The following is a 72,089-nucleotide window of genomic DNA, read 5'->3' as shown; positions in this document are numbered from 1 at the left end:
AGGATTTTGTTTAAGAGATTCAAATATTCAGTTACTGAGTGATGATATGTTCATGGTTCACCGTTAAAGACGTCAGAACGACGGATATATGTGAAGAATCGTTTGATGCACGAAAATATCTTCAAATTCTGGTACGTAAAGTTCTTACAACAGCTAAAGATGACTTCTGAAAAAAATATAGATTACTTCCTTTCCCAGGACGATAATGCTTCATGTCACCGAGCCAAAATTGTTAATACGTGGTTCAAGAATATGACTATTTAGAGACTCGTGTGGCCTACAAACTCACCCGACATGAATCCAGTTGAAAATTTGTGGATCAATATGAGTAGAAATTTCAATAGACAACTATCTCAAATAGAATGGAATTCAAGGAACAGATAATCCGGGTGTTATTCCGTGATATCGAGGTTGCATTTTGCAATAGCTTTGTTACCAATGCGGGAAGCCCATGGTGCACATACAAAATACTAGTTTGGTGTATCGTACTTCTCGATGTTTGCACACAATATGTCTTACCCTAAAGAAATTCCATTTCTTGTTTTCTGCTATTGTTGTTGATCTTTTTCAGTTTTATGAATTACTCTTCCTACAAACGATTTTGCTCAAAACACACATAGCTACTTATATATGCATATAAATTCACAAAATTCATGTCAAAAGCCTGAAACTCTGGTGCAAGTATTAAGAATGAACTGCTCATTAGGAATATGCCTTGTAATATTATCAGGAATTCATGTAAAAGTTCATATTGATTAAAGTATGTTGAGAAAACCATATTAGAGCAAGTGTCGCTATTTTTTTTTACAGAGTGTATATATATATATATATATATTTCTGATGGCCCTTTTTATACTAATTTGAGGTCGCGGAACCCAATGGAACCGCCCATGAAAATAATGACCTCAAATTTGGTGTGCAAGTAAATAGTTTTGAGTTGCTTTATCTTGTGATCTCACGGACTGAGATGTTTTAAAATAGTTTCAATGGATTTCGCGTCCTCAAATTTACATTTTCAATCCTTAATCTGAGTAGAGCTCATACACTGAAAAAAAGTATGTATTGTACTTAAAAACGTAAGTTACATGCGTAAATCATGTAGTTTTTGGACTTATCATACAACCCTATACAATATCCTGCAGAAAACGTGTAGCTGAATATGTATGTTTTATAATACTTTCCGTATAAGTGTTCTATGTGTCTATAAGTGTTTCCGTATGGAAGAAAGAACAGTATATATATATGTAATATACGGAAGACTGTTAGATATCAGACATCCTGCAGCAGCATAATGTAACATCTAAGCTGGAAAAAGGGCAGTACTTGTGTAACATATGGGTAATGTATGCTCCGTAGTGGTTTCCTTAGTAAACACATGGATTTCGTACTATATACCGCTGTCCGGATAACAGATTTTTCTCAGAGTAATACTTTATTAACTCAACAGTACGAAGCCTGAGTTAAGGTTGGGTATTACATATAAATATCCTAATTACTTACTGGAAATGACGGCAGTTGTTGGTTCTGTGGAAAATATGTTCTGATTCCCTCCTATTACATATCTTTTAGGCTGGAATTTGTTGTCAATCTTCTTCTTTTGGGGATTTCGATAAATGATTTCTTCTAAAATATATGAGGAAACCATAATTATATCTAAAGGAAGAGCCATTTATGTTATGCAACTTTGTCCAAATAATAATGTATTCATCTTCAAATCGAATATTTTAAGATTTGTCATGAATTCTATATGTCGAACTGTTTTCTACTGTCTGAAACGAATATGTTCTTTTAAAAATCACTGATCTTCCACGAAGCTAACATTTACATAGGTACACTTATGTCCAAAATGATTGTCGTGTATCTATAACTGTCTTCTTGTAAGAATAAAATTTGATAATGATTTTGCAGGGTACCTTTAATACTGATACTATGTGTATAATCGGGAAATGTATATTAGTGGTAAATTTCATAAGAAAAGAATTATAAATACGAAAATTAGAATGAGTAAAACAAAATGTTTCTAAATAGAGAAGAAAATTTTATTTTCGTTTTATTATTCTTATTTACTGCTCATTTGACACGAAATTTACCACATAGGCCTACATGGCTTTGTCGATTATACACATACTAACATTATAAGAAATACCGAGTGAATTCGTTATCAAATTATATTCCTAAAACAACATATTTATAGACATGTGACAATAATTTTGGACACGAGTGTACATAAGATCCAAAACAAAATTGTTAACATAAACACCATAATTAAAAATGGCATTTATTCCGAAGTTGGGCGTCCGGTTTCGCCACGTCTTTTCGCTGTTATCTCCTTTCCACATTTTCTGCAATTTGTTATTAGGCTCATTAATCCGTAGTCTTCACAAACTTTTTAAAAGATTTTGCTCGTTATCAACGTATTGCTTCACAAATGTTAAAACTGTTACTTCATTGCCCTTGTACATTCGCCATGTTGATAACATAATGCTCGTTACTTTCCCACAATGTAACTGTTCGGTTACCTTGCGCCAAGTAGTTCCCTCCGCTCGCCGTATAGTCCCATGTTTATAACCGCTTATATATAACAAATAAACAGATTTTTCGAGACCCTTATATATTATCAAGCACACAAATGATCAAATTATCCATATCTTTCCTGTACATTTTAAAAATTTTGCTGGAAACGGACGCCCAACTTTGGAACTTTAACCCTTAAAAATTTATCCAAGCGTGGGCACTTTTACTACTGTTCTCCATTGACAAGACTTATTTTTAACATTTACCTCTTTTTGGTGTTATTTCGATGGTTGTTAACAATTAGGTATATCAAGAAAAAACACGCAAATCGAACACCTAGAAAAAGTATGAAAGTGCCTATCTTTAGGTAACATATTTAGAATAGTCTAATGTGATTAAGGCTAATTCGATTGATATACACAAGTTACTTGAGATTATGACGAACACAATGTATTGTCTATCATTTTGTACCATCTTCATCTTCTTTACTGTTTAGTCATTATTCATGTGTATTAATCATCAGTGTTCAATGTAGATCAGAAAAGTTAAGATCAACCTTAGAATGGTAATTATTAAAACCCAAAGTTAAGTATACACACAATATTCACTTAAATTCTTCCGTGAACTTACTCTGTACTCTTTCTGTACTGTAGTCTTTTAGTACTCTGTACTCTATACAATATTTATTCACAAGTATATTAATCCTTTCGTATTTCCTCAAACAATACCTTAAATCAATCTATATCTTCATAATCTCGTCTTAATCTTGCCATAATCTATATCTTGTTTATTTTCACATGCTATAAGCTATCTCAGCAGTATGTGTAACATTTAAAAGCACTTTGTGCCATTCCCAATATCCAACAGTAATAATTTTGACTTCTTCGAAGAAACGTCATGGAGTTTTATATGCTATGTATATATATAATAGAATTAAAAAAGAGTCGACGGATGCATTTTCCCACGATTCTCTTTCACTTCGATTATTCCAGGACATAAAAATTTATCATAAACCAATAATTTCATTTTCAACAGAGTTAAAATTATATTTGTAATGTTACTTTATAAAATGAAGAACTAAGTTTCATTGTAGATTGACACTAAATTTGCATACTGTAGCATTGGTATCCGAGGTGATAGATCCATTCCTTTCAGTTTCATTAAGCGAATACGGGCTGAGATACCATATGCTCTTGGGACATTGAATAAAATTTTTTTAAAAATCTCACCGTTCTTTTCTCTTTAGGGGTTAGGTGGTAATTCTCTATCACCTCCGTTCTCAATATAGACAAGGTGGTGATGGAACGTATTATTGGAACTCTCAGCCCGTTAAAATCTGTTTCTGGAGATCCAATATTAAAACTAGAATTGGTAAACCTTTGTCACCTTCGGTTTTAATAGAAAGAGGTCAGAGATGGTACCTATTCTCGGAAACTTAAATCCATTTTTAAAAATCTTACTATTTTTCACCGTTTCTTCCTTTTGGAATAGAATATTGAAACTGGACCGTTAAATCTGGCACCTCCATTTTCAAGAGATAAAATTAGGCGAAATTGGAACATATTCCTAGAACGCTCAATACAAAGAAATATTTTCCTATTTTTCACAATTCTTTTGTGAGCAATGTTTCTTCCAGATATGTTTTTGGGGGGCACTGCATCCCCCCGGAGGAGACCAAAAGAGTACGTCTATAATATAATACTAAATAGAATAATACCAACAGTGCCCTGCGGAATATTTTTTCTAAAAGAACGAGAGTTTGTGAGGGGACCCAACAATTAAACTGGAATTGGTATATCTTTGTGATCACTTTTTTCGATAAAGGGATAGAGGGCAGATATTTAATCTATTCTTCGAACACTGAATCCATTTTTTGTTTACATTTTACTGTCTTTCACCTTATTTTTTATTATATGATAAGTCAATATTAAAACTGGAATTAGTAAATCTGTGCCATCTCCGTTTTCAATAGAGAAAGAGGTCAGAGATGGAATCCATTTTTAAAAATCTTGCTGACTTCCACCATTTATGTGGCATATGGAAATCGATAAATCCCTATCACCTCTGTTATTAATAGAGAAAATAGGGCAGAAATAGAGCGTATTCTTAGAACGCACAATCGAAAGAAATATCTTTCTATTTTTATCTTTTTTCTGTGAGGAGGGACCCCATATTAAAACTGGAATTGCTAAATCTCCGTTTTCAATAGAGACAGAGAGTGAGGGGGGGGGGCAAAGATGAAATGTATTCTTCGAACGTTGAATCCATTATTGAAAATCCTGTTATCTTTCTTTTTAATTCTATGATAATCAATATTGAAACTGGAATTATTAAATATCTGCCACCTCCGTTTCAAATAGAGAGTGAGTGAGAGGGCGGAGATGGAATCTATTCAACGCTGAGTCCATGTTTGAAAATCCTACTGTCTTTCATTTTTTGTTCTATGATAATACAATATTGAAACTGGAATTAGTAAATCTCTGCCACTTCCGTTTTCAATAGCGAGAGAGGGGGAAGAGATGGAATCTATTCTTGGAACGCTGAATTCATTTTTTAAAATCTTGCTATCTATCACCTTTTTCTTACTCTATGATAATCCAATATTGAAACTGGAATTAGTAAATTTCTGCCACCTCCGTTTTAATTGAGAGGGAGGGCAGAGATGGAATTTATTCTTGAAATGCTTAATCCACTTTAAAAATCTTGCTATCTTTAACTTTCTTTACTCTGTGATAATCCAATATTGAATTAGAATTAGTAAATCTTTGTCCTACCCCACTGCTCGTAATGCCGGTAACGCAAGCGCTGGCTCCGATGTCCAGGTCTGCAGCCCTGAAACATCCTTACCGTTGACAGACGTGTGACATCAGACTGGAGGTGGCAGTTGTTGCGCAACGGTGATTTTCTGTTCGACGCTCTTTGTCCGCAATTGTTGAAACTAGGAACATCAAACACGGCCCATAGATCGCCACCGGACTGTTCTCCGGAAAGAAGTTTATCTTGAGTCCGTCGGATGGTGAACGACCGAGATATGAGCTTTAGTAGTCATGTACGACTCATCGGAATTGAAATACAGCTTATCAAATGAACAAAATTTTACACAAAAGTTTTATCAGAGACATGTATTAACGAATTAGGAATATTCATAATATCACAATATGAATTTTGTGAGGTTACTTTATCGAAATTCCGTTGTCGATGTAATAATTACACCACAATACATAAGTAACATATATTACGAAATTATTGCTGAAGTAAAACGTATTAGCACACATCACACGAAATCAAATTTGACACATATATTATATAGAATACTTTGACACATAAATACAAGACATGCCATCGAAATAGATTATATCAGAAAGTACAAGATAAATATATATATATATATATATATATATATATATATATATATATATATATATATATATATATATATATGGTGTAATTACAGGTAAAAATACTGATACAGTCGCATACAAGCAAGTTTAGGTAGTAATGTATTAGGTAGAGGTTTAATAGTTAGTGGAACTAAAGTTATCTTAACCAAAGACACTGTCATAACTTATAATATGGACATCGTCTCATCATTTTATTTAATCACTATTTATTTACTAAATGCGTAGCTACCTTTTATTTACCGTCAAATGGGGTGAATAGAAACATGGGGGTGAATAGAAACAAAACTCCCAGATTAGTTTTGGATTTATCTGGACGATAAATTAATCAAGAAAACTGAAATTTCTTAACATAGTCTTATACGGCTAAATTGTTCAGGGCAGAGACAAAATGTTTTCCTGAGTTGGAAACACTGAGATAGAAGACAGTAGCATTAATGTGTTACTGAAATCTTACACGGTATTTTAGCGCTCCTCAAACTTTCTTGGTAAGTATGGCATTTTCATGTTTGTTGTATTTGAACATATGCCTATTTTGTAGTTTGTTGTTTAATTTACTGACGTTCATAGTTAAAGTTTTCCTTTTGTAAATTATTTTTAATCAAAATTTAACTTTACTGGGTTATTGTTATGATTTTTAATTAGTGGGGTGAATAGAAACACTTCTTGAGGAGTGGAAAATTCTTGAGGAGCGGAAAAAGAGACCTGGTAGAAATGAATCAACCACCCGTAAGGACAAATTTCCAAGTCTTCTTAAAAACAAGAAATGTGTGACAAACTGAAGGAGGAAAATATCAGGGCTGGATTTGAAAAGTGTGGAGCTTTTCCCCTTTGTCGAGGCCAAATGCTGAGGATGCTGCCAAAAAGAGACAATGAACGAGAAGAAACAGAACAGGAAAAGACATCTCAGACTGTAAACCGTTCCCTTATGTTTTTTCAAGAGCATGAGAGAAGATGAAAAAATTAAACAAGAGAACAAGAGAGTACGAATAGATGTTTCTGGTAAGAGTTTTGGTTTGTTTTCTGAAAATGATGCATTTTCATCAAATCACAAGGAAACTCAACCTACCCTTGTATTGTCGGAAGAGGAGAAAGACAGCATTCCAGACGATCACGAACTAGATGATGGTTTTCTAAAGCTGGTGATTTTGCTGTGGTAAAGGTTTATGAGAAGCTAAAACTCGATGAGACTATTCACTACCCAAGTGCGAAAATGTGAACATGATGGATATGTGGGAGTGTTTTAGAAGCGAGCACATAAACAATGAAATTTTCAGAAACTTCTGAAGAATCGTTCTTACTACATGAGGATATTGATACGAAACTGTTCGGTTTTATTAGGAGTTCGTCACCACACTTTAAGTATATGATAAGTTTCGGGCTCCTTCGTGTCTAAGCGGTTATCGTACGCGCCTTTGGCGTGGGAGACCCAGTTTCGATTCCCGGCGGGGGCTCATGTGGTTCTGATTCCACGTTAATCAGTAGGTCCACGTCTCATATAGCCTCGCTGCTGAACGGGACGGTAACCTCAAAATCAACTCATGATAAGTTTCCCTGGTGATTTCAGTGGTTTAAATCTTATTCAAATATCATCAAAACTGTATGGTCGTTTGTACCTATATTGTGCATTGTATTGGTTTATAAGTTTGTAACTTAGGTATATACTGGTCTTATTGAACTTGTATCTTGCAGATATCAAATAAATAGTTCGTTTCAACAAATACGCTGTTTCTTTTTACCTTTCCAATAGTATAAAAGAAACAACAATGAAAATAAAGTCATTGTTTCTATTCACCCCTACCCATGGAGTAAATAGAAACATTAAGAAAAATCAAGGTGAAGAAAAGTGGAGTTGATAAATTAATATGACGTTTACTGAAGTTCATTAGCATATTAAGACCTTTTTTTGGAATAATCTGATACGCGAAATCTTTAACATCACCAGACTTATATACTCATATAGCCAAAAATGTGTTTCTATTTACCCCATTTGACGGTATTTATTTATTTATTTATTTATTTATACATTTTATATATTTTTCCTTGATATACTTCTTCCATAATTACTTATAATTATATATAATCCATTTTCCTTAGCATTCCATAACAACTCATCAATATCTTGTTGCTTTATTTATTATTCATTTCGTAGTATTTTTATTCTATTTTTTAGATAGTAATTACTTATGCATGTTATAGATGATGAGACTCCATGTGGTTATTTACAGTGGTTTCTCTTAATTTAAAATACGTCAATTATTTAGTTCCATAGCATTGTAAATACAGTAAAATATATCATATTAATAATGAATTATTTATATCTATCTAAATTGCTGTATCATCCTGGGATACTGAATATGATATTGAATGAAAACATGTTTTGTCGAAAGAACTGTTGATTTAGTTGTTAGGCCTAAAGCTGAGGATTCTTCATTCCATTAAATTAAGTGCAGATTCATTTTGGGGAAAGATTACGTATTCAGGAGGCTTCACCTCCTGGACAAGATTAAACTGCGTGCGTAGTCCTGGCCCCCCTGGCAATTCTTCGAAAACAATTTCAATCGTTTGTACTTCATTTGCTCCAATTTTCTCCGCAGTAGCTCCGTTTGCTTCCTTACCGTTCCCGAGAAAATGAAACCTTAAAGTGTGTGTGTGTGGGGGGAAGGGGCAGAACAACGTCATCCCAGCCCCCCACCCAACTAAAGATAATCGCTGAGGGGAACGGATGGTGACATTCGATTGTACTTCGTTTGCTACCATTTGCTCCGCAGTTTCTACGTTTGCTCCCCTACCGATCCCGAGAAAACAGAAATTTAAAGTGGGGGGCCAGAACAACGTCGTCCCAGCCCCCCACCCAAGCAAAAATAATCGCTGAGGATAACGGATGGTAACATTCGATTGTACTTCGTTTGCTCCCATTTGCTCCGCAGTAGCTCCGTTTGCTCCCCTACCGTTCCCGAGAAAATAGAAATTTAAAGTGGGGGGCCAGGACAACATGGTCCCAGCCCCCCAATCAATAGCAGATAGGAACGGATTGTGGCATTCGCTTGTACTTCATTTGCTCCCGTTTGCTCCGCAGTTCCTAAGTTTGAATCTTTGCCGTTGCCAAGAAAATGGAACTTTAAACTGTGAGTGGCCACAAAAAAGAAGCCCAGGAACTTCGAGGGGCCAGAAAAAAGTGATCACAGCCCCTCGAATTAAAAAAAATCACGGAGAGGAACAGATGGTCGCAATCGTTTGTACTTTTTTTGCTCTCATTTGCTCCGCAATTTGTCCGGTTGCTCCCCTGGCGTTCGCGAGAAAATAGAATTTTAGACTGGGAGAGTCAGAACAACATGGTTCTAGCCGCCCACGCAATGGTAGAGAGGAATGGATGGTGGCATTCGCTTCTACTTCATTTGCTTCAATTTTCTCCGCAGTTTCTCAATTTGCTCCCCTGCCGTTCCCGAGTAAATGGAACATTAAACCGGTGGTCCAGGAAAGCGTAGTTAAAGCACCTCGAGTTGAAAATAATTTCAATGAGGAAAGGATGGCGGCATTCGTTTGTTCTTGGTTTGCTTCGCGGTAGCTACGTTTACTCACTTACCATTCCCGAGGAAATGGAACTTTAAAGTGGAGACTAGAACAAAATTGTCCCAGCATCCCACTCAAATAAACATAATAACATAGGGGAGCGGATCGTGGCATTATTTTGTACTTCTTTAGCTTCGGTTTGCTTCACAGTTGCTTGGGTCGTTTCCCTAGCGTTCTCGAGTAAACAGAACTTAAACACGTGATCTCAGCCACCGTCCCGACTTATATAATCGCAGAGGTTAGTGGATGTTGGCTATATCTCGTTTATTCATATTTGCTCCACAATTGCTCTGAGTACTCGTCTACTCCGATTGTTGTTAAGAAAGAGGAATTTTGAAGCGGTTGGTGTGGGAATGTGATCCCAGTCCTCAACCTCCTAAAAATTTAGTAAAAAATATTTTTTTGCGTGATTTGCATCGAATTGCTCTAGAAATTGTTTCACTTCCTTCCCTACTGTTCCCCGATTTTTAGGTGGTTGAGGACTGGGATCACATTTCCACACCAACCGCTTCAAAATTCCTCTTTCTTAACATCAATTGGAGTAGACGAGTACTCTGAGCACTTGTGAAGCAAATATGAACAAACGATATATAGCCAACATCCACTCCCATCTGCGATTATATAAGTTGGGAGAGTGGCTGAAATCACGTGTTTAAGTTCTGTTTACTCGAGAACGCTAGGAGAGCAACCCAAGAAACTGCGAAGGAAATCAAAGTTAACGAAGTACAAAATATTCCACCATCCGCTCCCCTATGTTATTATGTTTATTTGAGTGGGATGCTGAGACAATTTTGTTCTACTTTCCACTTTAAGTTCCATTTCCTTGGGAATGGTAAGCGCGTAAACGTAGCTACTGTGAAGCAAACCAAGCACAAACGAATGCCGCCATCCGTTCCTCATTGAAAGTATTTTCAATTCGAGGTGCTGGGACGTTTTCCTGGACCACTAGTTTAATGTTCCATTTTCTCGGGAACGGCAGGGGAGCAAATTGAGAAACTGTGGAGAGAATGGGAACAAATGAAGTAGAACCAAATGACATCATCCATTCCTCTCTACCATTGAGTGGGGGGCAAAAACCTTGTTGTTCTGGAACCCCCAGTTTAAAATTCTACTTTCTCACGAACGCGAGGGGAGCAAACGGACAAACTGCGGAGCAAATGAAAGCAAAGGAAATACAAACGAATGCGACCATTTGTTCCTCTCTGTGATTTTTTTTAACTCGAGGGGCTGTGATCACCTTTTTCTGGCCCCTCAGTTTAAATTTCTATTTTCTCAGGAACGGTAAGAGAGCAAACGGAGCTACTGCGGAGCAAATGGGACCAAACGAAGTACAAACGAATGCGACCATCTGTTCCTCTCTGTGACTGATTTTAATTCGAGGATCTGGTACCACATTTTTCTGGCCCCTCAGATATTTTTCTATTTTCTCGGAAACGGTAGGGGAACAAATGTAGAAACTGCGGAGAAAATGGGAGCAAACGAAGTACAAGCGAATGCGACCATCTGTTCCTCTTTGTGACTGTTTATAATTCCAGGGTCTAGGACCACCTTTTTCTGGCCCCACAGTTTAAATTTCTATTTCCTCGGGAACGGTAAGGGAGCAAACGGAGCTACTGCGGAGCAGATGGGAGCAAACGAAGTACAAACGAATGCCACCATCCGTTCCCCTCAGCGATTATTTTTAGTTGGGTGGGGACGACGTTGTTCTGGCCCCCCAACTTTAAGGTTCCATTTTCTCGGGATCGGTAAGGGAGCAAACGGAGCTACTGCGGAGCAAATTAGAGCAAAAGAAATACAAAAGAATGCGACCATTTGTTCCTCTGTGTGATTTTTTTTTTATTTCGAAGGGCTGTGATCACCATTTTCTGGCCCCTCAGTTTAAATTTCTATTTTTTCGGGAATGGTAAGGGAGCAAACGGAGCTACTGCGGAGCAAATGGGAGTAAACGAAGTACAAACGAATGCGACCATCTGTTCCTCTCCGTGACTGTTTTTAATACGAGGATATGGTACCACATTTTTCTGGCCCCTCAGATATTTTTCTATTTTCTCGGGAACGGTAGGGGAGCAAATGTAGAAACTGCGGAGAAAATGGGAGCAAACGAAGTACAAGCGAATGCGACCATCTGTTCCTCTCTGTGACTGTTTATAATTCCAGGGTTTGGGACCACCTTTTTCCAGCCCCTCAGTTTAAATTTCTATTTTCTCGGGAATGGTAAGGGAGCAAACGGAGCTAGTGCGGAGCAGATGGGAGCAAACGAAGTACAAACTAATGCCACCATCTGTTCCCCTTAGCGATTATTTTTAGTTGGGTGGAGGTGCTGGGACTACGTTTTCCTGGACCACTAGTTTAATGTTCCATTTTCTCGGGAACGGCAGGGGAGCAAATTGAGAAACTGTGGAGAGAATGGGAACAAATGAAGTAGAACCAAATGACACAATCCATTCCTCTCTACCATTGAGTGGGGGGCATAAACCTTGTTGTTCTGGAACCCCCAGTTTAAAATTCTACTTTCTCGCGAACGGGAGGAGAGCAAACGGACAAACTGCGCAGAAAATGGGAGCAAACGAAGTACAAGCGAATGCGACCATCTGTTCCTCTCTGTGACTGTTTATAATTCCAGGGTCTGGGACCACCTTTTTCTGGCCCCTCAGTTTAAATTTCTATTTTCTCGGGAACGGTAAGGGAGAAAACGGAGCTACTGCGGAGAAAATGGGAGTAAACGAAGTACAAACGAATGCCACCATCTGTTCCTCTCTGTGACTGTTTTTAATTCGAGGGTCTGGGACCACATTTGTCTGGCCCCTCAGTTTAAATTTCTATTTTCTCGGGAACGGTAAGGGAGCAAACGGAGCTACTGCGGAGCAGATGGGAGCAAACGAAGTACAAACTAATGCCACCATCTGTTCCCCTTAGCGATTATTTTTAGTTGGGTGGAGGGGCTGGGACGACGTTGTTATGGCCCCCCACTTTAAGGTTCCATTTTCTCGGGAACGGTAACGGAGCAATCGGAGCTACTGCGGAGCAAATGGGAGCAAACGAACTACAAACGAATGTCACCATCCGTTCCTCTCTGCTATTAGGTGGGGGGGGGGTTGTTACCATGTTGTTCTGGCCCCCCAATTTAAATTTCTATTTTTTCGGGAACGGTAAAGGAGCAAACGGAGCTTCTTCGGAGCAAGTGGGAGCAAACGAAGTACAAACGAATGCCACCACCCGTTCCACTCAGCGATTATTTTTAGTTGGGTGGGGGGCAGGGACGAGTTTGTTCTGGCCCCCTCACATTAAGTTTCTATTTTCTCGGGAACGGTAAGGGAGCAAACGAACCTACTGCGGAGCAAATGAGAACAAACGAAGTACTAACGAATGCGACCATGTGTTCCTCTCTGTGACTGTTTTTTTCGAGGGTGTGGGGCCATTTTTTCTGCCCCCTCAGTTTAAATTTCTATTTCCTCCGGAACGGTAAGGGAGCAAACGGAGCTACTGCGGAGCAAATGGGAGCAAACGAAGTACAAATGATTGAAATTGTTTTCGAAGAATTGCGTGATGGTTGGAGGGGGGGGGCAGGACTACGCACGCGATTAAACTGCTTAGCTAGACATCATTTTGTAATGTTCCCTTTCAAATAGCTTTAAATATAATATGAAAAAATACAAATTATCCCTGGTATTGCTCCGTAACTATAATTCCAATTTTGATACAAATTCCATCAAATTTCCCGCTCCCTCCAATAATAAAAAGGCAGAATGTACGATGTATCTTCAAAATTGTCGTTTAACTAGGAAGACTCAACTTTATACATTTTTAAAACCAATTTTTGTGTATATGTTATTGAATTTTAACTTGCATTTTCTTTTTCATATTCAGGTGTAGCATTTATACACATTTTACCTAATGCTTGAATACACCATAATAACTAGAAATCAAATTACAAGTTCATTTCTATAAACTGGATTAATACTGAAACAAAACATGAAACAATTAAAACATGAAACTAAATAAATAAAATAAACTTAAATATCGACATAAATGGTACTGACATAACAACGGTGGAGGTTTATAATGGTGATGACAACTGTACAGGTTCACTTTAGGGGAGCAGTACATCTTTGCCAACTCCGTTTTAATTGAGAGAGAAGGCAGAGATTGAATCTATTCTTAAAACGTTAAATCCATTTTTTTAAAATCTTGCTATAGTTTACTTCTTTTTACCCTCTGATAATCCAATAATGAAACTGAAAAGAGTAAATCTCTGCAACCTTCATTTTAATTGAGAGTTCAGATATGGAAACTATTTTTGAAACGCGGAATCCATTTTCAAAATCCTTGCTATCTTTAATCTTTTTTTAACATTATGATAATCCAGTGTTGAAAATTGAACTAATAAATCTCTGCCCCTTCCGTTTTCAATAGAGTTAGGGACGGCAGAGATGAAATCTATTCTTAAAACGCAGAATCAACTCTTAAAAATATTTTTCTTTTACATTTTTTGTTTTACTTCATAAGAACTCAATATTGAAACTGAATTAGTAAATTTCAACCAACTTCGTTTCCAAAAGAGAAGATAGGAGACGGAACGCTGAATCCATTAGAAAAATGTTACATTTCTTCCCTTTTTTTGCAATATGATCTAATATTTAAAACAGAAATAGATTTCGACTACAATTGAGCTATAAGACGATGAATCCATATCAAAAATTTGTTTGTTCCTAACTTAACGAGAAAAAAACATGTTGTTATGTAATTTGTTAAAATCATTTAATATGAACACATTTGGAATGAAAGCTATCACGCATTTATAAACTTTAAAAGTATTACCGAAAAACAAATGTCAACCACAAATGCCAAAAGAATACCGACATTTGACACCACACACACACACACACACACACACACACACACATATATATATATATATATATATATATATATATATATATATATATATATATATATATATATATATATATATATATAAAATTTGCATTTATGAACGTTTTGCTCATTTTATTTTAATTTGGTATCGTGTCCATTTCCATATACAACCACAAAACCACAAAATGCATAACATTGGCTTCATTTGCAAAGGAATATTTTCTAAATAGCAACAAATTCAAGCACAAAAAGAATAAACAGGAAATATGCTTTAATATGGTTTCGTGAAAAAACTATTGGAATAAATGTTGATTGTACGCAATGTTTATTTGACAAGAGAAAGAGCAAAGTTTCTACAACACAAATTAAACAGGTTGAAAATGGAACGTATTTTAAACAAAAATAAAACACTTATTTTTGAACTCCCTAGTGAGACAAAAGAACGAATACACTCATGATTTACACTTTTCATGCCCATGTTATCTCGGGATAATGATAACTCTATATATAAAAGTAGTTACATTAGTTTATATTGTATGTAAGACTGATAACTTGGCACGATGCCTGTTGTTCTGTATGGTTGCGAAACATGGTCGTTATTCTGTGGGAAGAACATAGACTGAAAGTATTTGAGAACAAGATCCTGAGACGAAGAAAGAACCCAAGAGGAACGGGAATGGCGGAAATTTCATAAACAGGAACTACGTAATTTATACGGTTTACTAAACATTGTTAGGATAGTCAAATGTAGGAGGCTCAGGTGTTCAGGTCATGTAGCCAGAATGGAAGAAAGTAGGAACGCTTCCAGTCTTAACTGGAAGACCAATCGGAAAACTTCCATTAGGAAGACCTAGGTGCAGATGGGAGCACAATATTAAGATGGATCTTGCAGAAATAGGAACACAAAGGAGAAACTGGATCCAGTTGGCTAAGGATAGAAGACAGTGGGGAGCTTTTATGAACGCGGTATTAAACCTTCGGGTTCCATAGGCCATAGAGTGAGTTAGTTAGATTTACTTAGTTATACTGTATGTAAAGCATACTAGAGACATGTGAAACTTGGAGCTTTTAACTTATGTTTCTGCGTCCCTCTGTTCACCCGCAGAAAATAACAAGAAAATATATTTTAAACATATGAAAGGAAACGATATATTACTGTAATGATCAGGTTAAAAAAATATTCAAAGTCTTGATACACTTTCCAGCTTGTGCTGAGTGCCAAACAAGTTCAAGGGAGTTTATTTTCAACGAAACGTCTGTTGAGAAGCTTTAGCGTTTGAAGAAAAGTCCGCAATATCGGATCTATCAAAAATGAGCTCTTTCTGTTTTCTGACTCTTTATCCACCGAGGTTTAGAAAGTGCCAGTTCATATAAACATGAAATTAATAGAAACTCACAAGGAACGGACATGAACGTGTCATCCGAACATAAGAATCAAATTTAGTCCATTCGATAAACATAACAAAGATACGATCATGTACAAAAAATTAGGTACCATGGACAATGGAGCAAGTCCCTGGGGCCCATTAATCCTGTTAGTATAAAGAAAATTGTTGACTCGTAGTGAAATAGCTATTGCATGAACACTATTCATTGAAAAGTCATTGTTTATAGTTTATTCTCTTCAGCCTGAAACAAGCTTTCCAGAGGTGCTATGTATTGGGGCCCATAACGTACTTGAACAGGGAAAATTGGGAGAATGTCGGGAAAATTCCCTCCAGAAATCCCTTCCGTCAAGTTTGGACTCCTCTGGAGTGGCCCCGGGTAAAAACACACAATCCAAATATATCTCGGACAATACTATAGGAAATGAAAAATGCGTGTACCAAGTGTTGTATTGAGAGACAGAATAGGTACGAGGGGAAAACGTGTATTGATATACAACTTTTTCCCTCATATCTATTTCGTTTCAATCTAATTTTATTTCTTGTAATTTAATAGCAAAAAAATATGATTATTATGTTTTTGTCGGAAATTTCGAACTTGAAAGTCCCACAATCGAATGAAGGAAACTTAAATGGAAAGACAAATTTTTCATGGACTTTTCAAAAATCAGTATCCTGACATTTGTACAAATTTCACCCCACCTGTTAGCAGCCCTACTTGGAAGCCAGGCAAACCAAAAAGAAGTTGATAAATAAAATTACAACTACGGAAATTTAAGAACGATTTATTATTACTCAAATGTTAAAATAAAAATGTTTGATGCACAATACAAGAACAAGCATTGGTTTAATGAGATCTATGAGGAGTGTATTTTTTTCCTTTAAAATCGTTCGAAAGTCCACTTCCATTTCTAATATTGCAATCCTAAGGATATGGCACAACATGAATCAAACATTTTTATTTGGGAGCCAGATAAAAAATACTCGCGGGTTGCCATTTGCCCATCACTTACCTAGAACAGTTAAACCATAGCATTTATACGAATCAAGACAAAAAAAGCAAAAAGAAACTGAATGAATATGATGATTAGAAACATAAGTGACAAAAATGATCATCTTATGATAACTTTAACTGCAATTTACTGATTTGATCATTTCCTGTTAAATGAACGACTACAATAGATTATAAATTATAAAAGAACCCGTACGTACTCTTTTCACATTTGTCACAGCGACGACAAATAAATCTGAATGTATTACTAAGTATAATAGAGACAAGTTACGGTGATACTTTCGGTGAATCAGAAAAGAAAATGCTCTGAGGCATCAGATCCCAGTTAAGGGGTCGAATTACTCTTAAAGCCAGGTTCTCCTTCATGTCCTTGCGTGTTGTATGTCTATTTTTGTTTTCTAATTTAAATTTAAAGTCTCTCGACTATTTTGTCATGACGGAAATCAGTGTGTTTCGTCCTTACCGTAATGGTGTGCAATTTGCTGCATAGACGAAAGTTTTTTTACTCTTACTTAGCAGAGTAGTCTTAGCGTAGTGGTGTGAGCAATCTTTTGTAATTCGGGGTCCCGGGATCGATTCCCAAGGCGGTAAGTTATTTTTATCAAACTACAATATTCATACCTCTAATGTGTAATAAAATGAAAAATACTCAATTTCTTTCGGTCTTACAAGTTAGAGTGGAAACGACTTTCTCCGCAAAGGAAATATTGTACTAGCAATATGACATCACATGTCTGTCTACAACCTTGATTCGTTGTGTAGTAGAATGTAACGTGGTTAGCAAACAATTTATGAATACATAAGGATCATGCTTAGGGCCTAGTATGGGTCATAAATGTGTCTGATACGATATTGTTTCCTAGCAATTATTCCGAACGTCTTCCACTATTACTCCTACTGCTAGAAATAATAATATTTTCGTTCGCCATTTCCAACAGGTTCCATATATCCATTCAACCAAAACTTATAAATAGGAACTATTCTTTTTTATATTCGTATGTATATTTTGTTAAAATATCAATATAACGCATACATAATCCAAAGTCTATTATCCAATGAAAGCGTCTTACTATGTATTTGTATTAACATTTTTAAAGTTGCCCTAAAATTAGACAAAACTTACAGATAAGTCGGGATTTCGGGAATTTTTCCGGATCTCGGGACACACCTTTGCAACTACGAAAATTTTGATCGAAAGCGTTCCACTATAGTTTCATGTAGAAGGTATTCTACTGTACGTTTTAAGGAAAATAACACCAATAAAAATAACTGAATATCACTGAACAGTATGGCATATAATAACCTAACTTTTAGTATATGCAGAAGTAATTATAATAGCTTCGCTACAAAAATACCTACACAGAACATAATAAATTCTATGAGCTCGGAAATACAAAGCAACAAAATAGCGTATAAGATTCAGTCTAAAAAGCAATTGTTACTTAAAGAATGGACATACACTATTTCGAGAATCGAGATAAAACGAGAAATATTTACGATGCTTTTCGTTTCGTCTCAATTCTCATCTCCAAAGCGAGACGATAATTTGAGTTAACCTTGTCCCGTCTTGAATGTAAAATGTTAATTTTCGTCTCAATTTTGTGTGTTTTGTTTTAGAAACGAGATTAGAAATTTCTCTTCTCGTGAGCAACACTAAACAAAACCGAAATATTCTTGCCAAATATCACGTTTCTGGTTGTAATGTTATGCCCTGAGCGATAATAAGCTCCTAACTTTTAAATTTCTATGTGATTTTAATTATTATTAATAATTTTGTTATTCTCAAAGATTTCATAGTTCAAGTATTGAAACATCCGAGTATTCAAATATCTGAAGATAATAGAACATGTGTCATCGCTGATCAATCGCCACCGAAAATTCTAAAGTAAAAAAATGTACTGGTGGTGCGTGTTGATTACCTTCGGATTATTGGTGAAGCGCCTTGACCACTGAACCACGATTACTACGCAGTAATTGATTCGTCTTTAGTTTGTTTATGAGTATAATATACGCGCCGTATTTCATTCAAAATAAAGGAGTTTTGTATTTTTTAAAAATCTGAAATCTTAATAATTTATTGAGTACAGCGATATAATACCCTTCGAGTTCTCAATTACATATTCCTGTGTTTTGAATTTGACTATTAACAAGCTACTGTTTTGAGCGAACAGAAAGGGCTCTTTATTTAATCATGCCCAAATAAGTAACGCTTATGCGAGTGGTTAGCATTGTGGTTTTCTAAACCAGTGATCCGAGTTCGAGTTTCCCCCTGGCATTTACAACTTTTTAAAATGTTTCATTTACAAGGCTGAGCTCCAGTTCGATGCTGCTAAATGAAAGATAATCTCCAATGAAGAAATTCCGTGATGATGTAATCTTGAAAATAAAGGAAGGAAAATGAATGGAGAAAACGAGTTACAGAATTAATTCGGTTAATGGTTCTATATTTGATATTAATCGTTAATTTCGAGCATTTTTAAATTGTTTTTTATTGACACTATATTCTCCTCTTTTCTCCTTGTGTCTCAATGTGTAAATTTTCACAAATATTATTCAAATCAAGAACCTTCAATTATATTTACAACCTAAGGGGAAATACGCTTAGTACGGATAGGTTTTCCAACCCGTTTGAGTGTTATCGAATTTTGCATTTTTAATACTTACAAATAAATTACTGCATACCAATATTTAGCAATTTTAAAAGTCAAACGAATAATGAAATCGGATAAGTTCTTCTTTCGAAGTAATATTACGTATCAATCAGTGGCGCCGGAACCTAGGAGCTCAGGCACTGTTAGACACCGAAAATTTTCATTGGAGGCTGGGTTTTTCCCGTGAATGATCCATTCATACTTTAATTGATTTGCAGGTAGGACTACTGTCAATAGTTTCAAAACTCAGCGCAATGCTTTGTGTTTACTTAAAAGAATAAGCTACTACATATACCGCGTAATCTATCCGTATATTATTACTTATATATGTATAGTCATTTGAAGTAAGTTAACTTGTTTATATAATCCCACACTTGAGTTAATTGTAAGATTATTTAAGTCCCCTGACTGTTATCTTCTCATCGGCTCCTCTGGTGTCCGTGTATATTTTTCTTGTATTGTACTGTTTACTGTGAGTACAAACATCCAAAAAGTCCTTTTTGTCACTTCGTCGCCCAGCGTTTTGCTCCATACTTCGGCACTAAAATACTCTTTACGATTTGTGCTTTTAACAGGTGGGGCAACTTCACACTGTTGTGCTAGCTACCAGGCGTAATTAAACTTGGAAGAGGCGTTAGTTGGGTTGCCTATCTCGCGGAATTTGTATATCAAGAATTTATGTATCCCACTGTACACATAATAATGCATTAATTACAACCTAGAGTACTGGATCATACTTTGACGAAAGCTTTAGACGTATTACAGCTGAAAAGCAAGTCTTGCGTAGGAACATGTTTACGGTGTTTGATACAGAAGTAACTTACCTACGGCAGAAAATGGCACAAAGTTTAGTTTGAATAGTCCTTATGCAGCTGAAAAATAAATGTATGCTCTTGATGTTTGAAGGATAATTTCGGAAATAAATACTAAAGACTGGAAAATATATGGTAAAAGGGGGGATTTGGGAGGTACGTTTTTGTCAAATTTTTCTTCTCTCAAGCTATAGGAGTTTTTTTTTTTTTTTTTTTTTTAAGAACTGATTTTATGTCGCAGGTTCTTCTGCACTACTGTGGTATTGGTAAGCTTTCTGCATCTTTACTTTCCATGCTGCAACATTTTTATTTAGAACAAGACTTTGGTTCTTGTCTTAGAATATTACTATTATTAGTTGAGTCGGTGTGGTAGTAGTGATAGAGTGGTAGTACAGTGATAGAATCCCCATGGTTCGATTCCCCTGTAAAGTATGATATCTGCAATGCAATAAAGCTTCAGCAATGCAATGCAAGTTCATCATAAATAAGAACGTAATCATTTTATAAACTACTTGGTACGCGTTCGCTAATATAACGCCACTTGTTCTTACAACCTTTCGTTAACCTTATTTAAGAATTGCACAGTGGAATAAGAGAGAAAACATATAATAACGATGACTATTTACACAAGCTATACATGCAACAAAAGGGAATCAGTTGGTCATTACTGCTTATCTTCAATATTCAGGAAGCATGCTAAACCAAGGTCAGACTCTTAATGTTGAATGTAAATCAAGACCAGACTCTATGTGTCATAAAAGTTAGTTCAACAGAGTTTAATTAAATAATATAGATTTTGTCTGACATACAAAGATTTTCATATTAGCAAAGTGATTTGAAGTAATACGCCAGGCATATGATAAGATTTGGGCTATGTCGCTTAAATCTGTCTTAAGAGTGAATCTATCATTTATGCATTAAATTCCATTACTGGCTGCTTACACGTTTTAGCCTCGTCTTGGAAGTCAGCTTCTTGTTTCCTTTTCGTGTAACACGGTAACTATTTTAATCGCACACTAATTATAGTCACTAGTCACTATAATTCACTAGATGCATCACAATTTTCTCTTCCAAGCCTAGAGCAGCGATCAGGGTGCAGAAACAACAAATCTCTTTGTGTGGCTACGGAGTCGGGATCGAACCTTGGACCTCTAAGGATAGCATCAGTGGTAGCCCACAGCAAACTTCTTTGTGTGGCTATATAGAATGGTATGTATCTCAGGATCTCTGGGGTAGGCAACACTCACGGACCACAGTAAACCTCTTTGAGTGGGTCATGGAGCTGGATAGAACTGGATTGAATTCTGGACCTCTCTCTTCCTAAATTTCGAGGCATGGAATCGAGAATCAATTTGCGTAGCCTGTTGACCAAGAACTCGTCGGAGAACCTGCAGCACTTTGGTCTGTCATCCGAGAACTACCCGCGTGACCTCAAAGCCCGAAGTTTAAATACTGCTGTTCTTGGTTTTTTAGGCCACGAGCAACTTTCTGTATCTAAATTTTACTTAGAAAGTTAATTTTTTAGCGTGTTCCATGTCTTAATACAGCCACGGAAACTTTTCCAACAGTTTCTTGTTGACTTCTAGGAAAACACAGGTTTATTTTGTTTAATATTGGAATTATTTTTTAAAATATATATTTTTTTCATTTTCCCAGTGTATATTGTCCTGATCCTAGGTGATCATTACATATTGTTGTTGGTCTGCTTTCCACTCAATTATCTCCTTGGAGGTAATTGGGCGCAAAGTTATTAAAAACATTGCCGGTATACATAAACACGTAGGGGTGATTGGGTGTAAATGAAGAAAACTCAAGCTTTCATTTGGTGTATATAACTTGTATTCCACTTAAAAATTAATAGTTTTATGTGGCGTGTGTAAAAGTTATACCTTTGTCTACGCAAAATAAGGAGTAATTTATTCTTAAATCTCAAAAGAAATTTCAATGCCTTTTCAAGCCTTCCAGTTATTGTTTGTAGCACAGTATATTGTCCTGTGAACTTAATCCAAAATGTATCACATACGAAAGAAAACTATAAGCGGTTAAAACTTCAACCGAAATGAGAAAAGAATTAATGGTATTCAAAACAAACATAGGAGAAGGTAATAAGACTAACGCTAAATAACTATCAATTATTACAATAGAACATGTGTTTGAACTCTGGATTAATAAATAGGTCCTATTTACAGCATCAGCACTATTGACATACGCAATGGCTACTGGAGGCCTAAGTTGAACAAAAGAGCTTAATAAGCGCAATGCACTATGAAACAAAATGTACATTACAAGAGACAAAGATAGCACCGCATCTAAGCAAAAGTGTTGACTTAAGGCATTCCACTCATTTACCTCCGCATCATGCACCCAATTACCCATGGGAATAATTGGAAGGTACAAATTTTAACTGCCTCACAGTGAGGATTCAAAATTGCTGCTCTTCACAGCACATTCTTATGATGTGTTTAAGCAACAGTAAAAAAATGGCTCAAAACATTAACAGATGCGCGTATTATTGTGACTCAAACCAAAACACACAAACCTGAAATTCGGTTTCAAATATGTCATTTCTCAATAAAGTCAGCTGTTGGTTCCTTTGTCATTATTAGGAACTATCTACAAACCGTAATTAAATAAGCTACTTACAAACTATTTTTTTACATACTAGAAATTTAGGACGTCAAAATTGTTGGGTATCCATATTTATAAACTATACGGAAGATCTTGAAAACAACTATTAGTTCATATACGAGGGCTGTCCACAAAGTCACAGACGTTTGGGCCTATCGCGGCAGTGAGCGGGCTAGGGTCGTCATGTTGGTGTCAGAACGTTGCCACACTCAGTACACATCTAGCTGTGGTAGTGTGAGGACTACGACGCTCTGATTGAGTGCTTTCTGTGACAATGTGCGCTGCAATAGAAAATCCTACCTCTTGTGAAGTGGGTTCCTGTGATTAGGGTTTTGCTGGCAAAACACCACAAGCCAATTGAAATCCATCGTCAACTGCATGAAGTGTATGGATATGGAATAATGAGTGAAGGGCGAGTGAAGGCACGTCCACATACATTCAAGTGTACCCGAGAGTTATTGGATAGTTTTGGATGAGATGTGTTCGATCACCCACCATATAGCCCAGATTTGGCGCCGAACGACTACCACCTCTTCCCAGCGATGAAAACTTGGCTCGCTGTACAACGTCTTGATACTGACGTCGAACTGCATGCCGGTGTAAGCCAGTGGTTGAATTCGCAGGCGGCAGATTTCTACCGTGACGATATTGAAAAAGTTGTGCCATGGTATGATAAGGACCTTAATTTGCATGGAAATTGTGTGGAAAAATACCTTAAGAGTGTACCTTTCAAATGTGAATAATACAATTTGGTTTGTTCGTGCTGTTAATTTTTTTTTATTTCAAAATGTCTGTTACTCTTTGGACAGCCCTCGTAATAGCAATTCGTAGATGCTATCTGGTTTACTTTCTATATTCTTCATTGCGTTTAAGAGGCCCCATCACGACGAAATTAAAATACCGCTAAATTACAGTAACTACGTGATACCTTCAAATAGATAAAAGATAATCGAAAAGTGGAACAAGAGCTCCCTATACAATATTATTTTACATGAGATAGCGTTATCGCGACTCACTTACCTGCTTTCGATTTCCAGCCATTTAGAAAATCGGGATTTATTTTCGCGTTTCTAAATGGCTACAAACGGAAAGCTACTAGGTGATTTGTGATAACGGTATCTCATTGAAAATAATATTGTCTAGGGCGCTTTTCTACCACATTTCGATTATCTTTTATCTATTTGAAGATGTCACATAATTACTGTAAAATTAGCGGTATTTTAATTTAGCAGTGATTAGGCCTCTTACGTTATCCACTAAAATTCATAAAGGTGGTAATGATGTTAACGAAGAACCTTTAACGAGCTGATGCATCATAAACTCTTTATTTTCTATTTTCGTACATAATCTACAGTTACAATGTATTAACTAGACGAAAGTTAATTCCACAACTCTGTTTATCAGTTACCCTTACACTTTAACCATGATTATGATAAAAATCTTCGATTTGAAACTATAATCTCAAACATTTATGGTAAGAAAGCAAAATTTGAGATAATGAACTGAATCATTGATAGTGAGAATGTAAGATATGAAACTATTATATATATATATATATATATATATATATATATATATATATATATATATATATATATATATATATATATATATATATATATAATTGTCTTTTGCATTTTTGTATATATTAGTTTTCAATTCGTATTCCAACACTATCAAAGTAAGTAATGAATGGGAACCCAGTTGTACTGATATCAATACGAAAGATTAATTTCTGAATTGCTTTTTTCACTGAGGAATCTACACCCGTGTATTCGGCAATTTCTGACAGACATAACTTCAAAAATGCTCCCTTTGTTGAATATTTAGCAAGATTGAAACGGGTTAGAAAAATAGATATTACCGTTGGATTGCTTTTGATAAATTCTAACAAACTCGTTTTCTCTTCGGATATTTCCGATTCAGTGCCTGGTTTAAAACAATCAAACAAATCTTCGAGGTCGATAACTATATTTCTAGAATCTATTGCAGTTATTAGATATCCTTCTTTAACGGTTGCTTTTAGGACAGGCAATGATTGCATTGGTTCTGATCCTATATTTAATTTTGTAATGTAAGCAAATAACATTTGGAACCTTTGTTGCATACCTGTTTCAACCTTATCGCATGCGGCTAACTTACTGAATAGTGAAATGAGAAAGTCCTTACGAGTTTTCATTTCCATTATGTTGATGCTTGTGGTACATTGTTCGCATATGCTACTTTCTGTAATAATGAATCGTTTTACGAGCTCAAATTCAATTTCTATGTTTAGCGGAAGGTAGTATGTTGGAACGATTTGAAGAATGGTCCATATATCGATGTCCACGCCACCAAAGTCCCAAATTAAGTCCCCTATATTAATTTCACATTGGCCACTAATATTAACTATAGGGGGTGGTGGTGGTAGAGGGGGAGGTGGTGATGGATAGGGAGTAATAGTTGGTGATGAAAAGGGAGGCGGTGGTGGAGGGGGAGGAGGTGGTAGAGGGGGAGTAATAGTTGGTGGTGGTTCTGGAGGAGGGGAAAATGGTGTTGGTTCTGGAGGAGGGGAATATGGTGGTGGATGGGGAGTAATAGTTGGTGGTGGTTCTGGAGGAGGTGGACGATAGTGCCACCGATATTTATGCTTACCATGACCCCATCCCCATTTATGCTTACCATAATCCCATCCCCGTTTATGCTTACCATAAAACCACCCTAAATGTCGACGTCCATCATTGTTGCTAGTGGCATTACAGTCAATACAGCTTTCCAGATATTGTGGTATACCTTGTCCATCGGTCTCACTCACACTTTTATAATATTTGAGAATTCTTCCTAAAATTAATTTTTGTTTATAAGATAAATTTTCTTTTTTAATTGATTGAAATAAATTTAGTAAATCCTCTGTATCTTCTTTGTACTTTGTCTCAAGATAAACTGTTTTCGCTTCAAATTTCTTCTTACCACGGCCATCAACATCCACAAATTCTATTACTTGACCTATTTTGCTCCTTAGCCTGGCATCTATTTTGTCATGATTTTGCAAAAATGTTAATATGCTCTTCAACAGTTCTCCAGTTGTTTTATGCGCAGTGTAGTTAAAATGCTCAAGATACTTCAAACAGATTGGTTTCGCAAGAAAATCTCTTACAAAATGTTTGTAATTTAATGGTGTGTCACATTTGAGAGCTGAAACATACACGTCTGGGTCTACTTTCTGTGTTTTAGTAATACTATGTCCAGCGAAGTTAATATCATCTATTTCAAAATACTGTCCATTACTAAAAATTAATTTAGCTGCTGAAGCTGATTGGCTTTCTGGAGGTGGTAGGGGAATATCAACGTTTTCTTTAATTACTGTGACTGTTAGAGCGTCAGCTGGTGATGGATTTGGGATGCATTTAATCATACATGAAGATGGTGGACTGTAAGCAATAGAAGACTCCGAACGTCTATAGTCGGTTTTAAGAGTAATGGTATCTGAAGATAAATGGAAATTACCGACAAATCTTTTAATATAGCAAATTTCCTGTTGGGTAAATACTGTACTAGTTTTTTGGGTAACCCATACAAGAATGTGCAAAACTAAGGACCTAGGATCAGTGTACTTATAGAAAGGAAAGTCAATCAAAATTTCAGCCCAGTTAATTCGACATCTTAAGACAATGCTCTGAACTTCTTGCCACAAAATAGTAAGTTGCGGCTTTAAATTTAAAGAATAAAATGTCTGTAATAAGGCGACTATTTCAGCATTTGTTCTTGGCTTAATTATTCTACCGTTAGTAATATCTGTTTTAATTCGCATAAATTCCACTAAGCATTGGACGTAAGGATACATAATATGGTTTGGAGGTAAAACTAATCCTATTTGCCTCAAAAGAAACACTAACGCTTTATCTCGGTTTGTGAAATGTTCAAAAAATATACCGGGTTTGAAAACCAAGTCCAGTATTGAAATAGCAATATTTTTAGTGTATATAGCATTCTCTACAAGATGGCAAGCTCGTACTATATCAAGTGGGAAATAATGGTTTGTACATGCCGAAAACAGAAAACGTATATCAATCTCTTTAAGATTAAGATCAACCCCAGAAGTCCCAACTACATCTGCCCCTTTAAATACCAAATAATCCTTAATTCTATTTACCTGGAGGTAAATTTGTATGTTTGAAGTATCTTTGTTATTTGAAAACTTCTCTAAAACACTTACAATGAGGCAATAAATGTCATCGTGATCTGATATGTCGATGCCCTTTAGAATAGTCTGTAGATCATTTTCTTTTTGAATTAAGATTTCCACTATATTTCTGTAAATTCCTCTTATATCAAAGGGCATCCATTGACAATTGATATTAGGCAGTAGATAAGTGAATATTGGTGATGTTAGTTGTATCGTACTATCTTTTATTTTGTCTAATATGACTTTGTAATATTCCGTTTGGCGTGCACATGTAGCACCTACTGTGTCTGCAACTTCGTCACTAATTGCGGAAAACCATCTAGCATCAATCCATTCTGGTAGGAATGAAGGTAGTCCATCGGTAAGAATGTTAGTATTTGTTATGATAGTACTCACATCCAATTGTTTACTTAGCATTGCATTGATAATAGTTTCTAAAGGACAAATAAATGATGGACTCACAGTTTTCCGAAGTCTATTGAAAAGAGCCAAAAATAACTCATGACAGTTTGATGCCTCGATGGACAGAACATCAACAACAATGTCAATGGTGTCTATTGCATGTTTTCTAAACGCATCGAATAATTCTTGCAAAGCAGTTCGAATTTCAACCGTAATGTTGACTTGGTGATTGTGTAGAATCGAACCTAGAGCACTGACGATATTGGTCCTTAACTTTACCGCTGCTTGTAGTGTTGCAACCACTTCTTCTGGTGTAGGATTACTCTGAATAACCTGTACATAAAGATGATACGAATGGAATATATATCGTATTAATTAACATTACAATAAAATCTAATTGTAAGTTAATTTTATTTTAATTTCCACAATACAACGGGAGAAGGTCATTTGAGGTTTATTTTAACAAATTAGATCACAACGTAGCAGCAGATGAGAAAGTATTGCGAGTAGTTCGAAAGTATTGTGTGTTGATTTGCAGAAAGAATGGTTGTTGTGAGTGTTAGTGGTCAAATGAGTCCGAATGGATTTTTGTAAGTTCCTATTGTTGAAACGGCATTGGGCCATCGAAAACCTGGGATAATGAATATTTTGGGACAATTTGTCAAGAGGAATGGAACAGACGTGATCAAATTGTGCTTCAACATTTAGATATAGGTCAGCAGCTAGCAGCCTGGACTTGAACATCGAACACAAGCACTGGTGGTGTCGCGGTATTTCCGAATCTACTAAGGGTGCCAAATTTGTTATCATAAACCTAAAACGACCTTTTGTCCATTTCAGTAATACTTATTGTCAAGGTGACAAATCGCTGCAAAATTAATATCAAAGTTGATAATGTATTATCTCTCTTATTTTTACATTTCAAATCTATTCGAAAAATTTCATTACAGAACACTGTGTCTCAAAAGTAGAGAAATGATCTTTACCATGAAGGAACCCTGTTTCGATTTCGATTGTACACTGGAAGGAATATATATGTTTCATTGCAAAATACGTTTGGGAACATTTCATTCACTCAAGAATAAGAGCTTCAATAGATACTACAAAATAGGTGGCGTATTGGTTGTGGCTTTATATTGGTTGCTTTCCATCTAGAATACAATGAACTATCTCTTCTACATTCCTTCCTCTTTGCCCTTTGCTGTGTGCGGTAAAGTGTTGTTTTGTTTCTCATGTTCTACGTTGGATTTGTTATATTGTATTATCTGGCCCACCTTTATTGTATGATTGAAGAGATGGATTGATCATTTCGAGTTTCGTATTTTGGTAATTCTGGATATGATACTAGCTAGAAATTTTGGTTTGCATTTCTGTGAATTACTTATCTTTCTTAATGACGTAAGGCGAATAATGAGATTAACCAGAAATACTTAATTAAGCATTAGCTAAACAACCAGAATGTTTTTTTTTTCTGTTCGCTATGTCCAGGAAACATGCACACACAGGGAGGGTTTTCCTGCATTTGCCAGGAAGTTGCTCCTCCTTGGTCGTAAATAAATGACTACGGTTATTGCTTTGGAAGTGGAAGACTTATCTTCGTCTCAAGGTGACCGCTTATGTTAGGATCTGACGAAAAACTACATGCCTACGTCTCATATAGCTATGATACTGAAAATGAAATTTATGTATTTTGTAGACTAAATAGGTAGATGCTATCCATCCTGACCTGATGGCCTGAGATCTTTTAAACTTAGAATTTAATTGATAAGACTAGATTTAGGTATAATGACGCATTTCATAGAAGTAGCAAGAAAAATAAAACATACACAGAATGTCTACAATATAGATAATTATAATCAATATATGTGTAAGTTGCTAATAAATTATACCGAAAAACTGTAAGAGGTGATACCTTATATCAAAAGAAGAGAAAAAGTTCATATGGACCTGTGGAGAAAAGAGAATAGTTTCAGAACTAGGGCTGTCGAAAAGCTTCGAAAAGCTAAATTTCCACACTCGCTATTTTGAGGTGCGTCTAGTTGCGGTCCGTATTAGTGCAAAGGAAGTCACACATACACAATCCAAAAATGCATATTTCATCAATAAAATATGCAATGAGTGTGAAAGGTATTCTCTAAGAGTATAATTTGCAGACATGCTCTCAGTAGCATTCTCAAATCTGCTGTGATATCAAGGTGTGTCCAAATTAGGCAGAAGACAAGCCTTGACAGCAATAAACAAGGTTTCTTCGGCGGAAAGTCGTAAGCGTTAGGGAACACCAACCTATGTTACCAGCACGTGTTAGGAAGAACGCGTGCTGCGATGTTTTATTCACGCTTATACGTGAAAAATTGTGAAATATGACGTGCAAAATATGCTTATACGTGAGAAAACGTAAAATATAAAATTAAAAAATACAGTTTATCCGCACGGTTCATCAACATATATACCTACCGATTTAATTGAAAAGTATGGAGCTGGAAGTCAGTCACATGTCTGGGTTGACAGTGCTCGAGACTATCGGTGATAGTGTGCTATTGCAAAGTTCATACTATGTAGGATGGAGTAGCACGTCAGTTTGGACTTAACTGACCAGATGATAATGGTGTAAAATTAGCGCCTTTAATTCCCAAAGAGGGTAAATTTCCGAAGATTGGCGTAGCGATAAAGCGGGATCGCGGGTACTAAGGATTAATGAGTTACAGGGTCAAAGGTCAAAGCACGAAGTTCTCCTCATGATATTTCAATGTTAACTATGAGATGATAGACAACTTTTCGAAATATAGATATGTAATCACACAAATTAGTGTATGTGCACAATTTTTATGTGGAACAATGCGATAATGAGGAATGTGTTAAAGTATAAACTTTGTGCCCTAATAGGTAGTTCGTTATATTCGTTGTAAAAGTCCTCATTTCAACAAGTTACCTCAAAAGAATCGACTCAACCGAATAAAATGTAATTCAATATGGAGATGAAAGACCTCAAAAATTACTCTTAACTGTAGGGATGTGGAAAGAGGTTGCAGGTTACGAAACATACTGTCCTGTCAGATAGAGAAAATTAGCAACACACTCGATCGATCGAACAATAAATTTAGTATATATAAATATTGAACTAAAAAGAAACTTCCATTAGATTAATAGAAAACTTTTCTGTTCCTTAGTTATACCTTGTGCATATACGTATATATGAAGTTCTCAACAACTACGAATGTTCTAACCCCTGCTAAAAGTATGTGAGGTCAACACTGTTTGTGTAATACTGGAGATTTGCTTACCTTGATTGTTAGTAAGTTAAGTATAAGTAATGTTATGATCGAAGTTTGCATCATGAAATCATATCAGTTCCTCCTCAGGGTTTATTTATTAGGTCGTGTTCATGGAAGCAACAAAAACTAATTCGAATCTGTCATCCATCTGAAACGAAAGAAAATGATTCAGAATTCTGACTTTATTAGAAGAATAAGTGAAGAAAAAAGATTTTTCTATAGAATTTTATTCATTCGTGTAATCTTAGACCAACTACAGTGCGCTTAACATCGAACTTCGGAAAATAAATGAAGTACAATTACACAAAATGCTTTTGCCAACATAAAAAATTCTTACTAGTTCACGAAGTTCTGCCTGTACTTATGACTGTTTGAAATGTTCTTGCGTAGCATGTGGGAATGAAATATTAAGAATATTTTAAAAGTACGCAGTGAATCAATGGTAGAGTACTCTGGTATGCACTTTAAACACAGTATACAGGGTGTTTCAAAACAACACCGACCACATTTGGGATTTGATTCCTCACACCAAGATAAGACAAATAGTATAGACGAACCTGGGTGCACAAAAGCTTCTTTCGGAGATAGAGGCTGGTGAAATATGAAAAAAAAGAACTTTAAAGGTCCACAGCTCCAAAATTATAGGACTTACCGTAGTCGAGTCAAGACTTAAGTTACGAACTAATATGTGCGCTATCCAAAATAAATGTTTCAGAATCCTAAGGTACTCAAGGAACAATTCTTATAGAGGAAGTTTGGCTTCTGGCATATAATTTGAAGTATTCACCAATTATCTCCATAAAAATGGTTGCGGAAGTACCGCAGGATTCTGAAACGTGGATATTGGGCAGAAACATACTAGTTCCTAAATGAAGTCTTGACCCGACTACGGTAGGTCCCATAGTTTTGGAGCTATTTATCTTTAAAGTTCTTTTTTTCATGTTTTCAGCTGTCTATAACTCCGAAAGGATTCATTTGTGCACCCAGGTTGGTGTATACTTATCGTCTATCTTTGTGTCAGGAATTACTTCCCAAACGTTGTCGGTGTTGTTTTGAAACACCCTGTATATAGTTTAAGTCTCTACTGTATCATCCAGTATCTTGCTGAGTAACCTTAGTCCAAGGCGTCTAATCCCAAAAGCACTTTTCAGTAATCATACTAAATCACATTAACATATGATAACAATAACATCTAGGTATATCAATAACTGCATATTTGCTGCAACACATTCATTCATTTTTCGCCTTTTTCGCATGTGAACTCGTTGCCTCGTCAAAATAAAAATGGCATTGAACTATGGTTGAATTAATAAGATAAATATACTAATTCCTTGCCAACAAGCTTGCAAATTGGATACGTCAAATAACTATCTATACAAAAATATGCAGACAGTTCATATGAACACCGAACTGTTTTATCCCGTCTTCGTTGAAGCTTTTCTGTAAAATAAGTTTGCTCTCAAAATTACGTAATTTATATTCAATATGAATAAGAACATTAAAAGTTTTGGAAGCGGCAACTAATATTTTGTAAATAGTGATTGTAAGACCAAAAATATGTGTATTTTTAAAACAATCATTACAGTGATCACAGTCAGGGGCAAAACATGTAGCAGAGTCTGTAATACGTTGTAATATTATTTTTAAATTTACAGTTCTTCTTAATTGACACGTTTTTCACCGCGAATGGAGAAAAAAATCCCTCTATAAAGCACGTGTCTATTGCTAACCGCTATGTGTACAACTGTAAATTAAGGATGTGCATTTCATGACTATTGTATATTACGCAATATTCATGGTTCATTTGAATCACTCGTTCTATAGGAAGATTAACACATGTACGAGAACATTAAAATGGAAACTACTACATTCATATTGTGAAGATTCTACACTTTTGAATCACATTGGATGATTATTTTTTGTTTGTTTGATATAAACTCCATAATATTATTATTGTTTCTGAGTTTCAAATAATATCTGCAGTGGCAAAAATCTATGTGACAGCTATTCTTCAGCACTTCATTCTGGAACTGCAGTGGCGTATTTCGGGGGTGGTTTCCGGGCTTAAGCCCCCCCGAAATCTTGCTTAGTATAGTAAAGTAAATGAAATATCTTGCAGAATTTTTACATTTCCAGGCAAAGCCCCCCCCCCGAAAGTTAGCAAAGCCCCTCCCGAAACAAAATCGTAAATACGCCACTGTGGAACTGTATTGCATCATGTGTATTGCGATTTCAATTAGTATAACCCTATTATTCCTCATCTTAATATTTTCTATAAAATATTGTAATAGATTCGTGGATTTATACAAGTTTACTTTACTTTCTCACTATTGTTCCTAGGTAAAAAGACTCATAGCGAAGCCTTTAGCATTTAACTGGTACGATATGATTTATGAATTAGATAACCCGTTACCATTAAAATACTGTATTTGCTACTCGAATGGAAGTTGATGACTGCGAAATAACGATACTCTCACAAATCCATTGGAAAAACGTGTCAATTACATTGGTCGCACTGTACACACGCAGAATATATGACGACATATCCAAATACATATTTAGTCGGGTTAAAATCAATACATGATAAAACATTTTTATGACATACATAATACCTAATGATCATTATAAGTTGTTCTGTATTCGTTTTAGTGCATTCTTTTTGCAGTAAAATAAGAATTTTATTTGGCTAATTAATACTTTTACGTGTATCGCTTTTATAAATTTCAGTTTATTTATTTAGATTAGTGTTTCGTGACTAAACCCTGTAAGTAAATGGAGAATATTTGATACATGCAAAACGAAGGGTAATGGAGAGGTAGTTGTTAATCACGTCATAGGTCGCTATAAATCGTATTTTATTTTAATTAGATTATATAATACAACGACTAATTACTAGATGCATTTTTTCAGCATCTAGCAGTAAACGTCTACATTATTACGGGCTTTTCTATCCCATAATGTTTACTCTATTAACATAAGCAGGTTGTAAAACTCTCTGCACTCTAAAGTTTGCTTATAATGGCTTATGGCCGTCGCTGAGAGAAATCTTTAATTGCTGCAATGAAAATTTAAATGATTTTTTTTAAAGTTTTACGTCGTGTGTTATGCTTTTCAGACAAAAGGAGACGGATGATTAATCAAAATGAATGAGTAAGAAAGAATAGTGTAATGAGAAAGTCTGAGGACACGGAAGAAACCTGGAGAAAAGTCCACAACAAATTCTCATGGCCGGAAGAGAATCAGGAATATTTCCTTTCGTACCAGATATGAGAGATCGACCGTGCCATCCAATTGTTGGAATGAGAAAGTGGAAGAAAACAAGAAAGTACCAACAAAACTCTGGAACATAAGGTTGTACATCAAACAAACTATCCTTAAAATGAGCACACTATCATTGAACTGTCAATGTTTTCCGTTATTTCGTATCATTAAAACATATGAATTTAATTTTTTTTTACAAGTGAAACCATAATACACGGTTGTGCTGGATACATTTCTTTAATTTCATTTCCTTTTTTGTTGTTGTTTCTTTTTCTTTTTATTTTCTTTCTTTAAAGAAAGGTGGTCCCACCGTTACATTCATTTCTCTAATTGGTTCAATGATATCTTTCTAGTTCATAAATCATATTCATGAATCGTTAGATTTAAGCTTTAATCCAATTTTCCAATTAGATCAACTATTTTGTACGTATTTCTTTTATATTCTAAACCCATGACATTATAATTGGGTTTGAAGATGGATTATTTCACAGTTATACCTGTTTATAGATAAATTATTTCACAAAATTCATAATTTTATATTCTTAAAATTTTGAGTCTTTCGAATTACTTTTGGACTTCTATTAAATGTAAAATATCTAAACCAATTTTCTGCTTACAATATAGACTTTACTGCGTACATTCAACTTGTGATCTGTAGTCAATAAATAAGTTCCCAATGCCATTTTTCTCGCTCTTTTGATCGAAATTAAGTAAATTGAATAACAAATAAAAACTCAGATATATTTGATGTCATTGCTTGCATTTCCGGGACATTTTTTTTAAAGAATTGTGAAAAAATGAAGACGTAACTCACGTACACCCTTGACTACTTTGTTGACTATTTGTGGTCAAAAGTACTAGAAAAAGTGCAAATGGGAGCCACTTAAAAGACTACGAATTACACAGTTTAATGTACAGTACAAAGTTCATATCGTAAATAGTAATTCAGAATTTATTTTTAATTATTCTCAGGTACAGCATAATTTTACCATTTTACACAAGGAAATGTTAACAAACAGGAAAAAAGAGATAGAGCAGAGAGCATAAAATGACATATCAACAACAAAAACAACAAAGAGTACAAAAGTAACATTATTTGGCCAATACGCATTTCTGTCAAACACCGGGTAGATCGAGAAAAATGTCTACATCAGTTGTTAGATAATTATCATAGTTCGGTATTGTGTGAATAAGAGACCTCTGTATAATTGACCTAGGGCGGGCAACATGGAATAAGTGGATATTCCGGGTTATGCGGGAAGGGATATGTAAGGACAGTTCCTGAAGTAGGTGTCTGATCTTAAGCTCCCATTAACTATTTTATGAAGAAATTTCAAGTAAGGATTATTTCTAGGATCTTTCGGAGTCTTTATATTAAGATATCGCAAGAGTTCCCCCTTAGATAATATTGAAAATGTCGGAACACATAAACGCACTATAGCAATTAAGAACTTGGGAACAGAATCAATTCTAGAGAGATGTGTAGATGCGGTCATGGCCCATATGGCAGAGCAATATTCGAACTTGGGCGCTATTTGAGTTTTATAGAATGTTGCTAAAGATACCACGGTGCATAGTTCAGTAAATTGGTAAAGAGGCCCCAACATATGCATTGATTTCTTAACTAGTGAAGAGATGTGGTCAGAGAACGTGAGTCTCGAATCAAAGACGACACCAAGATCATTATAATTAGCAGAATGTGTTATAGGTAGAGACGAAACTTTTTCGTTAATGTGATATTTGCGAAACGTTAAAAAAATGTTAATGTGATATGTACGTATACTTTTCAGAAAACCCCAAACTTTTCGTTTCAGAGCCAGAAATCACGTTTATATTATCGCAAATTTTAGCAAAATTTGGCATTACTAACGATAAATACAAATGAAAACGAAGAAGAGGAATTTTTGTTAAATATTGCTAATAATAACTAAAAACCACATTTCCAATATTATTTAACTTAAAAAACGTTGCATTTACGATAAAGCTCTACGATTTATTTACTCCAGAAACTGTTTCATTTCATAAAGATGTAGACATCAACAAAGCTCAACTGTTGTTTAAATCCTTGACTGTGTTTTCTGGTGAAAATGTTCACGATATGTTGGTTGCTTACCATGAACTTAAAAGCAAGGTTATTGAAGAAGTTCTCAACAGTGAGGATAAGTTGACATTGTGTCATTGTTAAACAATTTAAAAGTTAACCACAGGGCGTTTGCTGTCAGCTCGTTTCGTTCAATATGGTTGCAAGTCTAGAGTGTTGATGCCCAGAGATTCTTTTCCAAGTATAATATGATTGTTACTGACAGGAGAACAAACTTAAAAGATAATTTGATAATGTTTTGTGCATATTATCGTTTAACTAAAGATGAGGTTACAGGAAGTTTTTAAATTTTTGCATTAATTTCTATATTTCAGTGAATTTCATTAGCTAGAATGTGTACCTAATCAAGGTATGTTCTCATTTTGTATTAAATATATACCTTACTACCAAAAATATACTGATTACAAGTTCAATCATTTTTTAAAAAAACTTGTGTTACATTTAAAAAAATGCGACATTAATGCGAAAATTGTGATAATTAATGCTGAAATATATCAAAATTGTTGCGAAAAACTCTTCGCTAGTTATAGGGGAATCGTTAATATGGTATGTGAAGGAAAAAGGGGTCTTTTCAGAGTAAAGGTAATATTGTTAGTTTAGTTGAGATATTAAACATTTAATACTATAATTAAAAAATATAATAATGTAAATTATGAACTTAGTGAAAAAGTGTTATATGTTCTCCATAGCCGAAGGGTACAACATCTTACTAATTATAATGTCATAGATTAGTATCACAAAATGTACCAGGATAGTTAACTTGTATCGAAAAACTAAATCGGCGTATTTCAAGATTCAAATCAAACAAAATTAAACATAATTTACATTTTCATTCAAATGATAAAATTAATCATTACATACCTCAGGTATTCCATCCTGTGTAGCTAAAACTGCCAACTGAACGTGTTGTTTTTTCAAATTGTTTTTGTTTTCGTTTGGAGCACAGTTAATGTACTTTACAAATAGTCTTGAGTTATATTGTGATAGAAACCACATCTTGGAAAGAAGAAAATTATTTGTTTCTAGCAATAAACTTATTTAGTATTTTTATGTGCCAATATTTTACACATTTTTAAAAATCAAAACACGATAATAATTTAATTACTTTTGAAGTATTTGTATGAATTTATTTTAATTCTTTTGGATGCACTATAGCACCTAGATAATTATAATATCTAATTGAAGACTATTAAATACTTGATTGCAACACAAGATAAATATCTTCCCAGTCATATATTTCACTGAATTTTTTAAAAAAAGACCCATCAACATTACAGATATCACTATAAATCACTTCTTGATAATAATAACAATAAAAAACATAGCAAATAACTTTTTACGGAATTTTAATTTCAAGTTAGAATCTAAATCAACTGACCAATTCTTTGTTGTTTTATGAGCGTGAAATATACTACTTCCTTTGCTAACATTTATATTAGAAAGAATTTTTAAGAAAAAACAAACGTTAAAAAATGCATGCCTCGATTTATATAGTAAAAAATATGTTACGTTATTCCTTTCTCCGATACAGTACGATAATCATAAATTAGCTGGTTTCATTTTTATTTCTTGTTGTTCTGGGAAGCATATGTAGGAAATAAGAATATGAAAATAGGTCCCAACTGGTATATTATGTATTAACTTGTGCTAAATAATTTGCAGAGCCACATGCAACACGTGCATTTGGATGAGGCGGCATGTTTTGAGGGATGGCAAAATCAGTCATAACTATATTATTTAAAATAAATATTTCTTGTTCGAAACAGATTTCATGATGATGAAAGTTAAATTTACTAAGCTGACCTTCTATCTAAATACTGCATTCATAAATCATGTTTATGCCACATTAGTTTAAGATCACATGGACAGCGCTAAACCAAATGGTCTAACATATCCCAGCATGAATTTCTTTATTCTCAATTACAAGAACTCAATTCTCGAACAGTAGTAAACACCTGTTCCAATTAGTTACTTATCACAATGTAACGGCTCCAAAAGTACCCTTAAATTTTGTTTTTTTAATTTCCTTTCCTTTGTTCGTAATATTAATTTATTAATTAGCTGTTTTCTATGTTCTTTAATAGTTTGCAGAATTATTATATTAAAATATCATATTTATGTATTACAGAACCTGTGAAACCAATAAGCCATAGCACTTCCTTGAATTGTCACGTCGTAGGAAAGAAAATTGGGAGTAGAAGAAAAAAAGTTGTATTGAATATTGAACATACATTTTTTTCCTTAGTGATTCTTGGTTTGTAAAGTGTTCGTGTTGTTACATTATGAAGTTTTAGATAATAAGTGCCCGTCGATGGTCATCCGCTTCCCTTTAGCTGCTGTTCTTCGAAAGCAAATCAGATGAGTTATACCAGTGTAGTTTCTATTAAGATGGCGACCCAAGAGCTGACCTTTTTAGAAGTGAAGTGAAGGAGAAAGAATTTAGTTGATGTCCACTTCTTGGCACATACGATGGAAAAGTTGGAGCATCACAAATGACAGACTACCAGCCAGGATCTTAAAGGCTGAAGAAATGAGTGAGTGTCGGCGGGAAAAAATTTCACTTGCAAAATTAAGCAACTAATATAATCTGGCGGGAAAAGGAAGAATGATTCAAAGGGACATTATTAATTAATAATATGCCAATTATAAAAAGGGTGAAAGTTAGTTATCATAATAAGGAAGGTACTTCCATCATGATAAAGTACAACAGAAGATATTGGCCGATGATGCACAGACTGCTGACTCAAATGAAGAGAAATGTACCGATAAATGTGAGGAATAAATAAAGTGATAGCTCATGAGGACACATCGCCTCCTAGTTTTCCGAGGAGCCGTTCCCGAGATATCACGACAAATGTCGTCTTTAATAAATCGACTGTATCTCAGAAACTACAGCTTTCGACAAATTCCTGCTATTACATTAGTTTTGCAAAGTGTCCTATTAGTCTACCAAGTTTCATCAAAATCGATTGTTGTGTTCCAGACACCTTATGGATGTGTCACAGGCCCTTTGAAAATTGAAAGAGCATTTGTGTACAGTGCATCCCTCTGATAGTGGGCTATTTACATGATGGTGCACCACAGGCACTTCGTCGGTAACTTCAAACTTGAAATACTCATAACTGAATAAACAAAATAAATAAAGAAAGGAAATAAACTGGCTCCCCAAAGACCCGTTTTCCAACAATATTTGTTACGGTTACCCCCTTTGCGGTCATATTAGTAAAAAAAAAAAAAAAAACGCAGTTTGTCCTTTACAAGATAATATTTCCTCGACATACATTTACATTCTTTTTAAGATTAAATAATATGTAATAAGCCAATACATTACTCACATATTTATCTTCATATTCTCTTGTATTTCTTTCATTATAATATATTCATGGGCATGTTCAGTTTGGTCCTTTGGAACAAATGCTATAACTTCAATAAAAGTATCACAGATTGTCTACTTATAATACAGTATATATAAAGTATATATATTCTCTTATTATTTGTGTAAGTGTTATTCTCTTACATACAATTTTCACTCTACGGTTTTCAATGAATAGGTTAGGTTCTCTAAAATAACGATGTGAATGGCATGTTCCTTTTTCTGCACTTACAAATTTATTTATAAATGTATTTATAACTATAAATTTATTTACACAAAAGTTAACATTTCGACTGATATTTCTTTGATTTGCATAACTACTGTAGTTATATATTTTTCATTAGCCATTTCGATAACCTGAGAATAGATATAAAGTATAAATTTATAAAGTAAGTAGTCGTAACTTCGAAATCAATATGTATTCTTCTTCCATTTCTCATTCAGTCAGCTTCTTTTAGATAAAAATGTATTTTTTTTACAATTGCAAACATAATATAGAGTCTAGTGCTCTCAAACGGGTCGGGTTATCGGGTCGGGTCAGTCGGTTCAGCTCGGGTCGGGTTGCTGGGTCAGTCAAATCGGGTCGGGTTGTCGGGTCGGGTCAGTCGGATCAGCTCGGGTCGAATTATTCGGGTCGGGTTGTCGGGTCGGGTCAATCGGGTCAACTCGGGTCGGGTTGTCGGGTCGGGTCAATCGGGTCAGCTTGGGTCGGGTTGTCGGGTCGGGTCAATCGGGTCAACTCGGGTCGGGTAATCGGGTCGGGTCAATCGGGTCAGCTCGGGTCGTTTTGTCGGGTCGGGTTATTCCGGTCGGGTTGTCGGGTCGGGTCAATCGGGTCAACTCGGGTCGGGTAATCGGGTCGGGTTATCCGGTCGGGTCACTCGGGTCGGGTTATCGGGTCGGGTTGTCGGGTCGGGTCAGTCGGGTCAGTTCACTTTGGTCAACTGAGTTTAGGTTGAGTTTATATAACCGCTACCAGGTTATAGAAGTATTTTTTTGTGGACGCCCTGTATATTTCGTGAAGCCAGTGATTATTATTTTCGATTTATACTTTATTCTGCAACGCACATAAGTTCTTTCTTTGGTGGGAATTGCTTCTTTCCCACACAATTGGACAAAGAAGTCTTTCATCGTTTTCTCATATATATATATTTAAAACATTGATTTTGCTGAGAACATTTCAGCTAGTGACTAACCATTTCAGTGTTTCTCCCTGACTCATTATATGCATAGTATATATTCTATAGTTAATGGGAACTGAATTAAGTGCTTTCTTTAATCGCTTATGGAAACATTACAATAGATTAGAGAAATACGGGCTGACCAGATGTCCCAGTAGCCGAAGTGGCACCGACTGCGTTGTATTCCAGTTCGTTATCTGTACTTTCTCACGCCAGTGTTATCGCCGTGTCTAGTGCATTATAGGCAGTTGGCTAAAATTAACATAAATTGTTTTCTATATTCTGTTTGTATGTGCATACAGGTGAGTAACTGAGTAATTTTTGAAATGAACTGCCAACACTTTTCTGTTGACCATTGCAATCCGTAGCTTGAGCTTGGACGCTCAGGGAGTTTGACTCCAGGTCTGGAAGATGCAACCACGCATCTCGCGTTGAACTTCAAACATAAGTTGTGTTAAGGGGCACAAGCTATTTAGCCGATGAAGGACGATTTCTTACGGCTAGCCCCAATCAGTGAAATCCCAGGTCCGCAGACCTTGTGCGTTTCAAACGTTATATACGCGCCCTCCAATATCAGAATTCAACTGTGAAGACCTTCTTTCGTTTATTTACTCAAGATTTACTTTTACGCTGCAGGACTTTTCAGCGTAACAACTGGATTCATCGTGGGACGATCCAGACAACTTTTCCCCAGTGCGAATCCCCCAAGTGTGTTCATGGTGTGAGCAAAGTATTTCTAGTGATACCTGAATTATAATCATATATACATAGAAAGGGCTATATTTCCCGAATAGGGCAAAACGTAATTTCAGCGGCAAAATTTATTAGTGTCCAGTGTTGTATTCATTTCTCTTCGTTATTTTTTTTTTCAAAATAGTGTTCTAATAAATAAGTATAGTGTCAATTAATCCAGTGTGTTTTCGTCGTTTGTATGAGTGATATTTGTGTGCGTTATGGTCTGGATGACCGTCTGATCGTCCGTGAGGTTTTCGAGACGAGACACCCGAACCTCTCGGCGCCTAATGCTCATCTCATTATTGAGACCGACGAGCTTTTTGGGAAACAGTTTGTAACCTTTCTTGGAGAGGTCTTCGTCGTCCTGTCCAGGTAAGTTAAAGTATCAGGAGTATACTTATTGGTAATACCACGAGCCGAGGACAGCGAACAGAACTACCGCCGGTTACAAATAAATAGCTGCCCGAACATGGACCACGACCTCTAGCCGGTTACAAATAAATGACGCCCGAACTACCGACCCGAATCGAGACCGTTGGTGCTCGAATATTTATAAGATAAATATTTTAATATATCACTTCTTTTCCAGCTTGGAACCAGTAATCTGAAAAAAAAAAAAAAAAAACTTCTCTTTCAGATGATTTTAAAAATATGTTTTACTAATAGTCTATTCTATTTTGTATAAGATGGCATACAACGAGGCAGATATAATCAGGAAACTAAAGTTAATTTTTGAAGAGACTTTTGAAGATTTAAAAAAGGAAAATAGAGAGAATTTTGCTAGGTTAGAACGAAAACTGGATAAAAATAGAGAGACTTTTACTGAGGTAAAGAGCGAATTAGGGCAAAAGATAGACGCTTTACGGGACGTGTTTCGTGAAAATAGCCAAGAAACAGAGAGCGCTGAAAGCAAAACATCGGAATGTGAATCCCAGTTACAGTCAGATTTTCCTACCGAAAGCAAAACACCGGAATTTGAGCCTCAGTTAGTGACTGATATTCCTAGTGTAAATAAAACATTGGAATTGGAACCTGAGCTAGAAACTAATACTCCTAATGAAAAGGAAACGCAGGAATCTGAACTCCAACCAGAGACAGGTAGTCTCAGCCAACCTCGTAACAAATCCGATAATGATTTTATTCATTCAGAATCTAGTAACACCACTTGTAGTCACAGTAGTAGTAGTGAAAATCACGAACATATGATTGTAGACGACAGAGGTCGTAAGCGCACAAAAACAACTACCACAAACTACAGAGAGAAAAAGCGTAAACGAAGTTACAGTTATAGCAATAAGCAAAGATACCAAGTTCAGATCGTAAACAACACGAAATTTAAAGGGAATCAGAACCAAGACCGCACTCGAAAAGGTAGTAACAGAAACAGAAGGAGTCGTAAATCACGGCCACGTAGCCTGAGTTATCACATACTAGACAGGAACCGCAATTTGTGTGACATTAAGCATAGATTTGTACGGAGAGGTAACCATCGTAGAAATAGACGAACAAAGCGTAATTATCAAAGTAGAAACAGTAATCATAGAAAAAAAAAAAAAAAGTAACCAAGACTTTGTGTGTTGATACAAATTTTTCTCCTAGGAGAGCGACGCATTTCTAAGCGATAAACATGTATTCATTTTCTTTCTTTTTGCTTTTAGTTTTTGATAGAACACCTGGATACGAAAAGAAGAATTACGCATTTCTTTTAATACTCCTTTTTGCTTCCAGCTTTTAACTGTTCGGCAATGAGCAGATAACACGTTTTTCTTTCTTTATTTTGATAAGATAGTCGCTGCATTCTCGACCACCTGTGCTTATGGTTACGAATGACGAACGACACACAGCTGATTCTTTTCCGCTTTTGGTCTTTACTCCGTGTCGCGCCTCACAATTGAATACTAATGTTGCAAACTTTATCATTGACTTACTATTAGTTTAATGTCATTAGTTTTTTTCTTGTTTTCATTTCGGATGTTTGAATTTAGATCTTTTAGTAAATAATTAACGTATCACATACGTAGGGAGATTGCATTTATCCAAAAGCAATTTGAACTAGTGGCGCAGTTCCGTATTCCTAGCTAGTGGGAAGATGTTTTGGCGTTATAATATATATTTTTATTGTGTTTTAAAATTTTAAAAAAATCTTTTAGGATCCCTTCCCACTTTCGAAATTCTTAAATAGGTTATTACATGTTATTCACAATTAATGTTTGATTTTCTTTTAGAAAAAAGAGAATAATGTATCCAGATGCGCAGAATCAGAAAAATTTTAGTTGTTACTTATATATATAGTTGTATGTTTATAAATAAAATTTAGTATGTAATCACATACGTAGAGGGACCGTACTTATCCAAAAACGGTTTGATATCTTGGCGAGATATCCGTACCTTCAGCCAGTGGGAAGATGTTTTGGCGTTATAATATATATTTTTATTGTGTTTTAAAAGTTAAAAAAAAAAAAAAAATCTTTTTAGAATCCCTTCCCACTTTCCAAATTCTTAAACATGTTATCATACGTATGACTCTCAATTAATGTTTGATTTTCTTTTCAGAATTTAAAAAAAAAAATATATATATATATATATATCGAGATACTTAGAATGAGAAAATTTTTAGTTGTTAGTTATGTATATATTTCTGTATTTGTAAATGAAACTTAGTATGTAATCTCATGCGTAGAATATGAAACTTTACACTTATAATCAATGTTAAATTTATTTTTCAGTGTTAATCTTAGATTTTCGTTTTCATTTTGAAGTGTTTACTGTAATTTTATTGAACCTCATTTACGTCATTTACCCGATTTTGACTTATTTGAATTTCCAGGATGTGACATGATATATTTTGTTCGAAGAGAAAAGTTTAGAACGGAAAGTAGGCTAAGCCTTAAACAAGTGATAACAGACATTTCCTTGTTGGTAATAGAATGTGCAGGAATGTCGTGTGAATAGTATAATTCTCCGAACAAAAGCAGTAATCTTTTTATTGTAGAAGGAACTATATGAACAGATATTCTGATGGTGAACGGTCGTTTTTTTTCCCTCATATTAATATATATGCGGAAATATGTTTAACTTCTATATTTTCTTGTAATTTCTAATTAACATTTTTTTTCGTCTTCTCTAGACCACTGAACGACCGTAGGGAAACTTCTTCGGGTAGGATATTTTATGGGGATAAAGATAAATATTTTTTTAGGGAGGCAATTTTTCCTGGAATTGCAGATCTGTTGCAAAAATGGATGTGGCTAATCCATTGGATATTCCATAGCTAACTGTATTTTCGCCATCAATCGCAAAATATAGTTTTCATTTCCCTTCTTCCTTTATGGTACCCGTAACTAACCATGTGTATTCTTAGGTTAGATTTTTTTTTTAGTGTATGTTATTGTCTAGTAACATGTCAGCGAATATTTTAACGTTTATAAATCGTAATTTTATTATGTGCATTTGTATGCTAATATGTTATAATGTTTAGTTTTACATTAATTTTGAGAAAGTTATATTTTAGTCACAGTATGTCCCAAAATTATTTGGATTTTTTTAGTAAAATTATTTTTGTTATGGAGGATTTAAAAAAAAAAATCAACATGGCCAAAGGTTTTGGATAACGAACCTTTAGGTTTCAGCCATACTGCTAATGACGGATGATTTTCTTCAAAAATCGACATGGCCTATTATTTATGAGGTTTCAGCCGTCTCTGAGATATTGAAATAGAGCTTGAAAAATAAACTTATTTTCTTTCTTTCCAACAGCATGAAGCCATAATGTTTTATGAAAAATTACTTTGTTAATTATTTCATATGCTCGATGACTTTGAATTTTAATGTGTCAATAAGAACATTTTGAATATTTTGTAGCGAGGATGCCTAAGAAAGTTTAACTGTCGTGAAATTACATAACGGTTTTGTAGGGAATTTAATCTTGATGTTTCAGACCGACCAGAGAGTTGTAATGTCGTTGACTATATTCTTGTTTGTATCTCATGTTTTTCTCTTAATAGGTCTCATGTATTTTGTCTTATAGAGACATATCTTTACGATGCTACGAGAGCATTTGTATTTTGTGTGTTTACACATTTTTTCTAGGTGGAAGACGTATGTTATGTTCCAGGCAACATACGCGTAGTTTACTGAATATTAATGTTTATATTTCAGTTTTGTGCAGAAACAATTTTGTAAGTGCCTAGGGTTGCAGGCCTTCCTCGTTTCTAGTTTTTTTTGCCTCGCAGGTGTCGATGGCATATTGTGTGTGTAAGTACGTGTAGTATTACACATTTTTCCCACCAATAGTTTTGGTCAATTTATGGCGTAATGACCATTTATTTTCAGGAATGTTTGGACTAATGAGTCAACTTCCTTGATTCAGACCTTTGAAAAACTTGGATCAATATTGAATAGTTTTCAATATTTTAATTAATAAATTTTTTGCAGATAATACCCATCTATTTTGGTAACCCTACAATGTTTACGTTTATGGAAGTGAACAACCATTATTTTAGACTTAAGCTAATAATAACTTTGTTTCAAAATAAAATCATTTGTTGTATTGAGCATTATCGAACTAAAGTCACGACGAGCAGATGGCATTTGATCTTATGGCGTGCCAAATTTTCTTCGTACATGTCAACGAAATCACGATCTTTTCTTTGATATGCAGAATCATGCTTATTTCTTGGAATTACTATAAACGTCAATTTTGACACTTAAGTTTATTTTTTTTTTATTTTTGAAAAACGATTTTTCGTTCTTTTCTGCCAAACAACACGAGGCACAGTTTTTTTTTTTAAAAAAAAAAGGACATACAGGTGAAAATCTTATTTTGTTTATATATTGTCAGTTTATCATGTGTTTACATTTCCATTCATTTTACTTTTTCAATGATTTTCATATTTTTCAAATATATTAGAGTGATATCGAAACTTTAACAATAATTTTAATATTTTAGTACCTTTAACATGTTTTGTTATTTGCTTATTCATTCACATTTTGATATTTTAAATACAGATATCAGTATATTTACTAATTTTTATTGAGATATTTAATAATTCTTCAAGTCGATGTTTTCATAAATAGTTATCGTGTGTGTATATTTATTTCACATTACACAAAATAAAGTGATCGAAACGGAACACTTAAACATTTTATGAAAAGAATTTATTAGTGTTAAAAAAAAAAAAAAAGCATTTAAATAGCCCTATAACGTATTTACTTCATATTATATCAAATAAAGTGATCGAAACGGAACACTTAAACATTTTACGAAAAGTATTTGTGTGTTTAAAAAAAAAAAAAAAAGTAAGAATTAAATAGCCCTATAACGTATTTACTTCATATTATATCAAATAAAGTGATCGAAACGGAACACTTAAACATTTTACGAAAAGTATTTGTGTTTAAAAAAAAAAAAAAAAAAAAAAAAAAATTAATAGCCCTATAAACGCTTTCTGCGAACTTAAAAAAAAAAAAAAAAAGAGTTATCATACAGGTGTTGTAACCGTACTTCGTTTCTCACACCAGTGTTAAAAAAAAAAAAAAAATCTCCCCTTCTCCCCTCATCAACTCATCGTTGGAGAACCATGGAGGATATTCAACACATGGTTTCAACATGTGAAGTAACGGAAGATAAGGAAACCCAACTGCACCAATTGTTCAAGAGGATCTTATTACTTTATGGAACATTTGGATTGGACATTGCTCATGCAGGAACCTCATCATGTTGTAGTGAGTGGACTAGTTATTTAACTATTTTAAATAGCCCTTTTTCAGGTAAAAAACCATTCAACGTTCATACACGTAAGTCTCACACCATCTGACAGTGTTGCCAACTAACTTATTTTAAATTTTCAGGTGAAAAACCTAATTTTATTCATACTTCGTCAGACGGCCAAGGGTTCTCAACCTGTCTACGTGTGCACTTGACAGGTCGTTCCACGTTTCGGACACCATATATAACCGCTACCAGGTTATAGAAGTATTTTTTTGTGGACGCCCTGTATATTTCGTGAAGCCAGTGATTATTATTTTCGATTTATACTTTATTCTGCAACGCACATAAGTTCTTTCTTTGGTGGGAATTGCTTCTTTCCCACACAATTGGACAAAGAAGTCTTTCATCGTTTTCTCATATATATATATTTAAAACATTGATTTTGCTGAGAACATTTCAGCTAGTGACTAACCATTTCAGTGTTTCTCCCTGACTCATTATATGCATAGTATATATTCTATAGTTAATGGGAACTGAATTAAGTGCTTTCTTTAATCGCTTATGGAAACATTACAATAGATTAGAGAAATACGGGCTGACCAGATGTCCCAGTAGCCGAAGTGGCACCGACTGCGTTGTATTCCAGTTCGTTATCTGTACTTTCTCACGCCAGTGTTATCGCCGTGTCTAGTGCATTATAGGCAGTTGGCTAAAATTAACATAAATTGTTTTCTATATTCTGTTTGTATGTGCATACAGGTGAGTAACTGAGTAATTTTTGAAATGAACTGCCAACACTTTTCTGTTGACCATTGCAATCCGTAGCTTGAGCTTGGACGCTCAGGGAGTTTGACTCCAGGTCTGGAAGATGCAACCACGCATCTCGCGTTGAACTTCAAACATAAGTTGTGTTAAGGGGCACAAGCTATTTAGCCGATGAAGGACGATTTCTTACGGCTAGCCCCAATCAGTGAAATCCCAGGTCCGCAGACCTTGTGCGTTTCAAACGTTATATACGCGCCCTCCAATATCAGAATTCAACTGTGAAGACCTTCTTTCGTTTATTTACTCAAGATTTACTTTTACGCTGCAGGACTTTTCAGCGTAACAACTGGATTCATCGTGGGACGATCCAGACAACTTTTCCCCAGTGCGAATCCCCCAAGTGTGTTCATGGTGTGAGCAAAGTATTTCTAGTGATACCTGAATTATAATCATATATACATAGAAAGGGCTATATTTCCCGAATAGGGCAAAACGTAATTTCAGCGGCAAAATTTATTAGTGTCCAGTGTTGTATTCATTTCTCTTCGTTATTTTTTTTTCAAAATAGTGTTCTAATAAATAAGTATAGTGTCAATTAATCCAGTGTGTTTTCGTTGTTTGTATGAGTGATATTTGTGTGCGTTATGGTCTGGATGACCGTCTGATCGTCCGTGAGGTTTTCGAGACGAGACACCCGAACCTCTCGGCGCCTAATGCTCATCTCATTATTGAGACCGACGAGCTTTTTGGGAAACAGTTTGTAACCTTTCTTGGAGAGGTCTTCGTCGTCCTGTCCAGGTAAGTTAAAGTATCAGGAGTATACTTATTGGTAATACCACGAGCCGAGGACAGCGAACAGAACTACCGCCGGTTACAAATAAATAGCTGCCCGAACATGGACCACGACCTCTAGCCGGTTACATTTAAACTCGGCTGGAGTCGAAAGCTGCTGTTTTTCACTAGCTGCCTAATTAAAAACAGCAATTTTCAATTGATTTTATAGAATTCATAAATCTATTTTGAACACTTGCAGCTAGTGTTTTTATGATAAATGCTTATTTTTCTACTCGTGTGTACTTTAATTTTTAAATGTGGAAGATTGATTTTACCAATCGACTGTAATATTAATATCTACGCCAATATGGAGTCTGGACTTAGAAGAAAACTCGAAGTTGTTTAAGCAACGCCAAAAGAGAGATTGGATATGGACGACCAAGCCCAAGCAGGGCCGCGGTGGCTCAGTGGTAGAGAATTCATCTCTGGTGCATGGTGTCCAGTAGCGTAGCTAGAGTTTTTTCTGGGGGGGCAATAAAGGGCCCAAGAGGATTTTGAGGGGGACATCTCCAATATATATATATATATATATATATATATATATATATATATATATATATATATATATATATGTGTGTGTGTGTGTGTATTCAAGGTGAATGTTTCCATCTTTATTGTTCATGATTTTACTCTTTGGAAAACAGTGAAAATATAAGAATTTAGTACCTCAAACAACTAGGATTCATTAATGCATTTGATTTCTAATATAAGTAAGTAGTTATTTAATCATGGCGTTTAAAATATGTATAGCTGGTTGACTTAAGTGGAAGCAAATACACTTTTACAGGTAAAGAAAATAACTTATAGGTTCATGCCTCTACTTGAAGAGGATCTTTCTATTCGTGTGGGCAGCAGCAAACATATCCACAACTTGTTAAAGATCTAACGATTTAGCAATTTTCTTCTCAATATAAAGTAACACTAAGTTTTTCAACCTATCATGAGTCATTGATTTGCGTATACAAGTCTTTAATCTTTTCAAAGAAGAGAATGACCTTTCACATGTAGCACTAGAAACTGATATAATCACAGAGATGATACCTAGCTTGTAGGTTTCTAGGAATGCGTTTTTGTAGACACAAAGAAGATCAACGAAATTTGTTAAGGAATCAGCTTTCGTTTTCTTCTCGTCTTCATACAACTTAATTGTTAGAGCAACCCACATTATGCTTTATTTCTTGTTTAATTATGCTTTTTTTAAATTATGCTTTATTGTTAATTTCAATGATTATTTTACATTAATCGTGTATAATGTATATTTATTATACATCAAATATTCTAAATATCTTGATCTATTTATTGATATTTTTTGCAATTAGTTTCTCTCATATTTAATTAACTTTTTACTTAATTCATTGTAAAGAGATGTGCTTTGCTCGAATAAATTTTTTCTATCATTTGTGTGCGCCTTACAGGTACATATATACAGAAAGGGAAAGTAAAAGATGCCACCAAAAAGTACAGAAAGTGCTTAAGTTCAAAAAGTAAACATAACAATACAGTGATGACGCCAAAGGGGGCAAGGGGGGCGAGCGCCCCCCTAGTAGCTACTTCTGCCCCCCTGACTGCCACCTAGATTGCCCCCCCAGACTCGTACAATCTTTAAACATTCTTCATGTAGTATTATATATCAGTATCATAACCAATCTCATTGACAAATTGTCTACTTTCCATGAATTTACTATGTGGCAGATTAATCCTCAAGCTTTCTTCTTTGAGCGTCTGGGTATGCACGTATATTTCTGTTTTCTAATTTAGTCCCTTTTGAGGTAAATTTTAGTTATACTTCTTTCTTAGGATTTTTAATAATTGTGCCTAGCGAACAATAGTAGATTTGGTCGACTTGTTTTCTTCTCATTGGATCAACTTCGATTGGAAACAAAAGAAAGGTAAAACCAGTTACGTAACTTGTTTGTATTTGTCCAGGTTTGAAGTTTTCAGTTTTATATTTTGTTTTATTTAAAACTTCTTTTTTCTGAAACAGTATTCTCGGCTTCCAATATTCAGAGGATGTGCCTATAACAGCTTAGTTTGCAACTACCAGGGCTTAATTTTTTGAAGGAGATAAAAAGAGTTGTGTTTTCCCTTCCTGCAAATGATAATAATAAAATTATGGAATGAAATTGATTCCCAATAAAATGTATTGTCAGAGTGCTGATCTTTAGTTAGTAATTGGTTTATACTAGTGCTCCTTTACTTATTTTGTTTCAAAGTACTGACGTGACGTCTACCATATTGACTAGGAACTGCTGAAAAATTCGTAGCCCAACCCAGAAGGAGTGCACGTGGATTGGTGAAGTTTTACTTCTTCTTCTCTTCCCCCGAGAGTCAATATACTACCTTGTACAGTGCTCCAGCTTTTGCAGAAAAGTTAAAAAAATCTAGATTTCCTCGCACCACTGTTCGTAGCACTACCTCTATCAGATCTAAAATGGCGTCTTTCAAGTGTTATTTAAGTTTGGGAAATAAGTACACGTAATAGACGGAGCTAAATCTGCGGAATAAGAATGATGATCTAGACATTGAAATCCTAGATTATGCAATGTCAGTTATGTTCGCAGGGGCTTGATGGACAGGTGTATTCTCCTGAAGGAACAGAATTCCTTTCTTTTTATTTTCCGCAGCGTTGAACTTTGAATTTTTCTTTCAATTTTGTAAGTAATGTAGAGATTCTGGATTAAATATCTGACCATTGAGGAGGTAGTCTACCACTCCATACTTATACCAGAAGAATGTTCCAAATAGTTTCTCAACCTACTTCTGTGTCTTGAACTTCTTGGGGCGATGGAGAAATGAGTGCTACTACTCCATTGACTGTTGTTCCGATTCAGGATCATAGTGGTACAACCATATTTCATCTATGGTTACTATTCGTGAGCGAAATTGATCAGCATTACGGTCAAATTGGAAGAATACTTCTCTTAATGCCGTTACCCTTTTATTCTCCTGACATATATTTTGGGAACCCATTATGCCGAGAACTTGCGCATACCCAAGCCATTCTGAATTATGCTACCGACGAGTACCAAAGAAATGCCCAGAATCCCTGACACAAGTTTTGCTGAGAAGGTAAAAACTGACAAGTAAACCTTACGTTTGGGTGAATCGAGTTGCTGACTGAGACACATATGAGAAAGTAGTACTAAATGTGGTCAGTATTTCAGTGAAGTTGTAGGTGCGAAGCTTCAGGGGTTTAGGAGATAACAGCTACCAGAACATCATATGGAAGTATAGAGTAGTCTTCATACAGTTGGAGGTAAAAGCTCTGTAAGACCTCTTGTAACGACAAAAGGTAAATAACAAATATATAGGTACATATTAGGATTAGGGGGAAGTCATATAGTAAGGGTATACCTGACGGCGGCCATCTTGAAATCCGCCATTTTGCATTAAGGTTAAGTTTTTAAAATAGGAATAGGGTCATGTGATACATGATTTAAGGCGCAAATTTAATCAGAAGAACAATGGTGACGTTAATTTTGATTTGCGCGCAATTGGTAAAAAGTTACAGGGAAATTAAATACTGTTGCAGCATATGTATTAGTCCTTTACCCCACCTTGTAAATTTTGTGTTAATGATAATAATTAAATAAAAAGCAGGTGGATAAATATTAGGTCTATGGTAAGAGTTGCCTTGATGGAGGCCATGTTCAAATCAGCCATTTTTATCAGACAAAAGTTTTAAACAAAATGCATAACATTGACACCTTATTAATAACAATTTTTACCATAAATCCAACGGTATGACAATTTATGCTTTATCATTAACCAGCATTTGTTATCGCATAAACAAGTTGCTAATTTAAGGAAAAATGACCAAAATGGAATTGAGTCATAATTGAACTTGGGTCTTTCTTCCAGAAAAGTCCTCAATTAGTAGCTACAATCAATATATAGTTCAGAAAAGAGGCCATGACTTGCACAAATGCTCTGCTCACAGTGAGCACACCTGACAAAGGCAATCGAATTACACTTGACACATTCAAAATGGCGGATTTGAACATGGCCGCCATCAAAGCAACTCTTACCATAGACCTAATATTTATCCACCTGCTTTTTATTTAATTATTATCATTAACACAAAATTTACAAGGTGGAGTAAAGGACTAATTTATATGCTGCAACAATATTTAATTTCCCTGTAACTTTTTACTAATTGCGCGTAAATCAAAATTAACGTCACCATTGTTCTTCTGATTAAATTTGCTCCTTGAATCATGTATCACATGACCCTATTCCTATTTTAAAAACTTAATCTTAATTCAAAATGGCGGATTTCAAGATGGCCGCCGTCAGGTATACCCTTACTATATGACTTCCCCCTAGTTCTAATATGTACCCATATATTTGTTATTTACCTTTTGTCGTTACAAGAGGTCTTACAGAGCTTTTACCTCCAACTGTATGAAGACTATTCTGTACTTCCACATGATGTTCTGGTAGTTGTATCTCCTAAACCCCTGGAGCTTCGCACCTACAACTTCACTGAAATACTGACCACATTTAGTACTACTTTCTCATATGTGTCTCAGTCAGCAACTCGATTCACCCAAACGTAAGGTTTACTTGGGAGAAAGCGGGGTGCAGACCTCAGACTATAATAAATATAAATAGCTTAAATTATTTTTGTAACACAAAAACTGGGGTGGCCTAGGCCCTCCGGCCCCGGGCTATATCCACCACTGGCTGAAATGCTGTAATTTTCAAGAATAATGTCACAAATTGCATCCATGATTCCATTAAGAGTCATTGCTTTTAATCATCCTGGATGTAAAGCATAATTTGTTGAGAAATTGCTACGTTTATACTAAGCCACTTACTTCTTCACCACTATATATAACGGAGGAGAGTCCCGTGGTGTTTCACTGATTTCCTAATTACTTTACTTCGGTGACTTTCCTTGGTGGCAGGGCCTAAAATTCAACGAAATCACAGCTCCACACTGGTAAAAATTTTATATAGTATAGAAAAACTCGTTTAGTCAGCATTTGTTTAGACACATAATCAGTGTTCTGTCCAGTACATCATGTTTACCTGCGACCAATAATAATAATAATAATAATAATAATAATAATAATAATAATAATAATAATAATAATAATAATAATAATAATAATAATAATAATAATAATAATAATATTATTATTATTATTATTATTATTATTATTATTATTATTATTATTATTATTATTATTATTATTATTATTATTATTATTATTATTATTATTATTATTATTATTATTATTATTATTTAGGAAAATTTTGGCATCCAGAGCAAACAAAATTAAAGGCACATTAGGATACATATTTAATTGTATTGTATTAAACCATAAAATACAGGAAACAAACCGGTAAGGAAAATAGTCACACTGGAAGAAAAAAGTCACTTTTTCTTACATAAGAATTTCACTGACGTTTTTCCTTGATCATCATGTTGTCTCAGTCTGTTTTCTGCCGAGGCAAATACACCGTTATAGCAGGGCTGTTCCTTTGACTTCCTACCAACTTCAAAACGCCTTTCCTTTCTGGCCAGCCATTTCATAACAGCAGGGGTTGGGCTAAAATCTTCCAACGAACCCATATTTATATTAACGTGAAGGTAATTTTTCACAGTACTGGGAGATAAAGACAGTCTGTTATCAGTTTTCAATATGTTGTGGTCACTTATAATTCTTTCAACATCGGAAGAACATGGTTTCGAAGCAACACCTCGGGCTAGACTTGTTGACAGAGCATGAAATGTCTGATTTCCACATATTTTCATGAGAAGACTTTTAGCGTCCAGACCTTTCAACATACTGCACGATGATGCTCTCTATATTTCATTGCGAACTGCACAAGATCTATATCAAGACAAATAACTTTGTGGCATTCTCTTAGGACATCATCAGTTACATACTCTTGCAAAACACGCAAATGCTCCAAAGCAACAATACTGTCTTCATACAGCAAACACTGACTAACACAGTTAATTATGGAATCCAGGACTTCGTAGCGTACTACAGTAAAATCTCTTTTCTCACTGACATGTTTGTTATGGGATTTATTGCGACGTGTATTACGATGAAGTTGAATACCATGTAATGAGTACCGGTACTGTATTTCTCCGTTGACGTTCTCTTGCACACGTTCGTTTGAAAAAGTTTTTTCCCCACCCGCCTAACAGATGTTTCTCTTTCATACTCTCCAATTTGCTATAGTTCTATTTTTATTTGTTAATATGTCCAAAAGAAACATTTCATCACTCTCAAACTTCTGCTGGCAATTCTTGAAAACATATAGAGCGTCTGTCACAAGACACAGAAGATAAAGGTGATCTACTTCCATCCATTTACGCAGATGACCATTGGCTTCATTACATACATGGCTTTCCGTTTACAAGTAAAGGTAGCTTGGATACCAATTTTTTAGGAGAGTAGTGAGCATACTGAATGAAAATTATGCCCACCTGACGTCAAAATATTCTTTGTAGAGCAAAACTTCTAAGTTATTTTCTGAAGCTACCATCGTTAAACCTTTCGTTCGCTGCCCTGAAGAGTGATAGAAAGCACACAGTCCAGATGCTGCTTGTATGAGAGATGAAACTTCTTGGACATGTTTGGTGACATCTCTCCATGCTAAATTAGTGCGATGGGCAGAACATCAAATTTTCAACAAAGGCAACGTTTCACCTGAAGGAACTCTTTCATCAGTTAACAATTTCCACATTCCTTTGTGTTCTTCTGTATTCATGTTTTCACTGTAAGTAACTATCGAAGTCACTCTGGGAAACATTACCCTTTCTACTGATTTTCGTAACGCTGTGTTTCGGCTAAATTTTTGGTGGTCATTGATGTATGTTATCTCTGGTAATACATATTTCTATAACGGGTTCCACGGATCGTGTAATTTTTATCTACAAAACAACACATTTCATTATATCGGAAAAGTGTAATGTTCTATTGAAACAACAGATAAACGTGCAGTTAGTTGCATATTTTAAAACTATATGAATGCAACCGAAAACGTTTGAAAACTAAATATAGTTAAAAAGTTTCTTCACCTCAAAATTGGCAATGGTTTTCCCTGCCATCTAGGAGACACCTATACGTATTAACTCTGGCTTAATGTCATATACTGGCAGTTATATGGAATTGAGTAACTCCCCATTGCATAATGAATGTATTGAATCAATAAGACATAGTTTGACACACTAAACGCGTTTAAATGCATAATCCGAGAAAAGTAAGGTACTCACATTAATACCACTCCACACTTTAAGAATTATAGTTCCACACTCCTTTCCTACAGTTCCACAAAGTGTGGAGCACTCCACTCAATTTTAGGCCCTGCTTGGTGGAACAAAAATGTTATAACAGTAAGGATCTGGATGTTCGTGAAATTATCTGTTTGGGCACACATAACCACTTCAGAGGCCTGAGAAACAATAAGAATTTCATTATTAATATGAAAATTTATATTTGTACATACACAGATATGTTTTTCTAAACTACGGTTTCATTTTTCTACCTAGTACCTACACTCCTTCTGGATTGGACTACGACATTTTCAGCAGCTCCTCGTAAATTCTGTCTCTGTCTCTCTGTCTCTCTCTCTCTACACATATATATATATATATATATATATATATATATATATATATATATATATATATATAGAGAGAGAGAGAGAGAGAGAGGGAGAGATACGTAGCATATAGACGAATGTGTTACTTGTAGCATACGCGAAAGTAATTCAATTTATGTTTAGGCTTCAGAAGTTTCATTGAAAAATATTTCATGTGCAGACGTTACTTATTTGTTAGTTACAAATTTTATTTGAAATAAGTTTAATTTATAATCATATAGATCTAACATAAAAACAGCAACGAAATACACAATGTAATGTAAAATAAGTCAAACGTAATAAATATGTCATTTTTGGTATGGCAAATAGCCGCCCCCCGAAAATGTATCTGCCCCTCCTTTGCCCCCCTAAGAACTTAAAGTTGTCACTGTAACAATATAGTATGGAGTTCTTGCATACTATTCATTGTTGGCGGAAAAATTTCTTCTTTTACTTTCTTTTCTCCACACCAAAGGATTACACCGAAAAGTTTACAGAAACGAAAATAAGCTTTTCATTGTTGCATTGTTATGTTCTCAATGATTTTGCATTGTAAATGTTGGCTTTAAAAAATATTAACACAGTATGTTAAACTTTCAGTTAAAGAGAATTTTCCAAGAATTGTGCTATATATTTTAAATTATGCTTTATGCTTTATTTTCTAAAATTATGCTTTTAAAACTAGTTTCCCAATGTGAGTGCATTTTGGCGTTCACCCAGTGTCGTGACCATAGTGCTCTCAAACGGGTCGGGTTGACCCGGCCCGACCCGTGACCCGACTCGGATCGGGTCAGTTCGGGTCGGGTTACGGATCGGGTCAGTTCGGGTCGGGTTGTCGGGTCGGGTCAGTCGGGTCAGTCGGGTCGGGTCAATCGGGTCAGCTCAGGTCGGGTTATTCGGGTCGGGTTGTCGGGTCGGGTCAACCGGGTCAGCTCAGGTCGGGTTATTCGTGTCGGGTTGTCGGGTCGGGTCAACCGGGTCAGCTCGGATCGGGTTATCGGGTCAGGTCAATCAGATCGGATCACGGTTCGGGTCAGTCGGGTCGGGTCGGGTCATCGGGTCGGGTCAGTCAATTCGGGTCACGGGTCGGGTCGGTCTTCAACCCGACCAGACCCGTTGACAGCACTAATAGAGTCACAATGACACATTTAATGGCATGTTTAAATATTATAATGTCTTACGAATGTTCGTTAAAATGTCATACATTAAAGCTTATACATACCACGTTCTTGTTGACCATACATACCATATGGTATCTTTAAATTTGTCATACAGGTGATCACCAATGTGCAATCTCGTCCTCTTCCAATTTGCGTGACCTGGTACACGGATGCTACAGCCACAGGTCTCGCAGTGGTGGACCAAGAAGGATCAGTGATTTTTCAGTGGACAGCTTTACGTGTCTTCCCTATATTTGTGATGGAATTTCTCGCGGCTGCCTTTGCAGTCATCTTCGCATACCCCCGTAGGGTAAATATTATCTGTGGTAATCAAGCTGTGATATACTGTTTTCAAAAGAGAATATGTAGAGTCTGGTTTCTGTTACCTATTTCTCAAATTGTATATAATTTACATAACTATATGTTCACAATTGTAGCTTCTCAGAATAATAAAGCTGATGAAGCCTCACGCGCTGGGGGCGCGATCCTCTTACTGCCGTGGACCAATCGGAGCGCGCCACCTGGATACTGGGACAACAAAACCCAGGAGCCAGGTGGAAGCAGCTCAGTTCACGAGAATCGAGGGTAGTGAGAGGGTCGTTGCCTTGCGCGCGTGGGGACTTTGATGGGCGAAAGATATCCCTTTCATCCCTAGGAGGGTCACAGGAGGATGATATGTAAAAAATAATGTATGTAGCTGTGTCTGTATGTATCTATATATTGTCTAGCATAACTCTGGAACGTGCGGAGCAATTTTAACGAAATTTGGTACACACATTACTTATAACCAGGAAAAACTGTTGTAGGGGTGAGATTCATCTATCATCCCCAAGAGGGTCACAGGGGGATGACATATACAAATAATCGAAAGTGATTGGTATTAGTGTCGAATTCTTAGTTTTCTGGGTCACGGAGATGAATGGTGACTCCCAATGCCATTACCGTAAAATATAGCCCCACTGGTATGGGAAGTGAGGGGGAGTAAAAAATAAAAAGTCACAGTGAGTATGACATGAACAAAGAATAGATTCACCGTGTAATCAATCATTGAAATGAGCATTATATAGGGAGTTGGGGAATTCAAATATTTTTCTCAAACTTCGTCATACTGTGCGAAGTTTTATATTAGTAAAATATTAGTAGAACTGTAAATTACATAACAATAAAACAAACAATGTAACAATAAAAGTAAAATGAAATAAAATTTCACACGAGGTTGTTTGGCGCACTTGCAAACCAACCCCAAATGCTATACGCCAACTAACCCCAAGCCCATGTTGTACAACAAAGTCGTAATTACTCAGCAATTGTTTGGCATTTACGTTTTATGGTTTGAAAATCCATAAAAACAAAGTTCAGATCTAACTCATGCTATATTACTTACCTCTGTACTCCAAGTAGTGACGATTGTGTGATGTTATGACGGAGAACTGAAAAGACTACTCCAGACTGGCAAAAACAGTCTTTATATAATAGACGCCATAATTCGCGAGTTACAAATTCCATATGAAGGTGGCAGCTGCATCCATAGATAGCTTTTTTATGACAGCAGCAGCAGCTCATTATGTTAATTAATGAAGGACTTATATGCAGTTCGTTAACCAGCCCCTGCTGCCAACCAGCCCCGGTCTCCTCCACTAAGTAAACGTTAATGTTATTGTAAATGGTTACCTCGTTCAAATCCTCAAATATTTGGGCGGTGATTTGATTACTTTCTATTAATTACTCTTAGTTTCTTGCTTGATATTCATAAATACTTTCTTTCTGTATGCTTTTTACTAGATTATCCAGTTATTTGATGATAATACAGAGTTGGGTGTTTTCCGTTTGGCAGATTTGTCCATTGGCAGATTTGTCCATTCTCGCGGTTGGCGCATTTAGTCATTTTCGCGTTTGGCAGATTTGGTAATTGGCAGGTTTGGTAATTGGCTGATTTGTCCATTTTCACAATTGGCACATTTGATCATTTTCGCGTTTGGCGCATTTGGTAATTGGCAGATTTGTCATTTGGCGGATTTGTCCGGGTCCCGATTTTTTTATTTTAAAAAAGGTTTGAGTTGTTGTTTTCCTACACGTTAATAACCTAAAACGTTACTTACACAATGTTTAAAAAAATAAACAGTAGATTATTAAAATTTAATATATTATAATATAACTAAATAAATGTATATATATTTTTAAAACTCTGTTACAGTTTCGGCATTACAACGTCTTTATCAGACAGGAATGTAGGAGAGGAATAGGCAGAAGGGCAGTAACCATCCCATCATTTCTGGTGGGGTGGGTAAGGGACAGATTTCCTTACCTCCTCTGATTTTCTACATAAATGAAAAAGCTGGCAATTATGCATGACCTCTCTTTCGAAAATCATTGAACGTGACTTCCACAGCATTCCCCGCCGGTCTAGTGACTAGCGTCGCTCCCGGTGGGAGGTCCTTAAACAATTTGATCGTATCACAGTGGTTCATATTCCACATAAAACTATAGGTTCACGTTTCATATAACCTCAGTGGTGAAATGTGTACTAAACTTCAATCTAATCAATCAAGAAGCTTACACAAATTTATGTGGTTTTAGAATTACGTATTAACACTCAACAAAAGAGTATTGATTAATACATGTATTTGAATAGAAATGTCTTTTCTTTAAGTTTAACTACATTCACGGACAAAAATCAGATGCTTGCTACAGTCTTAGAATAACTTTTCCAGCATTCTTTCCAGTTATTTATTGCAGGATTGCCAGCTGTAGGCAGAAAAAAGTCTGAATTTTGCAGAAAGGGAATTTTCGTGCAATATTTCAATACATAAAGACTACCGAAATGATAGTTATATTGTCTGAATGTATTGTCCTATAGTTCTGTTCGGCATACGGAAGTCAATATTACATTTTTAATGTACATGTTGTAAAGGTAGGGAAAATTTCGCCATTTCGGTAGAAGGGATATTTTTTTTTTCACAGTTCGTCTCGCTTCGATCATGACTACATTCGCAGAAAACATTTCCAATATTAACAGGTTACTTTTCAAATATAAATTATAATTTTAATATTGCAGGGTTGCCAGTAAAAATAAAAGATTGGGTTTTCCTCTAAAAAAAGGGATATTTTCGAATATATGGGTATATAATTTCCCAACGGTACCGGTTATCGGAATGATTGTTAAAGTTTCAGAAAGTACGGTCATCGACGAATAGAAAGAGGTATAACACATTCTGCAACAATAAATAGGGACGTAATTATACGTTCCTGAGTAAAACCTAACAAAATAAATGTAAAAAACATGAACTTTTAAAGGTAAATTCCACATTTACTGGCAACCCTGAGCTACCAGCTAATTTTAAGTGTGATATTCGTGTTCAGCGCCTCGAAATCTATAAAGATTGCCTACTTTCGTTTCTGTAAAAAATCCACTGTAGACCAGTGTTATTGGAACTCTGAGCCCGTTCAAATCTGTTTTTGGAGATCCAATATTAAAACTAGAATTGGTAAACCTTTGTCACCTTCATTTTTAATAGAAAGAGGTCAGAGATAGTATCTATTCTCGGAAACTTAAATCCACTTTTTAAAATCTTGCTATTTTTCACCGTTTCTTCCTTTTGGAACAGAATATTGAAACTGGACCGTTAAATCTGGCACCTCCATTTTCAATAGATAAAATTAGGCCAAAGTGGAACATATTCCTAGAACGCTCAATACAAAGAAATATTTTCCTATCTTTCACAATTCTTTTGTGAGCAATGCTTCTTACAGATATGTTTTTGGGGGGCATTGTTCCCCCGGAGGAGACCAAAAGAGTATGTCTATAATATAATACTAAATAGAATCATACCAGCAGTGCCCCCGGAAATTTTTTTCTGAAAGAACGAGAGTTTGTGAGGGAGACCCAACAATGAAACTGAAATTCGTATATCTTTGTGATATCTTTTTTTTTCGATAGAGGGATAGAGGGCAGATATGAAATCTATTCTTCGAACACTGAATCCATTTTTCTACATTTTACTGTCTTTCACCTTATTTTTTACTCTATGATAAGTCAATATTAAAACTGGAATTAGTAAACCTCTGCCACCTCCGTTTTCAATACAGACAGAGGTCAGAGATGGAATCCATTTTTAAAAATCTTGCTGACTTCCACCATTTATGTGGAATATGGGAATCAATAAATCCCTATCACCTCCGTTATTAATAGAGAAAATAGGGCAGAAATAGAACGTATTCTTAGAACGCACAATCGAAAGAAATATCTTTCTATTTTTTATCTTTTTTTTTTTTTTTTGTGAGAAGGGACTCCATATTAAAACTAGAATTGCTAAATCTCCGTTTTCAATAGAGAGAGAGATGGGGCAGAGATGAAATGTATTCTTCGAACGCTGAATCCATTATTGAAAGTCCTGTTATCTTTCTTTTTTTACTATATGATAATCAATATTGGAACTGGAAGTGTTAAATCTCTGCCACCTCCGTTTCAAATAGAGTGAGTGAGAGGGCGGAGATGGAATCTATCCAACGCTTTGTCCAATTTTTGGAAATCCTGCTGTCTTTCATTTTTTCTTTTTGTTCTATGATAATACAATATTGAAACTGGAATTAGTAAATCTCTGCCACTTCCGTTTTCAATAGCGAGAGAGGGAAAAGAAATGGAATCTATTCTTGGAACGCTGAATTCATTTTTTAAAATCTTGCTATCTATCACCTTTCTCCTACTCTATGGTAATCCAATATCGAAACTGGAATTAGTAAATTTCTGCCACCTCCGTTTTAATTGAGAGGGAGGGCAGAGATGGAATTTATTGTTGAAACGCTTAATCCACTTTAAAAATCTTGCTATCTTTAACTTTCTTTACTCTGTGATAATCCAATATTGAATTAGAATTAATAAATCTTTGTCCTACCCCACTGCTCGTAATTCCGGTCACCCAAGCGCTGGCTCCGCTGTTCAGGTCTGCAACGCTGAAACATCCTTACCGTTGACAGACGTGTGACATTACATCAGACTGGAGGTGGCAGTTGTTGTGATTTTCTGTTCGACGCTCTTTGTCCGCAATTGTTGAAACTAGGAACATCAAACACGGCCCATAGATCGCCACCGGACTGTTCTCCGGAAAGAAGTTTATCTTGAGTCCGTCGGATGGTGAATGAGATATGAGCTTTAGAAGTCATGTACGACTCATCAGAATTGAAATACAGCTTATCAAATGAACAAAATTTTACGCAAAAGTTTTATCAGAGGCATGTATTAACGAATTAGGAATATTCATAATTTCACAATATGAATTTTGTGAGGTTACTTTATCGAAATTGCGTTATGGATGTAATAATTACACCAAAAGATATAAGTAACATTGATTATGAAATTATTGCTGACGAATAAAACGTATTAGCACACATCACACGAAATCAAATTTGACACATATATTACATAGAATACGTTGACACATAAATACAAGACATGCCATCACAATAGATTATATAAGAAAGTACAAGATAAATATTATATATATATGGTGTAATTACAGGTAAAAATACTGGTACAGTCCCATGCAAGCAAGTTGAGGTGGTTATCTATTAGGTAGAGGTTTAATAGTTAGTGGAACTAAAGTTATCATAACCAAAGACACTGTCATAGCTTATAATATGGACATCGTCTCATCAAATTATTTAATTGCTATTTATTTATTAATAAATGCGTAGCTACCTTTTATTTATTTATTTATTTATTCATTTTATATATTTTTCCCTTCATATACTTCTTCCATAATTACTTATAATTATATACAATCCATTTCCCTTAGCATTCCATAATAACTCATCAATATCTTGTTGCTTTATTTATTATTCATTTCGTAGTATTTTTATTCTATTTTTTAGATAGTAATTACTTATGCATGTTATAGATGATGAGACTCCATGTGGTTATTTACAGTGGTTTCTCTTAATTTAAAATACGTCAATTATTTAGTTCCATAGCATTGTAAATACAGTAAAATATATCATATTAATAATGAATTATTTATATCTATCTAAATTGCTGTATCATCCTGGGATAATGAATATGATATTGAATGAAAACATGTTTTGTCGAAAGAACTGTTAATTTAGTTGTTAGGCCTAAAGCTGAGGATTCCAATTATTCTTATTATTCCATTAAATTTAGTGCAGATTCATTTTGGGGATAGATTATGAGATATAATATACATGAAGCTGCATCAGTTCCCGAAGGAGCAGGACGCTCATACTTTTAGGGATTATTCATTGAGTATGTACGAACTTACAAAGGGGATAACAAAGCGACTTTTACTTACTGGTCGACTGATACGAAAATAAAAAAGAACGTACCTCTACCTGTACAAGGAGTTCTCATGTATACTATTACCAGATTATGTATTCAGGAGGCTTCACCTCCTGGACAAGATTAAACTGCTTAGCTAGACATCAGTTTGTAATGTTCCCCTTCAAATAGCTTTAAATATAACATGAAAAAATACAAATTACCATTGGTATTGCTCCGTAACTATAATTCCAATTTTGATACAAATTCCATCAAATTTCTCGCTCCCTCCAATAATAAAAAGGCAGAATGTACGAAGTATCTTCAAAATTCACGTTTAACTAGGAAGACTCAATTTTATACATTTTTAAAACCAATTTTTGTGTATATGTTATTGAATTTTAACTTGCTTTTTCTTTTTCATATTCAGGTGCAGAATTTAAACACATGTCAACTAATGGTTGAATACACCGTTATAACTAGAAAACAAATTACAAGTTCACTGCTATAAACTGGATTAATACTGAAACAAAACATGAAACAATTAAAACATGAAACTAAATAAATAAAATAAACTTAAATATCAACATAAATGGTACTGACATAACAACTGTGCAGGTTTATAATGGTGATGACAAGTAATGGTGATGAACAGTACATCTTTGCCACCCCCGTTTTAATTGAGAGAGAAGGCAGAGATTGAATCTATTCTTAAAACGTCAAATCCATTTTTTAAAATCTTGCTATAGTTTACTTCTTTTTACCCTGTGATAATCCAATATTGAAATTGAAAAGAGTAAATCTCTGCAACCTTCATTTTAATTGAGAGTGCAGAGAGGGAAACTATTTTTGAAACGCGGAATCCATTTTCAAAATCCTTGCTATTTTTAATCTTTTTTTAACACTATGATAATCCAGTGTTGAAAATTGAATTAATAAATCTCTGCATTAAACTAGTAGAGAAGAGAAAACAGGCAAAATTACGGTGGCTACAAAATCCGAATGAAATAACTACACAAAATTTCGCAGATATCAGGCGGGAAACTTCCAAAACTTTTAGAACAAAGAAACGGGATTTTTTGAAAGCTAAAATTAAGGAACTTGAAGATAATAGTAAAAATAAAAATATTCGGGACATGTATAAGGGGATCAGCGAATTTAAGAAAGGCTATCAACCTCGTGCTTATATATTAAAGAAATCTGACGGAACAGTTCTCACTGATACGGATAGCCTCTTAAATAGATGGAAAGATTTCTTTGACGATTTGCTGAACACGCAGCCAAAAACTAATGTGCGTGGAGAAAAGGAGATACACACCGCAGAACCGTATATTCCAGAACCCAATCGAATAGAAGTGGAAGCCGCTATAAAGAAATTAAAGAAACACAAATCTCCGGGTGTAGATGAAATTCCGGCTGAGTTAATTTTAGCTGGAGGCGAAAAATTGTGGAACAAGATACACAAACTCATTCTCCTTATCTGGAACAAGGAAGAATTGCCACAAGAGTGGAAAGAGTCAATCATTGTTCCAATTCACAAGAAAGGCGACAAAACTGACTGTAATAATTATCGAGGCATTTGTCTTCTGTCAACATCCTATAAAATCCTTTCAAATATTCTGTTAGCAAGATTGACCCCATACGCAGATGAAATTATTGGAGATTATCAGTGCGGATTTAGACGAAATCGATCAACTATCGACCAAATATTTACCATTCGCCAAATACTCGAAAAGAAGTGGGAATACAATACCCCGGTACATCAACTATTTATTGATTTTAGAAAGGCTTACGACTCGGTTAGGAGAGAAACATTATACAACGTTCTTACAGAGCTTGGAATACCGAGAAAGCTAATTAGATTAATTAAGATATGTTTAAGTGAATCCCAAAGTAAAGTCCGGGTAGGAAAATTTTTGTCCACGAGCTTCCACGTCGAAAATGGCCTGAAACAAGGAGATGCGTTGTCGCCATTATTATTTAACTTTGTGCTGGAATACGCCATAAGGAAAATCAAAGATAGCAAGCAGGGCCTAGAGTTGAACGGCATTCACCAGGTTATGGCATATGCTGATGATGTAAATTTAATAGGGGATGATAGGAGAACAGTAGAAATAAATGCAGAGATATTATTAAACGCTTGCAGGGACATGGGTTTAGAAGTAAATGCAGAGAAAACTAAATACATGGAAGTGCGTCGGGACCGTAATACGGCAAATTGTGGAGGCGTTAAAATATTAAATAATACTTTTGATAAAGTGGATACTTTCAAATATTTAGGATCAATATTAACAGACGAAAATCATATTCACGAAGAAATTAAATGTCGACTAAAAGCAGGGAATTCGTGTTACTATTCGGTTCAAAATCTCTTGTAGTCGCGAATTCTGTCGAGGAATTTGAAGCTTAAAATATATAAAAGGATAATCATGCCTGTTATTCTGTATGGTTGCGAAACATGGTCGCTTACTCTGAGGGAAGAACATAGACTGAAAGTATTTGAGAACAGGATCTGAGAAGAATATTCGGACCCAAGAGGAACGAGAATGGGGAATGGCGGAAGCTTCATAACGCTCGTACATAGTTTATACGGTTTACCCAACATTGTTAGGGTCGTCAAGTCTAGGAGGCTTAGGTGGGCAGGTCATGTAGCTAGAATGGAAGAAAGTAGAAACGCTTTCAAAGTCTTGACTGGTAGACCCATAGGAAAACGACCATTAGGAAGACCTAGGCGCAGATGGGAGGATAATATTAAGATGGATCTCGCAGAGATAGGAATACAAAGTAGAAACTGGATCCAATTAGCTAAAGATAGAAGTCAGTGGAGAGCTTTTGTGAACGCGGCACTGAACCTCCGGGTTCCATAGGCCATAGAGTTAGTTAGAGTTAGTTAGTTAGTTCTGCCCCTTCCGTTTTCAATAGAGTTAGGGACGGCAGAGATGAAATCTATTCTTAAAACGCAGAATCAACTCTTAAAAATATTTTTCTTTTACATTTTTTTGTTTTACTTCATAAGAACTCAATATTGAAACTGAATTAGTAAATTTCAACCAACTTTTTTTCCAAAAGAGAAGATAGGAGATGGAACGCTGAATCCATTAGAAAAATGTTACATTTCTTCCTTTTTTTTTTGCAATATGATCTAATATTTAAAACAGAAATTGATTTCGACTACAATTGAGTTATAAGACCGTGAATCCATATCAAAAATTTGTTTGTTTCTAACTTAACGAGAAAAAACAGGTTGTTATGTAATTTGTTACAATCATTTAATATGAACACATTTGGAATGAAAGCTATCACGCATTTATAAACTTTAAAAGTATTACCGAAAAAAATAAATGTGAACCACAAATGCCAAAAGAATACCGACATTTGACACACCACACAAGCACACACACACACACACACACACACATATATATATATATATATATATATATATATATATATATATATATATATATATATATAAAATTTGCATTTATGAACGTTTTTGCTCGATTTATTTTAATTTGGTATCGTATCCATTTCCACATACAACCACAAAACCACAAAATGCATAACATTGGCTTCATTTGCAAAGGAATATTTTCTAAATAGCAACAAATTAAAGAACAAAAAGAATAAACTGGAAATATGCTTTAACATGGTTTCGTTAGAAAACTATTGGAATAAATGTTTATTGTATGCAATGTTTATTTGACAAGAGAAAGAGCAAAGTTTCTACAACACAAATTAAACAGGTTGAAAATGGAACGTATTTTAAACAAAAATAAAACACTTATTTTTGAACTCCCTAGTGAGACAAAAGAACGAATACACTCATGATTTACACTTTTCATGCCCATGTTATCCCGCGATAATGAAAACTATATATAAAAGTAGTTACATTACTTTATGTTTATGTAAGACTGATAACTTGGCCTGTTGTTCTGTACGGTTGCGAAACATGGTCGTTACTCTGTGGGAAGAACATAGACTGAAAGTATTTGAGAACAAGATCCTGAGACGAAGAAAGGACCCAAGAGGAACGGGAATGGGGAATGGTGGAAATTTCATAAACAGGGACTACGTAATTTATACGGTTTACTAAACATTGTTAGGGTAATCAAATCTAGGAGGCTCAGGTGTTCAGGTCATGTAGACTGGAAGACCAATCGGAAAACTTCCATTAGGAAGATCTAGGTGCAGATGTGAGGACAATATTAAGATGGATCTTGCAGAAACAGGAATAAAAAGTAGAAACTGGATCCAGTTGGCTAAGGATAGAAGACAGTGGGGAGCTTTTATGAACGCGGTATTAAACCTTCGGGTTCCATAGGCCATAGAGTGAGTTAGTTAGATTTACTTAGTTATACTGTATGTAAAGTATACTAGAGACATGTGAAACTTGGAACTTTTAACTCATTTTTCTGCGTCCCCCTGTTCACCCGAAGAAAATAAAAAGAAAATATATTTTAAAAATATGAAAGGAAAAGACATATTACTGTAATGATCAGGTTAAAAAAAATATTCCAAGTGTTGACACACTTTCCAGCTTGTACTGAGTGCCAAACAAGTTCAAAGGAGTTTATTTTCAAGGAAACGTCTGTTGAGAAGCTTTAGCGTTTGAAGAAAAGTCCGCAATATCGGATCTATAAAAAATGAGCTCTTTCTGTTTTCTGACTCTTTATCCACCGAGGTTTAGAAAGTGCCAGTTCATATAAACATGAAATTAATAGAAACTCACAAGGAACGGACATGAACGTGTCATCCGAACATAAGAATCAAACCTAGTCCATTCGATAAACATAACAAAGATACGATCATGTACAAAAAATTAGGTGCCATGGACAACGGAGCAAGTCCCTGGGGCCCATTAATCCTGTTAGTATAAAGAAAATCGTTGACTCGTAGTGAAATAGCTATTGCATGAACACTATTCATTGAAAAGTCATTGTTTATAGCAGGCCTGTCCATGAATTGGCTCCCGGAGCCAAAGCGTGAGCGGGCACGAGCGAAGATAAGAACAGGTGAGCACAGGTGCTGCTAGCTTCGCTTCTTCCACTGCATCCGATAAGTGTTGCCAACCACACATGATGGCAAAAAACCTATGACCAAGCCTGGCCAGAAATTCGCACGATGATAAGCATTGAGCAGACGCAAGCGTGAAATGTGCAGGTGTGCTCTCCCCCTCCCCATTTCGAAAGCAGTGACGCGAAAACACTGCAGGAAATAAAATTGGTACGTTTTTTGGTTGAGGAAGACGCATGATAGAGGTTACAGTTAGCGTTGAAGTAACTAACAAATGAACAAGAAAGAAAGAAAGAAAGAAACTAATATTAAACATGTCATCTTACAGACGTAAAAACGACTGCAAAAATCGGAAACGAATTGTTTCAGACCTTTTTAGCTTGCTTACACAATTCGTGACGTTGTATTACATTAGCACTCGGTCTGTAATTTGTCATTCGCTTCACGTTTGCTAAGTTGTAAACGCCTTTCGTTGCTAGATTGATAGGAGAACGACGGGAGGTTGAAAATAATAATAATAATAATAATAATAATAATAATAATAATAATAATAATAATAATAATAATAATAATAATAATAATACGCATTATTATTATTATTATTATTATTATTATTATTATTATTATTATTATTATTATTATTATTATTATTATTATTATTATTATTCGGACCAAAGAGGGATGAAAATGGGGATTGGAGGAAATTCATAACTAGGAATTGCATAGTTTATACCGCTCACCTAACATTATTAGGGTTATGAAGTGTAGAAGGCTCAGGTGGGCAGGCCATGTAGCCAGAATGGAAGAAATTAGAAACGCTTTCATAATTTTAACTGAAAACCCAATTGGAAGAAGACCACTAGGAAGACCTAGGCGTAGATGGGAAGACAATATTAAGATGGATCTTGCAGAAATAAGAGTACAGAGTAGAAACTGGATCCAGTTGGCTAAGGACATAAGTTAGTGGAAATATTTTGTAAACGCGGCATTGAACCTTCGGGTTCCATAGACCATAGAGTTAGTTAGTTATTATTATCTAAAAGAAATGTTCAAATGTTGTTAAGAGACAATTACACAGAAGAACCGAGTTTCGACCAAACACTAATTTGCCGGAAGGAAATTCCAGTGCAGTCCAGCCTACTTTAAGCGTTATCCGTGCAACCCACGTTTCATGTTCAAGACATTGGGAATAATTGTTCGTATCATTCAGTTGGAACGTTTCCTTTCGAATTTACGCTATTACAGTAGACCTACGCTATTACAGTAGGCCTACGCTATTACAGTAGGCCTACAACATTGTGACTTTCAAAATCAGTCAGTAACTATCGAAGAAAGACAAGCGTGTAGCTTCAGTCGTTGAAATGATTTAACATTCTTTTTCACTTTTAACAAGCCACCGGCAAGCAACCAGCCAGGGACAATACATTTTTCCTTATTAAAAAGACACTCCTTGTTAAAAAAAAAAAAACTAATTGCAGTCACTAACGGTCACACTTAAAAATGGAAAATCTCTTTGGCTCTCTTAATATTTTGTTTGATTCTTTGCGATCAAAGTAACTTTAAAAGTGGAGTAAGAAATACTATTCTTCCTATTGATAGTGTAATAGTGGCTTCTAATCTCCACAACCAACCCCTTGCTAAGCCTATTCGTACACACATACATGCATAAGCTAATTTTCTGGAGATATACTTAGATAATTACAAACAAGTGCTACAGTTTTTTCTTATCAACAGATTATCTCTTTTCCTAAAAAGCGAAACAACATAATATAACAAACCCACACTCGGATATAACAAACCCACATCCCTCTTTAACAAAAGGAAAGAAAAAAGAAGAAAAGGAACGTACATAGTTTATCATTTGATTGCTGTTACAAGTTTGTATTGTCTATAGTTAACGGTTACCACATTGTAAAAAAACACTTTACACTAAATGGCAATCAGTTACCATACATACTTTTTTTTTTTGGTAACCTAGTGATTACCGCCAAGGTTGACAACACTTCCGCTCCTCTAAGGACAAAACCCGAAGATCCACGAAGCACGAACAATGGTATTTGCTCGTAGAATGCTCGTGAGCGTTCACGAGGAGAGTTTCCACTATCTGCTCGCCGTGGGCAGGGCTGGTTTATAGTTTATTCTCTTCAGCCTGAAACAAGCTTTCCAGAGGTGCTATGTATTGGGGCCCATAACGTACTTGAACAGGGGAAATTGGGAGAGTGTCGGGAAAATTCCCTCCAGAAATCTCTTAAGTCAAGTTTGGACTCCTCTGGAGTGGCCCCGGGTAAAAACACATAACCCAAATGTTTCTCGGACAATACTATAGGAAATGAAAAATGTGTGTACCAAGTATTGTATTGATAGACAGAGTAGATACGAGAGGAAAACGTGTTTTTTCCTTCGTATCTATTCCGTTTCAATCTAATTTTATTTCTTGTAATTTAATAGTAAAAAAGAAATTGATTATTTTTTTTTGTCAGAAATTTCGAACTTGGAAGTCTCACAATCGAATGAAGGAAACTTAAATGGAAAGACAAACTTTTCATGGACTTTTCAAAAACCAGTACCCTGACAAATGTACAGATTTCACCCCACTTGTGAGCAGCCCTGCTTGGAAGCCAGGCAAACCAGAAAGAAGTAGATAAAAAAAAATACAACTACGGAAATTTAGGAATGATTTATTATTACTCAAATGTTTAAATAAAAATGTTTGATGCACAATACAAGAACAAGCATTGGTTTAATGAGATCTATGAGGAGTATATTTTTTCCCTTTAAAATTGTTCAAAAGTCCGCTTCCATTTCTAATATTGCAATCCTAAGGATATGGCACAACATGAATCAAACATTTTTATTTGGGAGCCATATAAAAAATACTCGCGGGTAGCCGTTTGCCCATCACTTACCTAGAAAAGTTAAACCACAGCGTTTATACGAATTAAGACAAAAAAAGCAAAAAGAAACAATGAATATGATGCAGTAGCGTAGCGTGATATTCCGAAAGGGGGATGCCAAAGTTAGTCATTTGTGCGATACAGTACGACTGCAAGCAGCAATATATAGCTATTCCGAATGGTATTATAGGGTTATACAAAATTTAGGAGGAAGCCCCCCTAATTGGAGGTCTAGTGGGGCATAGAGAAGCGAATGCGTGGATTACGTTAGAATTTAATAACCAATTGTCTCAGCTCCTTCTTGCCACTACCGTTGTGACGAGAAAACTAAGTCCCACTTTTGTATGAACATTGTTTCCAGTATCGTTCCCTTCATTTCTTTCTCGTGGGCGGCTTTTTTCTCCACATACCACACGTCAATCTCGTTCTTTTTTTTAAAAAAAAATATCGCCCCTAGAAATTTGTCATCTTGGGTCCGGAACTCAGACGCCCGTTCGTG

General features: G+C 35.3%; 1 protein-coding gene across 1 annotated transcript; it reads right to left on the bottom strand.

Moving 5' to 3' along the window:
- Positions 1–24,484: 24,484 nt before the first annotated feature.
- LOC145691794 (uncharacterized) lies at positions 24,485–37,026 on the bottom strand. The gene is made up of 3 exons (XM_081767105.1): positions 36,911–37,026; positions 30,697–30,835; positions 24,485–27,748 (listed from the first exon to the last, which is right to left on the bottom strand). Exons 2-3 carry the CDS (start codon positions 30,748–30,750, stop codon positions 24,497–24,499), a joined length of 3,306 nt encoding a protein of 1,101 aa, XP_081623231.1. The 5' UTR covers positions 30,751–30,835; positions 36,911–37,026; the 3' UTR covers positions 24,485–24,496.
- Between the last annotated feature and the right edge of the window lie 35,063 nt (positions 37,027–72,089).

The sequence above is a fragment of the Thermobia domestica genome, chromosome 8 (assembly GCF_964235325.1).
Source record: "Thermobia domestica chromosome 8, izTheDome1.hap1.1, whole genome shotgun sequence".
Lineage (NCBI taxonomy): Eukaryota > Metazoa > Arthropoda > Insecta > Zygentoma > Lepismatidae > Thermobia > Thermobia domestica.
This window is presented reverse-complemented; position numbering and strand designations above follow the sequence as displayed.

What these genes read in the sequence shown, in the direction of transcription:
- LOC145691794 (XM_081767105.1), bottom strand. Translation starts at nt 30,750, where the DNA reads ATGATGCAAACTTCGATCATAACATTACTTATACTTAACTTACTAACA. An exon ending in TTAACTTACTAACAATCAAG is followed by an intron (nt 27,749 to 30,696) that starts GTAAGCAAATCT and finishes CTTTATGTACAG; the next exon opens with GTTATTCAGAGTAATCCTAC.